Here is a 60948-nt window from a genome sequence, read left to right on the forward strand (position 1 = left end):
CACCTACCTCAATGGGCTCAACCTGGATGTAAAATAGGGCAGATAATTCTTATTTATACAGCAGATACTGATAGTATTCAGCTGGCCAGTGGCCAGTAGGCAGTGCCCACACAGTGGCCCTGCCAGGCCATTGCATTCATTCTACATTATTACAAGAAGCAGACAATTCAATTTTGATAATCCAAAATTGTTTGACTCAGAGTCTCTAAGAGACACAGTCTTCTTCTTTAGTCGAAATTTGGAAGGAGCTCTGGAGACTTGTCCAAGGTAGCCCCTCGACCGGACGTTGGTGTTCAGGTGTCACACATCTGTGGGAAAAACGACAGGGATAAGACACTGTAAAAAGCGGACTGGTTAAGAGATTGCTGCTACTAGGTAAGATAACTTGTGCGACTATTTGCATGAGAAGAGTTTAAAAAAAAAACATATTCGTATATCATCCCGGATTAGTATCTACTGACATGCCCTACACTATGCCTCACATGAGATTGCGGATTCTACCGAAGGTCCAGCCTGGGCGGCACAGCCTGGAGCTTCTTCTGACCAAGTTGGTCTAAGAATATGGGACTGTGAGCTGCTACCTCACAAACAAACAAAACTCCTGTGGGCTGTCTCTGAAGGATCAAAGATTAAGGATGGATTTAAGGTGAACAGCAACAANTTGGTAGATTGAAGTAGACATCCATGTAGGGAAGGTGAAACATAAAAATAACTGTAAGCAAACTGAAAGATGAAAAAAACCTGTAAGTGGTAACTGGTAACAAGTAACAACTAACATGTTAACACTAGTAACAGGCTGAGGTTGACAACATTACACTTAAATCTTTCGTACAGTTTTATTCTGTAATTTATATTATGTATGTATCATGCTGGTTTTTAAATAATATTTAATACTATTAAGTAAAATCTAAAGGCTTTATCTATAAATGTAGCGGTAGCGCTGTAGCGGCAAAACCTCGTATCGCTACTTAAAAATGTAGCGGGCGCTACCGCTACATTGCCTTAAATGTAGAGCCGCTACCGCAACCGCTACTGAAAATGTAGCGGCCGCCGGCCGCTACATGTAGCGCGCTACTGCCCACCTCTGAGTATAGCTGGCTAAAGCCAGTGCTTCAGAAAGTTCCTAAATCCTCATTTGTAACATCCTCACCCATAGGCCCAATAACTCCAACCGACTTTGAGTGGTTGATGGGGACACGACATTTTATGGTCCATGAACCAAGTTGAGTGGTGGTTAACAGAACAGATATGATGATATCTCAATGCTTGGCTCATCCTGCAAGGTAATCACTAGGAGCTTACGACCTAGATTTTTATTGAATTTAGCAATTCCAGCTCTACCAAAAGGAGACTCAGCTAATGCCTTGCTGAGGGCTATATCATTAGAAAAAAATTTTTCTATAGGGCGATCGTCAGCAACTGGCTCAATAATGATAACCTTCCTGAGGCTGGAGGAATCAGGGACTAGACCTCCTGTCTCTCTGGTAAACTGGGTGAAATTTCTCCTGTACTTTTGTGTGCCAGGTCTCTGAGCAGGAGTCAAGATCTCATCCTCAGAGGTTACTGAGCTCGTGGAGATCCCACACAAGTCATTTTTGCCATGCCCATAGAAACCCTCAAAGTTACTATCTTTAGGCAGAGCCAGTCTTGACTGTCTTGTCACCAGGGCCTGAATCTGAGGCAGCTGATCTCCCATGAGCAGAGCCTGGAATTACTGTGGATGCATCTAGTAATGGCAAGCTTGGTGTTTCAGGAATGCATATCAGATCGCGATTGTTTGGTGGATCTCTTATTGGCAAGTTGGGCTCAGTAAGAGCTCTCAAGGCAGGCAAGGAAGAAGAGCCGGTGCCCTCGTCTGAATACGAAGACACACTGCTCTCCTTCCGCCGCTTATGGCGCGACATACTCGGAGTTGAGATTGTAGTACTATTGACTGATTTCCAAGTACAAAGTAACAAAAGAAAAAGTGTTTCACAATATGGCAGTTTACTATATGGTTAGGTAACTTACACACGTCCGTCGTCAACCGCAGCTCGAACCAGAATCCTCAAGAAGTCACAACCATCACAACAGTCCATACACTTAGAATTTCGAAATGTCTGTGTTGAACTGTGATCAAAGTGATGGTATAATTTGAAAATATTAAGTCATGCAGAATAATTTTCAATACTTTTAAGTTTTAAATAATGGTTATATTTGTAAAGGAATTACTAAACTATTAATTTTCAAAAAAGACGGACTGAATGTTCCTGCGACCTGCGCAGGCTGCGCTGCGAGTGCGATAGTGAGCAGTCAGCCTTAGTCAGGTGTAAATTACTACCTAGGTTATGGGCAGAAATGCTTAATAAAAAAGAGTATTTCCTATGAATGGTCACAATTTACTGGCAGTCTTGCTGTAATATCACATGTGAGAGCTCTTTCCAATCAATCACTTGTCCATTGGTTATGGTCTATGTTTTGAGTTTTGTAACGACTAAATATTATCACACGTGTCATTCATTAGTCATTACTACCCAATCCAATAATTAGGTACGTAGTAACGTAATACGTGGTACCAGACTAGTGAGACTACCAGTAGCGAATAGTCACTATAGTGACTGCAATAGTCAATTATGAAAAGATTACAGAATTTAACAAAAGATTTATAAAATATTTCAGTAATGTCTTGCTCAGCCTGCTCAGGATTAATTTTATCTGAACTGAACATAAATACCGTAGTAGTCTTTTAAATAATTACCGGTAGGTACATCAATGGTAATGGGTAATTAGATATGCATGTTCATTACAGAATAAACTAAGATCAGAGTCAGACTGATCAGTGAGATTACCCACTCAAAATCCAACGTCAGCAATGTGAGCCTGATTGAGAAAGATTTATGTTTCGCAAAAATTTCAATCAAACCAAGCCTGCCCTTGCCAGTGCGTTTGGCCAGGGTGGTCATGGTGGGTCATCAAATCATGACTTGAAATTATGAAATACATAGGTATGCGGTAGCGGCGGACGGCGGTACTATGCCAATTACCTATACCAGTATACCACCAAGTTCAATGCATTTACGACATTTTTTGCAGTGGTTGGGTATCACTTTTCAATAAATTTGGATGTAGCTACTTAGGGTCTAAACACTGGCCATTGGGGCAATTGGGCATAAATGGGCACTGGCTATGCTGCTATGGCTATTACCAAACTGGAATAGTGGGCAGATATTGTGAAAATTGCAGGTAGAAAAGATTTCATAGGCAGTTTTTGAAAATTACAAGGTTATTGTGCTGTTTTCTTTATTTTATGAAATAAATCAAGCAAATGGCTTACAAAATTGATAAAATTTACCACAAGCACAGATGTTTTTGATTCATTTACTTGACTGGTGGCTTCAGCCCAATTTCTGGAATGGGTGCCTGGGTCAGGCCAGGGCTGGAAAAGTCCTATTTTTGTCTGAAATATTGTGGCTCAGGCTCTAATATCATATAATTTCAGTAGGTATGAAATCTCGTGGCTCGAATGTCATAAATTTTTGTTTGATTGAAAAATTGCAGTTTGCACTTCGCAAACCTGTCACTTCATCAAATTTTCAACTTCCGTAATCCGCATTGCTTTACCGTTTCTACTAAAATATCCTGCAGAAAAAACATAAACATCGCAATGCAAACAAATCAACTAAACGTTTTGTTGAAGATCGCGCATAGTTGCGGTCAATCATAGTGACAAACCAGAGATTTTTTTAGAATCAATTCATTTTTAATTTCCTCATTTATTCAAGATTTAAACCAATTTCTTAAGTATGATAATGCTGGTATCCATGATACTTTACTGGTCTACTTATAGGACTCAAAAATGAACTTGAGGGAGAGTCTAAAAAACTCTCTGCTTTGCCACTATGCTTTACTTGTCTACTTATAGGACTCAAAAATGAACTTGAGGGAGAGTCTAAAAAACTCTCTGCTTTGCCACTATGGCCGGTCATGTCAAAGCGGTCAGACTGCATTAACACATGCTCAACTTACAGTAAAGACAAATTTTATCTTTGCCATTTGACTGTTTTAGAGTAAAATTAGAGATTTGGGGTAACACGTGCATGGACTTTGTAAATAAATTTGCCCCTCGTAAATGACTTTTCATGGCCAAGATATGGAATTCACGGCTTGGTGAAATGGAATCATGGCTCGAAGAAATGGAATCTTGGCTGGCAAATCCATAAAACCACGGCTCGAAAAATTCAGTCGCAGCTCGCCAAGTAGATATATTCCATGCCTGGGTCAGGCTGGCGCTGGGTGACAAAGAAAAGAAGAGTTATTTTATTTACCTTTTCCATATGAAAAACAATTGTTGACTTTCACTGTTTACCCTGGGCTGGCCAGTATTTACTTGCATTCTTGCAAACTAAGACTCAAAGTTCGGTTTGACTCAATTTTTACTGGTAGAGTTCTAGGAAATGGTTGGTCAATTAGACTCACCAGTCACCAGGAGGACTGGTCACTGGAGTGCTCCAGCCCTACAATGCTACTCACTTGAGAAGTGGAGGGGTCAGGGGCGGGAGTGGGATTGGGCGGCCGTGCACTTCAATGCGACTTATACAAGCAGGCAGGCAGCAGCAACAGCCAGCAGAGTGCTCGTCCTGCTACAATAGGAGCAGGATGAGTTCACTGCTGCTGCTTCTGGCCTGCTCTTATAGGAGCATGCAGCCATCTTGCTCCTATTGGGGCAAGTGCGCCCATATTTTTGGCCACCATGCTCCTCAGTGACGTAGGTAGACACTCAAAGGATATTTATATTGAACAAAGCTTTGAACTGCCTATATCACTTAATTACATATTAACACTGAAGTTGGCAAGTCCATAGTGTCAAAACAGAGATTTTTTTAGAATTCATGAAGTTCATTTGTGAGTCCCAAAAGTAGGCCAGCAAAGTATCTTGGATACACATATGTAGGCTACCAGCATTATCATACATAAGATATAGGTTTAAATCTTGAGTAGATGAGAAAATTAAAAATGAGCCAATTCCTAAAGAATCTCTGGTCAAAAGTCAAGAAAATTTATTGCTAAAAATCTATGATTGACTATTATGCTTTTCAGCAGGATCAATGACATTAGGAGACTCTAGCTGCCATTACTGGCTACTGCTAAGAATTTTCTAACTGTGTCTATTGTCTACAGAGCTGCAGATTTTCCTTGCTCATAATAATTGACTAATAAGATAGAAGAAACTCTTATTGGCTCAAATTTTGGTTGCTTACATTATATTAGTAGGCTTTGTAGCCCTGCAGATGCAAACACTAGGACTTGAGCGGGCCTGCTTAGAATCATGACTTTTGCTCTGTTGTTTTAGGCTTAGTATTTTACACACACATTTTACAAGCCTTATTTTCTAATAAAAATATAACTTTCCCGCTACCTTGGCAAAACTGAAAACTCTATAAGTTTAGGAAGTTAATAGCTTAATATCACTTTCACAATTTTCTTGTTACCAGGTAGTCATTATCTTTTAGCTGATTCCCACATCAGGTTAGGTTATGCTATAATAGGTTCCTTTTTATTATCTTAATAATTGTTTCTATATTGTATTATTATTTCTTTATTCATCTTAAACAATGATTATTTATTAGATCTACTCTTCAACAGGTGCTCACCTTGCCAAGGGTATTATTCACACTTTTTTCCGTAGCTTAATATTTATTTTCAAAGACTATCTTGTCATTAATTTACCCTGTAGGTAATAAAATCCCAGCTCAAGTATATTTCATTTCCAATCTTGCTTACTGTGTTCATAATGACTGGCACCAACCTCACAGGGCCTAGGCTAACATAAACATCACTCTTATGCTGTACTAAAACATTCATTTAGTCTAGAGTCTTGCTTTTGAGAACATCACCCATTCTCAACCACCTCAACTCTGCCACCTAATAAATTTATATTAAAATATAAAGAATTTATTAATGTATCCTCAAACTGTGTACTTTTTCATCAGTGATTCTTGAAATTAACTTTTCTTGTTCCTAGTCAAGAAAATACTTTCTTATTACTTTTTTCTTATTTCCTGTAGTAAGTTAGAATGATGAGCATTCGATCATATCTTGTGCCAATTCTGGCCCTTGGGGCCATGGCTTGGTCCATTTCAGCCCATGAAAATGATTTAGAAGAAGAAGGCTCAGCAACTTTGCTCACAGAAGAATCCTTCTCTACTGCAATCAAGGAAAAGCCACATTTTGTTATGTTTTTTGCGCCATGGTAAGAATAATGCAACATACAAATTTTTTAATCTATCACATAAATAAGGATATCATTTATATATCATAAGTATATCATTCAAAGAATTTCCTTGTTTTGTTGATCAGGCAAATGTTTTTAATTAATTAAATCATTGAGAAAGTAATTGACAATGCAAGAATAAATTATAATGAACTTAACTTTCTGTGGAAGCAAAGATCAAGCTTCAATGTTTAGCCAGATTTTGGTAATGCAGTGCCTTCTATTGTTTTTCATTTGCAGTTCATAATATCAAGTAAAAGTGAAAAATCGTAGCCAAAAATGTGGTTATATTGTGCAAATTATTGTCATTGTTTTTATGCAGGTGTGGACACTGCAAAAAGTTAGCCCCTGTTTGGCAAGAACTTCATGATGAGCTTGGGGGCTATGGTGCGGGTACATCTGAAACTGAGGCACTTAATGTTGGAGTTGCTCGAGTAGACTGCACTCAGCAGACAGCTCTGTGCTCACAACATCAAGTGACTGGATACCCTACGTAATGATCTTGTGCTTGGGTTTGTATATGTGTATACATATCAGCAAGTGTAAGTTCAGGCAATTTTGAAATGGCATCGAACTATATTCATAGTAACTAGTTTATACTTGATTGTGTGGCAACAAAAAGATGAATGCAATTGCGCTATATGCTTGTTAATGTCAACAGTGTTAGGTTAGGATTAATGTTAGGGTATTAAAAAGGGTTAGTTTAGGGTTAGGTCTAACCATACAGAGGCTAGGTTTAGTCGGGTCAAGTTTTTTATAATTTAAATAGAGTTTGAAAATGTCTACTAATCTAAACTAATTTTTTTGTGTTGTATGTATCCTATTTAAATGTATAATCTTCTTGTGTCCAACAAAATTTCAATTTTTAATGCTTCTAATAAGTTGAAAATGAATGTTGTAACATTTGAAATGTATATATATATAGTATTATCACTCTCAAAAATATATTATTATTATATTCAGTTGAACCTGCATAAATGAAGAACTTCTGCCTAATTACACTAATTTATGTATTTATTAGTGTATATATACAAGTGATATGGTGAATGATAACAAAATTATTGTTGATTTAAATATTGGCCCTTTACTTTAACTTTACAACATTAATTTGCATTTCCATTAATCTTTTTTAACTCTGGAATTGAAAACTTTTTCTCTCAGACTGATTTTCATGAATTTCAAGTATATTTCTAGAAACACAGCAAATTGGGCTCATTTAAATTTGCTTTGATGATAATAATGAAATGTTTCCGTTCCCAACAGTTTAAAATTCTTCAAGGAGGCTGAGGACAACTTGAAATACAAAGGAGCTCGTTCTCTTCCTGAACTTGTTAAGTTTGTGAAGCAGCAGATGGGACTCATTGAGAATCCAGATCAACCTAAGAAGGAGGTACTCCTTGGTATTTCAAATATGTATTGTAACACACTATTTACTCACTTGTCTCAGCTCAAAATATCTGTGAAATTTTGTGATTTATAGAATGTTGCATCAATTTGAAATCAGTTTGAAAATCTGTGTGGTATTGAAAATCTGTGTGGTATTGAAAATCTCTGTGGTAAATGAATATTTGCAATTCCAAAATTTTACTATGTGAATTTTACTGGAACTTATCACTGATGAAAGCATGATATATACAGAGAGAAGAAACTGGACCAGCCACTATTATCTACACAGCTGATACTTTTGAGTCAGCCATCTCCCAGGGCCATCACTTTGTCAAGTTCTTTGCACCTTGGTGTGGTCACTGTCAGGTTTGTCAACTCTGCTATTATTATTACATGATAATTCCAAACAATTTTAATTTTAAGGCAAACTTCCACAAATTGTATATAGGTATGCTTTCACTGGTATGTGGCAAGTGTGACATGCTTATTTGCCAGATACCTTCTGTGAGATTCTCCAAATCATCATAATTGCATAAACTATTTCTTTTATCTTTGATAATTCGACAACTGAAGAATATTCTGTTTTATTTACGCTTATCATTTTGTCTTTAACTGGTGGACAACTGAAGAATATTCTGTTTTCTTTACAGCGCCTAGCACCAATTTGGGATCAATTGGCTGACTCACTAGCTGACACAGAGCACATCACCATTGGCAAGCTGGACTGCACTGAACACAGAGAGATCTGCACCAAGTATGCAGTGAAGGGATACCCAACTTTGTTGTGGTTCACTGATGGCAAGCAGGTCTGTTATGAACTGTGTACCGTGTTTTTTTTTACCTCCATCGGGAAAATTTTATGCGTAGCCCTCATTAAGTGAATTGATTCTATTTGGAAATTTGAACCAGTTTATCACTAAAATTAGGAGGCCTGATCTGAAAACGACTTCATTTTATGAGCAATTTACTTAAAGTTTATGCAATAATGAAGCATTTTTTCGTTGGTAATTATAGTTAGAGCTTCAACTTGACAGTGGTTATTACAAAGACAATTTATTTTGCCTCGCAGGTGGGAGACCGGTATGCTGGCGACCGCAGCCTGGACGCTCTGCGAATCTTTGCTCTTGACCAGGCAAAGAAGCCCAGCAAGCCTGTCACTGTTGATGCCCCCAAGAATGATGAAGGCACGTATCATGTTATTCTTATATTGCACGTTGAAAGGTTATTGATTAAATAATTGCTTGCATTGTATTCTATGTTTAAACAATTTATAATATAAACCATTCATTTGCTTTCATCTTCTACTGAACCTATTCATATGTATAATTATTTCGATTTTAATTCCCAAAATTTTTCTCTTGATGGTGATGAATTGATATAACTTCTATCAGATGCTAGGTTTTTAAACTAATTTTTTTTATAGTTATTTTATTACTTGACGACATCAATCAAAGGTCATTCATGCATATGGTATATGTAGTATATTAATTACTTTAGTAATATTGTTAATACTATTGTCTATGAATGTTTAAATCCATTCAAAATTTTGCTTATTATAAAATATTTTAAACTTATCACATGCATGTTACTGAAATAAACAATTATTTTATTCTCAACTCCTGTCATGTCTATATTTCCACTATCATAGCCCCCAGCAGCGACAGTACGCCCTCGCCCCCTGAGGTTACCTCCTCAGTGTTGAGTCTCACGGCCGACAACTTCCAAGCCACCATTGCTGAGGGCCTCACGCTCGTCAAGTTCTTTGCTCCATGGTCAGTTGAAATATTGGCTAGTATCTTTAGTATTGTCTATTATCTCTACTAGTATAGTATTGGCTGGCATCTATATTGGCTATTTTCTAGATTCAATTGTTTTTTTTTGTCTATCTATAAGCATTTAAATGGAGTATCGTATGCGAGGCGTAGAAAAAGTCACCCGATATCGCCCACATCAGGCCCGCAACGATGTCTGGTGCGGCCAGATCGTGTTAATCGGCCATGCGATCACATCACATAGATGCTCTTGATGGCTGTTATTTTTATTCAATTTGCTACGAACTATTCTCGAGATTCCATCAGTTCCTAAAGTTTATTTTAGTACATAATTTTGTCGGTTTTGCCATTTGTCATGACCAAGCATTCAATAATTTAGCAACACTTGGCCTGATTCATTTTTCCTCGTGATAATGCATAAGCATGTGATATTACTACTCGTACGTATATCTTGATCTTTTCAATTTGTATGCAAGACAGTTTAATTTTATTTGAAAAGAAGTGGATTAATACCATCAAACACCCTGTTACGTATACCGAATTGAAAGAACCACAAAAAAGCTTTGTTCAATTATATTTTTCTCGCCGTATGATCACTTATCTTAAGAAAATTTATCGACCTCATATTTAACGCTAACGGCATGCAAGTCAATCCCGCTACTGGATGTTATTGAAGCAAAAAATGACACAATACACAACTGCAAACACCATATTTCACGATGGAATGAGCCTGCCAAGAGTGTCGTAGCAAATTGAATGAGCCTGCCAAGAGTTCATCTCAACCACAGAGGCCTTCGTTCTCGATGTTTTGGCCGACATGTTTCTATGGGGTGTTGAGTGCATTCGGCACTAAGTCAATTTGTAACTATGTTTCATAATTTATTAGTGGTATTTATTTATTGGCACAGAAGCAACTGATCCATAGTTTAATCTGAAGTCTGTTTTTGCAGGTGCGGCCATTGCAAGAAGATGGCCGGTGCCTATGAAGAGCTCGGCAATAAGTTTTTGGGCCAAGAAGGCATCACGATTGCTGAAGTTGACTGCACGGTGCCTGCCAACAAGGAACTTTGTTCTGAGCAGAGCGTGAGTGCTGTTGTAAAATGCTAGCCTGCCTACCTTCATTTTTTCCAATACCAATGAAATAGTACACATAATATTCGTATCTGAAAGCCTGGTTACTGGAGAGACCGTCAGTAGCAAAGTATAAAATTTACGTGGCCAAATGAAGTTAGCCTTCAGATTCAAAAATTAAAAAAAACACTCATACTTCTATTTCGCGACTAATAGACTCATAATTATAATTGTGCTCTGGAATCAATGGACCGTAATGAAAATTGTGTTCTGCCACCAACTGACCATAATCATGCTCCGCGATTATTAGACAATGATGGTATTTGTGTTTCGCAGGTGAAAGGCTTCCCGACGCTGCTGCTGTACAGGGACGGCAAGATGGAGGCTACGTATGAAGGCGACCGCTCCACCGACAACATGGCCAAGTTTGTCTCAGAGCGACTTGTTCATGACGAACTTTAAGTTACACATGGCGCCTCTTCAGACACAATTAGCAGGAGTTCAATTGTTGTAATAAAAACAATTTTAAATGGGTGGTATGCTAAAGAGCTGGCATTTTATTCTCCAGATATACAAATTATTTATTTATTTATTTTTGTTTATTGAATCTTACATAATTTGCTGTTTGTTATTTGAAAAATAATTAGAGTATTTTGTGAGTGCTCCAGCAAAAATACGTAGAAATGAGAGAAAATTATTGACGGGAGTTAATGTTGTATGTGGGATTTTGTACTTAATTTGTACACGTGTTTTTTGTGTGTCACACCACGTTTGAAATGTCATCACCGAATTTATCTTTCACAATCAATTTTGTTCAGAGTCTTTCTTCGAAAAAATTCTCCCATTTATTAAAGCCAAAGTCTTTTTTGAATATTATTGGTAAACTTCGATTTTTGGCACATTGAAATTTTTAAACTTCCGCTTGAGCGGTTAATACTAACAATATAATAATTAAAATCTGAAATATCAGCGCAAAATTATTGCTTTCATCACCTTGTAAGCCCGCAATCTTTCAGAGGTTGAAAAGTGAGGCCTTCGACCAATCTTTCAACTTTCATTGCTCATTTCTGTTGGTAGCATGAGCGTTTAAGAGCAATATTAATGTTTTGTTAAAGATTCTTCAGCAATGCTACATTTGGAATTTTTAGTGTCAACACCTAAATGTGAGTCATGAATGGCATTCGTAATTTGAAGTAAAAAGTGAACCTAATTTCTTGAGAAAATCTGTATCGATAAAATGGCTGTGTGGTTAGTTGCGTCGCGCCCAGGCAACAACGTATAGCATATCATGACCATGTTCTCCTTCAGGCTAGGCCTTTTTAAAAAATTTAATTTATGTAATACTTAAGGTGTGGAACCTCCGATCTGAGACGCTTCTATGAAATGACGACCAAAATAAGGTTCAATCATCTATAAAAGTCAAGTGTTACGTTCGACATTCTATCATAGAATTTTCGAAGACCGCATGAATGACGCTAGAAAATAACTTGACCAATACAGCTGTCTCCGTGAGAAGAGTTCATCGATTGTTGTTACTTATAACGGAAGGTGGGGACAAAACTTCTATTGCAACCCATGGGTTTACAGTGTGTAATAACTCGTTTAGTGGCCACGCTCAATTTTGGGAAGCTCTTATTTTCATTACTAGTGATGTTCCCTCACATTTGTAATAAAAATGATAACCTCTTCAGAAGTGTTTTTTTCTTAAGATTTACTTAATGGGATAGCTTTTGCAAAACGTGGATTGTTTATACTTAAGCACACCTTTTGCCCTGAATATCTCAAAAATTTTAAATTGAACTCTCACGATATGAACCTAAGTAACTGTAAAGTCGACTAGCAGAAGATACGTTTCTTCAGCAGTCAAGAAAACCTTCAATGCCATGACAAGGCCTATCAAATAATGAAGCTACCTAAGATCTCGAGTACCGTTTTACTACGTATTGACCACAGCTCAAAGATCTCAAACGATGGTTTATTTGATCGCCAGATCTGATTATATCTAACACAAATGAAAAAAGATACTAATTTCATTTTTACTGGATGATAATAGAGTAACAAAAATAATTGTAAATAGAAAGCGAAAACTCTAAACAAAACGGATTTAAATATATGGATCTGAGCGAACACAGAAAGCAAAATACTACTTGTGGTCGCATGAGCTCGAATGAACTCATGAGTGTACGAGTGCTTGATTATACAATGTTGGGGGGAAACGAAGAGCATAAAGACCGAACGACGTTGACGATCATACCGCACGATCAGATCAAAGTGTTTTTCATTATAACTATCAATGTATTCCCGGCTACAATAAGCTAATTCTTTATAATACAACAATAAATGTATAAAATTTTGAATTAGCTGAATGTGACACAACTAGTAGCTACTGGTGAATAGTTTGAAAGTGAGCCCACGGCGTGAGGGAGGGAGGAAGGACGTTTACCTTGCACGCTTACACTTTCTCTTGCTTAACATCAACTTCTAAATAAATAATCAACTCCCTAATCGCATTTAACGACGGAAATGAGGAATGTGGTACTCTGAAAGGAATAAGAGTTCTCGCAGTAGACGGCGTTGCAGCAATTTCAAGAAGACCTGACCCTAACTCCTCGATCTTCACAGCTGAACTCCAGAGAGTACTCTCCGCACTGAACCTCATAGACGACCTACAAGAGGAGCACTTCATCTTATTCATGAACCCTAAGGTGTAGTAAAATCTATGGGAATATACAACAGCCAACACCCCATCATCTTGGAAATCTTGGCGAGGCTGATATGGATGGCAGTGGCCGGAATATCAGTGAGCGTCTGCTGGGTGCCGAGTAACGTGGAGGATGCGTGGAAAAGACATGCTGGACGAGGCGGCGGTCAGCGTGCCAAAGTCCAACAATGCTATCCTCAACGAAGAAGTCCCCAGGTCGCGGACTTCTACCTCATCATCAAGGCAGGCATCCGTAATGCCTGCTACTATAAAATGCCTGCAAAATGTGGGGGGAAACGAGCTGAGAGCTCTGTGAGACAGCGTATTAGTCTGGAGCGCGTCCTGCCAGAGATCACGGCGTATCGATGAAGCTCTATGCAGGCTAGGCAACACGAGCCTCACCCATAGATACCTTATGGAACACCGCCCAATGCCTTACTGCAATGACTCTCTAGTCCTCCTGACCGTGCTGCACTTGAAGTGCGGAGTGCCCTAACTACGGCGTCGACCGAAGAAACTGCTTCCCAAATACATTGCTGCTAAACCCAGACGAAGCTCTTGCTGTGATCCAGGTGGAGATCCACCGAGTTAACTACAAAACAGACATGACAACGTCAAGCGATACCTAACAGAATTCGATTTGCTCTGGTGACTTTATACTGGTGTCCCAATGCCTCCAGCGCAAATTATACGCCATCGTGATGCCACATTATAACCTCACGACCTATGGTAGAAAAGGAAACTTCAACAGCTTGCTTGAACGCTGGACGAGCGATGAAATGCGCTAAACAGACATCAGCACTGGTAGCGGAGAAATTGTCAGTGACCATCACCAACACCGTGTGCCTAAACCATACAAGTCTGAAACCACCTGATGTCGTAGGCGCCGAATAACTTGAAGTTGGAACTTTGGCGCAAAATAGATCACGACTTCCTGAAGCGCTAGAAAACCCAATACCAATACCACTACTACAGCTCTCACAACATCAAACGAATTCAGTCAATTTTAAAGGAACCAGATAAATGAATGTGGCCACACCAGCTAAATATTGAATATTAAATATAACATTCAATAATATTAACAAATAAGAATTTATTGCAAATATAATGACACTTCTGAATACTCTGTAGATCTATTAATATTTGAAAAAAAGCTTTGACCACTGGAAAAGTCCAATATGAAGGAGTGAGGACAAGGATCCAAGCTCCAGACTTAGAACAACAGTAACTATGCAAAGCTACGCAAGCTGAAAACCTCAATTAGAAATGCCAAATCAAAAAACATTGTTAAAATCATTCAGAGAAACATTATCATAATATTCGACGGCTTTTAAGAGCTCACGCTAAAAAGTCTAGTATTATTATGAACACTAGTAAATAATTATAAATATTTGAATTATTCATTAGTGGAATGATATAATATCAATGAATAAGATTCTTAAAGTGAGTCGATGACGTGAGCGAGCTCCTTGAGTAGCATGGAAGCAACCGTGAGTTTCTCGCAGTGCACGGTGAGTCGCGCCTCACCATCAGCCACCGTCACCACCACCAGCACCACGCTGCCTCCACTCAGCGTCTTCCCGCAGAGTCTGGCCACAGAAAACACGCGCGTCAGAGCACGTGTGGACAGTTATGATACATACTCTGCCACAGAGGACAATTCCTAAGCGATAATAAGCCTGGGTCCACTGACCGTCTCTAGCTGCCTTTGAATAGAAATAGCATTGACTACCGTTTAAAATATGAGTAGATAAAAGGTTAGATATACTTTGTATATGAAACCATCGTTGCTTTTTCATTTACATGAATTTTCAGAGCTCGCGCAATAAATATGATGAACGAAATGCACTTAGGCTCAGTTTAAAGTCCGGTTGTGTTGCTTTTGGATTTTATTGTCCTGTTTAATTTTGTGAGAAGATGGTTTGTTATTTAATATGGTGTTTCAATGTGTGTGGTTTAATGTGGTGCGGTGTTAATATGGTGATGGTGTTTGTTTAATGCAATTTTTTGCACAAACAGAAGAGCAGTAAAAATGATAGCCTAAATGGCAACGATGATGAAGTAAGTAACACTGCTCATTGCGATTGTTACATTGATAACAATATACTTGCAGCAGTCACACCAACCTAATGGATTGTGGGTGTTGAAGGAGCCAGAGGTTAGCGGCGGTGAGGAGAGGTGCGACCAGATCTTGCAGCTCCGCCTCCTTAGACAGCTTCAGTCCTGATTTGGTCTGCTCGTGCATGCCTCGTAAGGACCCCTGAATAAAATCACGTACGCACAAAAGTTATTTTGGTAAAAAATAAGTTAAACAGTTAACTTAAAAAATAAGACAAAGTTAATAAAACATTAGGAAATACAGCGTCATAACACAATTGAAAATATCCAGCATGAAAGACGGGTTCACGAGGTGGACCGTGGTATCTGAAAGCATTGTCATGCAGTGGTAGTATTAGTGAAAGAGTATCTAATTCTTCAAGAAAACGCTGTCTAATTTGCATTTATAATTCATCGAGTCTTCCCGATGGTCATAGATTTGCAGCTTGGTCAATTTACACGTCTCCAACCTTACCACTTCAGCCACGTTTCTTCAACAGGCAACATCGCTAAGAAGGAAGGAGCGTGAGATGAAGCTCGGTACTTACAATTTCTTATTAGAGCACGACCGAGCAATGAAGGCAGTGAAAGACATACATCTTGCTCATTTACATACGACAACGTTTTGTGCAACTTATGAAAACAGTGCGACCGAGTGATGTAGGTAGTGGTAGACGAGCCCACCTGGTGTTGCGTGAATGTAGCTTCGTCCATACGCGTGGGCGCGACGAGCTCTCCGACGCGGGGCGCGATGGCGACGCCGTGACGTCGCCCGTCAGCTAGGATGCCCAGCGACGCAGACTGGGAGCTGTCACAGAAGTCCACTCCTGCGACGCATGCACAACAATTACTCTCAGTAATTAAATATAATAAGAGGAAGGTATTTGTAACACGCATATGTTTGGGTGGAGCTGTAGTAGTGATGAATATGAACTACTTATGTTTATTAACAGCCACATACCGAACAGTGAGGTCTTACATGGTATCATCACAGCGTTGAAAATATATAAATGAAAACCAAACTGTCATTCCTTGCCCAATTCCATCTCGAGAAAACACATTGAAGATAAAGATGTTAGACTACATTTGAAAACATGGATGAAGAATTAAACTAACCTAGCGTTGCATGAGCAGTGTTGCCGACCGCCAGATTGCTCAAACTGGGGAATGGATGGAACAGTTTAGAATCGGATGTCTCCATGCTGATACTGTGAATGATCTCATCAGAATAATTGGTGAAGGAAAGCTGCACAGTAGCCATTTTTGGGCAGTAAAGATGAGGCGAGCGAGTAAAAGTTGCTTTAATTGCCAAGCCTCCACTGGCGACTCTGTTGAGTAGCTCGTAGGTATAACCTGGGGCTACCGCAGCAGCTACAGGTCCTGAGACGCCAGGGGTTGTGGTAGAAGGCTCAGCACCCACTGGCAAGAAGCCGCCCATTGAAGGCGTGAGCATTGGTGTATCAATGGAAGGTGGGACTTCATCGAGTGACAGCAGCATATCCAAGTTGCTTTTAGTTTTAGATTCAACAGACTTCGTGGGTTTGCCTGAAACTGGCTTTTTGGCAGACGACTCGAATTGCTGCTCCTGTTTTGCATTGCCGCTGCTATCTTCCTCGGAAGAACTCGACTCCTCATCACTGTCTGAAGATGATGACGATGATGAGGATTCTTCTTCATCACTGCTACTGCCAGAATCTTCCTCTTGTGAACTGCTTGTGCTGCTGCAATCACTCTCTTTCTTAGATCCATCGTCGTTCTTGCTACTTTCACTCTCCTCGTCCGAGGATTCGTCACTTTCGTCCTCACTTTCTCCACTTCCTGACGAGTAGAATTTCTTGGCAGTCTTGGAGGTTTTCTTAACAGTTTTGTGCTTGGGACTCACCGAGTCTGCGAACTCTGGCACAGACCGCACCGTCGGGTCCGGGGCCTCCTCAGGGAAGTCGGGCAGGTCCTTGTAACCCGAGGCTCGCGCGTTGATGAAGTGGCTCAGGGTGCCGAGTTGGAACTGCTCACGGTCTACATAAAAAGTGCCATGACATTATTTAATTACAGAGATTTGATGTAATTAAACCATGCACCATTGCTATATTTACTCATTTCCTTAGGTTATTGTCAAATGATTACACTACGCGATTTCAAATTTTTATCAGGATTGTTTTATCGTCGAACACTCATCAACAATTAATCAATAAAGAGCATATAATTTCAAACAGTAACACATTCAACATTGTTTCAAGAGCCAAGTCATCACCTTTGAAAGTTGACTGGTGTTGAGGCGGAGGCTTGTATGCCATGAAGAGGCCCTTGGCGTTAGCTGTGAAGATGCTGGGGGCGTCGCCAGTGGATGGCAGCACCACAGCCCTGAGGAGGCGAGCGCGATCCCTGATGTCGTAATTAGCGTCGTACTTGGCGAGGTTGTAGACGTACTGGCACAGCAGCACCGTCTGCTGAGGGTTGCTCAGCTGCAGCTTCGTGGCTAAGGTCAGGATCTGGAGCTTGACGCTGTCTTCCTACAACATTAATTACGAACCATAAGGGGGATTCGAGCGAAATTTTTACCTTGGTGGCCCCTTTTCAAAAAAGTATGCAGAATACTTGCCATTAACATTCGTGAACGACTATGCATAAATACGGCGAAATAAAATTGTGAAGCTTCCCAACGGCACGACAAAAAAGTTGAAAAATAAAACGTAATCATTTTATGTACGCATTTAAGCATAAAAATAGGAAGTTGATAAGAAAAAAAAAAACAAGCCACATCCAGTTCGAATCTTTTAACTCAAAAGCTAAGGATGTGCATAGGTTAGGCAATATGGTATTACTCAAGTCAGAAATAGACAGACATGAACGACAACCCACTTCAGAACAGAAGGACTTGGCACAGATCCTTAGGACGTCCGGGGCGATGTTGGGGACTTTCTCGCAGTGCTCCCCGAGCAGCCACAAGATGCTCGCTCGAGCCGTCGCGATGCGGATGGACGGCAGCAGCCTAGCCATGTGTCTGCCGGTCACATTAATTTAGACAATAAACTAAGACGTTGTTACTTACACGAACCTAACACTTAACGTAGATGTTACATAAACTCTCTTTACGTAACAGAATGTTACAGCCACACATTAAACTTTGTTCGATGCGTCGGACTAACAGTTGAGTCCGTATCCTTACTGCGTCGCCGATTGAGACATCATGAGCATATTTGTTTAATGATCAATAAAATATGCAAAGTATCTTGGGAAATTAATTCTTTAGTGAGTTGCTAAGAGGTCGGTCAACTCATGATAAAGGAGGAAAAAATCAATGTAGAAAAAATAAATGATACCAAAAGGAATGACATTAACAATTGGAGTGCGTTTGTTTGTAGCAGTAGCTTAGCTCAATAGAAATCGGCCTAGAAGTTTACGAATTTTCTCAGAAAGTGATTCGCTGGGATGACTAAATAACGTACATGCAAGCTACCACATATTATTGTCTGCTGCAATAAACTGATCAAGCAACGCTGGCAGTTGGATGCCAGGTCTGGTATCTACGATACCACCACCACTAAGGTACCGAGCGCTCACTTGATGATGTCTTTGTGCGGCACAGCCTCGGTCTGTAGCAGCTTCCTGACGACCACGACGCTCTCCCCCACGACGCACTCGTCGCGGTGCGACAGCAGCGTCACCAGCCCGCTCAGGCACGAGTCCGTCACGCTGCTGATGCTCGACGCGCATCTAACGGATTAAAAAAAATTAACAACGGAAATCAACATTATTCAAAAAAGAAACATCATTAAAAAAATAATATTCTCTACGCAACTTCTTGTGGTACTTCAGTCACAAACAAAAAAACAGTTTTAATCCAGCGACCAAATTAATACCACAACCGCGTCTGGGAATTGGGGCATCTTGAAAAATATTAAAAACGGCAGTTGAAGTACGGTGGTCAGTGTAAGCAATTGACTTAGGAAAATCAGACTTGTTTTAACTAACAACTGGTCCAGCTAGGATTCTAAATTAGCTATTTTAAGTAAGGTTATTCTAATCAATATTCTGAATAGCAAATGTTTGGCAATGTTAGTCTTAAGTCTAGATCCAGATATTACACAAAATAGATTCATATTGATGAGTAATATCTAGACACAGAATTATCAAATGATGCTGATTCCTATTCATTAGATTCAGTAGAATATAACTAAGAAAAGGCGGACGTGCACCTGCCAATAGCCTGAATGGTAGCAGCAACAAACTGCTTGTCTGAGGATCCCAAGTATGTCTGCAACTCACGAAGTATCCCTGAAATGTTGCTCTCCGTTGCCAGATTCGTCAGCACCTGTAAGGCACGACGATTAGGTCCCAACTATGGTGAATTAATTCACAAGGCAGGCGCAGATAAGGGATAAATCTGTAGAAAAATCATAATAAGTCTGCACATGGCAACGCATAAGCACAGACGAGCTTCATTATAGGTGAATAACACTTTATTCTCTTAGTAGCTTGAACATGCATTCGCAGGAAATGTGAGTGTGCGTCGAGACAATAGCGGAAGAAAAGCTATGGAAAAAGGAACACGTGCTTCGTTTCTACACGAAGCACGTTTAGAAATAGACACATAGTAAGTGTAATGTGGTGGAAATGATAGGCCAGCTTAGCTAGAATAAACGTGAGTGGAGATATGAGCAAGAGACGGATGGTAGGAAGAGTTAGAACTCATCACATTGGATGGGAGGTGATGTTGAAGGGAGATGGCAGGAGGTACTGGATGGGGATGGTAGGTACGGAGGCCGAGGAGTTGGGATGCGAGTTATTAGCCAATCAGAATTCAATTAACAGATGCGAATTGCGCACGTTTGCTTCATAATTATCACTAAACAATGATTTCCACATCAATTAAAAATTTATACAGATAATTTCAACAGAAATAAAATTAGCATTAGATAAATTGCTGACTACAATTATGTTATTGCAGGGAAGAAATCCCAAAGCAAACCTCGAGCTTGAGGACTTTGATGTGCGTGGGGTCAGAGGAGCGTACGAAGAAGCTCTTCAGGTGAGGTTCAAACAAGCCCTGCACAAGAGATCAGTTCATAATTTCAATAAAGCAATTATTATGACGATTACAAACAGAGTTAAACTTAAGGGTGGTTACAGAAACTACGCGACCTCTAATGACAAAAACCTATATATTAATTTTTTTTAATGATGAACTTTCGCGCTACGGCAATGAAATTTGGTTTTGGCTATTTAATGTAGCCTGTTATCTTCCAGACCAAATGAATATTAAACATTTCTTATTTACAGTTGCATCAATGATCAATGCTTGTATACGAGACAATTTTATTTACAGTTACAGCAATGATCAATGATGTAACACAGGTCGATTTAAACGATTCAAAAGTTATGTTAGGTTAGGAATGTAACTCATTTATCTCTAACATAACTAACAATATAACCTAACTCTAATATAATGTTGCTAATACAACAGCAAGTTATGTTAAGTTATGTTAGCAATAGTCAGTTCATCACGATGCAACATAGAGTGAACCTTCCGCTGTGTAGTGATGGAGGCGATGTTGGAGAGGACGATGGCCTGCGTCTCTCTGTGGGACCTCATGAGTCGCACCATCGCGCGCACCACTTCAGACGCCTCACTGCTCGGGGCGATGTGCTGATACAACTGAGATACCGCCAGCACCACCTGTGTGACACACAAACTATGTTGTGACCAAAAATTATTTGAAAATGTAATGGCGCAATGTGCTGATACAAGTGTAACACCACCAGCACCACCTATGTTATAACCAATAATTATTGGAAAATATAATGACGAAACGTGCTGATACATCTGCAATACACCACCTGTGTGCCACCTAAACCATGTTTTGACCAATAAACATCTAAAAATTTGTTAGCAAACATCTGTCGCTATAGCCACAAAAAAATGTTTCAACGTTTTAAAATATTATATACCACCAACAATAAGAACAGCTAAATAAGATCTAAATAAGATCTAAATAATAAGAAAGATAATAAGATCTAATAATAAATCAATAAATCAATAATAATAAATCAATAATAATAAATCAATAATAAGATAATAATAAATCAATAAGATCTAAATGAAAAGAATTGCTCGAGAAAAAATGAGGCTAGACAATCCGTCATGAAAAAAGCAAGTGGGGAAATTTTACTACGTTCTACTCCCAATGCTGTGGCGTGTACGTCGTGGGAGTACCATCTTCGGATGCAAATCACAGCAATCATCCTACTGCATCACAAAATGCAGTCAGGCTACACCGTTTTTTTTTTCGGTGACGCTGAGCTGGAGACCCGTCCTCTGGCTCAGGGAATACTTACTGCTGGCGGGAGATATTGAGAGTAATCCTGGTCCAAAGTGGATATGTAGCCTGTGCAATAACATCATCAAGAGGACACAGTGCTCACTATCTGTTTGGGTGTGCTGAAATTCCAACCAGCCTGCAGCCTGAAGATCTATGGAATAAGCCAGTGGAAGTGTCCCAACTGGTCAGAGTGTGGCAAGACCGGCTCGGCGCTCCGGAGGGGGGTGGGCCTGGGCGGCACTCAGTCGAGTGACGTTGTGGTGATCATCATCAGGGAAATTTTGAAAGATAGAATGAAGTAGAACAAAAGTAGTACTTGTGGTACAATGGACCACAAATTATTAGTTTCACTAGGCACCTCAACTGAAGAAGCGTTCCAAAAAATATTTTTATACACTTCATTTGTTGAATTGCACGGGACAGTCTAAGAAGACAAACCCAATTAGCGAATCGAACCTTGGGAAGTATTCCGAGCATAGGTGTGTATAAATATTGCACACGCAACACATCCTATAAGTCTTTCAAGAAGACCAAACACTTTTCAAAACGTCCCTCAGAAGAAAAGAAGACAAAAAGAGGCAACAAGGCAGCAGGCAAAAGAGCTTAGTTACACACAGCAGCATTGCGGCTCTGAAGGAGGGGCTTTGTGTTGCGCAGCAGCAGCCGATGGTCAGGATCCAGTGGAGGTGGTGAGGGATTTTCGGTGTCTTCGTCATCATTTTCTTCACCATAGAAGTTCGTCGAAGTATCACCCTGAAAGACAATATTGAACGTGATATTTATTAAATTATTGTCAAAAGACTAAGAGTATTTCATCTTCAACTAAAAATGAGCTAATAACAGCATTTTGGACGAAAGTCTGGAACAGCAAAGTCATAATTTTCCCTGTAGATGAGAATGAAGAACTGTGTCCAATTCAATAATGCTTTATTTGACAGGACACATAACAAGTTAGCATTATTCTACTACAGACTCGAGCAGTGCTTTTGTTGTCTCCCCGGTTGGGGTCACGGAACTGAGTCCTGGCGTAGCGGGTGAGCATGTTGATAATGACGACCTGGCCCCACTCCTCGACCTCGACGAGCAGCACACACAGCTTGCGGTAGTGGCAGTGGATGAGGTCAATGCGCTCGGGACACACCTGCACATTGTGATGGCAGCGTCAGGAGAACAGGAGCAATTAGGCAGTCTTTGGGCTTTAGATCCTCCTAATAATGTGTAGTTTATTTGGATGACAGCAATGGATATGGTTTTCAAACTTAATTTTAAATGTTGGGAAATCTATGTGATTAATAACTCTTTACTTTTTATACACAAGATACAGAATTAATGCATTTATTGAAATTAAAAGTTATAAAAGTGATACAATAAATGAAGGTACAAACTGACCTTCATAAAAAATTAATGCAAGCGCAAATGCCAATTACACACTAATAGATGCTACAAATGAAATAAATCTTTTAATACTTTTACCAAAAAATTTGTAAAAAAAATCTCAACTATTATGGATTAAAAGTCACCACAATTCATCAAAATTCACAAAAATTAGTTGTATATTTATGCGAGTCAAATTCATTGTATATGATCAACCGATTAGATTGTCATCAAAGCAAAACTGAGATTGGAAGATAACCCACCTCCTCAAATGCCATGACAGCCGAGCCCATGACAAGCGTAGTGTTGTCATTGAGGAGTCGCTCCAGCACCTGCATGAGCTCTTCCTTCTGCTCAGGGTCCAGGCTGCACATTCATAAAGCTTCATTTGAATCAAGAATTTTGGGTGCAAAATTATCTAGAATTCACATGAAAAGTCTATTGACTCAATGGAAACATTTGGACCAACAGGACTCTCAGGTTGTTTCATTTTGCACCATGCTGACTTGACAGTGTAGTCTAGAAAAAATTACATATTAAGTTACTTTTAGGATAATTAATAGACATTAAACAAATTAATATTGGTATTAACACTTTTTATTTTGCATCTTTGGAATATGCAAAATCATCTCCAAAATAAAATAAGGGCCAAAGCAATTAATATAAAACAAACCAAGGTAAAAGAAAAAACTGGATAGAAAAAGCAATTTAATAAAATAGTAGGAATAAATTTTAGGACATTTAATTTGCATGGCAAGATACAGGTTAGTAGGAGTATATACCTGTAAAGCTTAGGAATAGCATGAGCAGCAGTCTTCCTGACATAGGGGCTCATGTCCATGACACTCTCCTTTATGGCCAGCATCATGATGGGTACAATAACGGACACGCGGATGCTGGAGAGCACCCGCAGGGCACATGCGCGGATCAGCTGATTTGGGTCCTGAAATTGTGCAACAAATATTTCAATTTGTATTTATAATACTTGAAAATAATAAGTAAAGAAATTCATCAATGATAAAAAAAATGATAAATATGAAATTATGAAGCTTTTTCCACAGATCTCAACAAGGAACATAAATTTGATGATGAAAACTTTCACCAAAATGAATTTTATCCTATACCTAAAATTATTTTTTGAAAGCCAAATAAATTGCCTTAAACTGAAAAATTTTACTGAAGATCTCAACAACCATAAATTTGATGACGTATAAAAACTTTTACCAGAATACAGGAGTGTTTTCCCATTCCTGCAAATTCTTTTTAGAAACCAAATAAATTTCTTGTTTACCTTCAAAGCTCTCTGAAAAGTGGAGATGGAGAGTAAGGCAAGGTCTTGCTGCTCCTCTGCATAGCGCACCAGGTAGACATACACAAGCTTCTTCACTTCAAGGTTGGAACTGACAACATTCTTCACCACCGCCGCAAACAACTCGGACGCATCACGCCCTTTTGCAACCATCTATTTGCAAGGTAATCCAATATATAGGTATATAAATACAAATGTGTTACATTCATTGGATGAAATACAAAATCATATCACTGTTTCATACTATGAAACTGGTTCAATAAATTTAAAACTGATTTTGAATTCTGAAGCATGAATCATAAAAGAAAACTTGAAAATTATTTTGTAAACACATGAACACATGAATATAAATTTAAAGTGTCAAGATTTAAAAATTTAAGTACCGTAGCTAGAACATTTTATTAATTAATTAAGGATGATTAAGAAGATCATAAAGATAATTTATTACATAATAATGGTAATAACCACATTAACTGCAATATTTTAATTCAGCATGAGATAGTTCTAAAGGCAAGTTCTTACATAGTGAGCATAATTAACTCACCCCAATTATCCTCTTCATAGCCTCCAGCTTGAGATTGTCCTTGTTGCTGTCAAGCATCTGCTTCAAGTCATCATACCTGAGAAATTAAAATAGGTAAGGTTTTTATTTATCAATAAAAATCACAATACAACTGTACCTACATATATATACCGTATATACAACCAATAACACAAGGTTTATGTCAAACAAAAAGAACAAAAATAACCAATATGAAGAAGCCTAACTTTTACAGTTACTAACCAAACACAAATTGGTTTTCTTAAAGATTAAATAATTATCACATCAAATGAGGACAACATTGAATTTATTTAGAATATTGACAACCTCCTTATACATGTCTTTTATCGATTTGTTCCAAAAATTTCAATGAGAATTTTTAGTCAGAACCCAAACATAGAAGCTTTAGCACAGCTATATACAAGTGGCTGCTGCATGGATGCTACATGAAGCAAGCATAAACAGAGCATTTAAAGAAAAATATTTTAAATTGTTGTACAGAGGCAACTTAAACTGGAGGTTAACTCAAAGTTATTTGTAATTAATGCTAATTTTTTTAATTAATAAACCTTTTTATACTTTACTGTTAATTTGGGCATTATATGAATTAGGACCTGCAGTACACAAATAAGAAACATTATTGTTTGAAATAAATTTAATTGATGCTTATATCATGAAAAAATCTCAGACATATAAAACTGATTTATTTTTCCTGATCAAATAGTTGAATACATTGTGTCAATCAATATTGCAAGAAATATACACATTGTACAATTATAGATACATTGTTCATGCACTTAACAATGTGGTCACTTTACAATTACTCTAGACAAATTTCTTACTTCTTGTAGTCAGATGTAAATATACCACCAGAAGCCACATCACCAGCATAATCAGTGTCACCCACACCACTGCTTCTCTCACTGCCTCCATATCCTGTCATGTCCATGCTTGTGGTTGTCATTTTTCAATGTATATTCCACAAAATAAAACTTCAGATGATAATTTTTTTTTAAAGTTGCCTTAAATCAAACTTCAGCCTTAGGTATATGTAAACAGGTAAATTATTTCTGAAAAGAGAGTAAGAGACAAGTCAGACAACCAAATTAAAACAGCACAATGGGTCAAAATTACTAGGTACATTTTTATGCAGAACAGGCACCAGCAAATTTTGATAATATAAACAGGGCTTACATAGGTACGGTATGTAACAAGCAACAGTACCGTAACTAAGAGTAAGAAAACTAAAGGCTTGAAAAATTCGTAATTTATACTAGAATCTTGTGGCTTCATTCTTTGAATTATTGCATTTGCAGATTTATTTTTCATTTCTGTCAACAGTTAATTAGGAGATAATTTGTTTATATAGAAGGAATCTTGTTGCTCAAAAAAATCATGGAAACTGGGAACTATGAAGACTAGCTATAATTTATAAAATAGATTTATTCAATGCCTGAAAAGCTGGAATGATATTGAATTTAGTATAATTTATGGATATCCAGTTCTAGAATTTTACCATGGGCTTCTTCTTGCAGTCTTGCAGATGAATGGCAATTACTAATTATCAAGCTCCAAAGACCTGAAAAAAGGCAATTAACAAAAGATACATCCAATTGCTGAATGTGATGATTGATAAGACTACTGAGCTAAAAACTTGATATAGAAGACAAATAATAAAATAGGTACTTGTAAGTCTATAACAATGATAAATAGTAGTCTTAGTAGGTATTAATCATAACATCTCTTAATAAAATAATAAACCATGATTTATTTTAATTCATTATATAACATAAACAGAAATAACCTAAAATGTAGGTATACAATAAATTATTAACCAATATTATTTATATAATAATAAATTACTATATAAAATATGATATATAGTATGCCATACATGAAGTTGATTCATCATTATGAGACCAGGACCAGCAGATCTGCCATCTGGTCACCTGCAATGCTGCAAGTCTGTGACTGAGTCAAGTATTGCAGATTACCACTGACCTGACCAGCATTAATCATCACTATTGTTTCATCAGAAATTCAGCCTTAGCCTGAATTTCTAAGTATCTAGGCTGAATTTCAAAGTATGGGCCCTGAGCTCCTGATGTAACCTGATTACCTGAGAGTCTAAGACAGTAGGTAAGACCAGGCTACGGGCCAATTTGGATACATAAAAAAAACTATTGAGCAAGATCTTGAAGTTGAAGCTAATCAGGAAATTAAACATGACCAAAACAATAAGAAAACAAGTCACTCAATTTTTAATGCAGTATTGGGGCAAATCAAATAGTATTCTTGTTTATGTCCAGCAAAATATTTTTTGATACTTCATATCAACTTGTGGCTGGCAAGTCAAGCGCAGTCACCACTCACAGTCACAGAGAGTGACAGTCTGACAGTACCGTCTTCTTCTTCTTCTTTTCCGGGTGTCCACGCTGGGTGGACTTAAAGCCACAGGACAACCGCAAGGATGACCATTGGGCCTGAGAGCTTCTGCAGTTTTGGACCTCTTGGCATGGAAGTCAATCCACTTTATCCTTGCTTATAAAAAATCAGTGGACATGATGGTTGGGCATGGCAGCGTGTAAGAGAAAAGTTACACATAGCATGAAAAAAATATCAGAAAGCAAGGGCCATTGCTTATAGAACTTGGCACAATAACTGGTAGTTAAATTGGGTAAACTAATACAAGTAAGATAATTTAGGTCATGTATGCGTATACATGCACATACATACGTACATATACATATAAATATATGCAAGTTTGATTGAAGACCAGAGCATCAAAAATGTATTAAATTTATTTCAATCAAACTTGCATAAAAGAGAAGCTTCTGCCGAACTACACCAATATAAATATATACACACACATACACACTTATACATACATGTAAGCAACATTTCCATTTTGGTCACCTGTCTAAAGTTTGCTAACCCTACCTGACTTCAAAATGTATACCTACCATCAAAAATTGAAAGATTTTCCTTTGTACATCAGCATCATAGTTCCCTCCCCCCAAAGTTCACGCACAGAAAATTTTACATTTATACATCTTAAATTAGTTTTCAGCTCATGTGCATGCTGCTGACGATGCAACAAGTAGTGCTCAATAGTATCCACAGTGTTGCACATAGCACATTGATCAGAGTCACTCATGTTGAATCTATGTAGATGGCTTCTGACACCGGAATGTCCAATTCTAAGTCGAGTGGCAGCACACTCCATACTGCGGGACTTTAGGCAGAGCCAGGGTTGCAGTCTGGGTTCATCCATGATGTTGCTCAAAAAAGTCCCCTTCTGGGTGCAAGCAATAGATGTCTTCCATGTTCTAGTCCAGTGTTGATGATGTTTTCCTTTCAAGACAGTCAGGGACTCTTCTATGCTTAACACACTTAAGGCTGATTGAGCATTGAGATGACCCATATTGGCTGCCCTGTCTGCCACTTCATTACCCTTTATACCACAGTGCCTTCACACCCATTGTAGTACTATAGAGGCCTGCCTTTTGTGAATCAACTCTTGAATTTTGAAGACATATTCCCTGTATGAGGGACTGGTGGTATTATTGATTGCATGCAATGCTGACTGGGAATCTGTTAACAGCAGGATATTTTCTGAGCTGAGTCTCAGGTCCAAGCAGCAGAACTCCAAGGCCTCGAGTAACATATTGCAAAGAGTTCTGATCTGATGACTGTATGGGCAGGGTTCAACCTCCATGTAGTGGCACTCTGAAGACTTGGTATATACATGGCTGCAGCTGTAGAACCATTGCTGTACTTCGATCCATCAGTGTATATGTGCACATAAGATGGAAAATGATTGTGGCAGTATTTGTTAAAAATAGTACCTCTGTTAGTGCCTGTGGGGGCATCGTGGCTGCAGGTGCTTTAGATGGAAAGCTGAATGTGAAGTTCCAAGTTGAAATGTGGAGGTATGGGTGAAATGTTGGGTTTTGGAATTCTTTTAAACCTGGGAACAACCAAGCCGGTTAGGAGACTCCGAGATCTAGCAGAGAAGTAACTGTTGGCAAAGTTATACTCAGGGACACCCACTTCATTGCAGATGTCATTTCCAGATGTGCCTTTAGGACAGCACAAGATTTTCAGATACCACTTTAGAAACAGGTAATCAAACCTTATCTCCAGTGGGGGTATGTGGGCTTCAATCTCTAAGGAAGTAATAGGAGATGTGTTACGTGCCCCAAGGATAATTCTCAGAGCACTGGACTGAATCAACTTCAGTTTTTGTGTATGTTTTGCAGGGATTTCACTAATTTTAAATAAAACACAGCCATACTCAAGTTTGCTGCAAATAAAACTGATATATACCTGTCGTAGTAGACGTCTGGAGGCACCCCAGCTACTGCCTGAGAGAGCCCACAGAGGTGCCAATCTTCGGAGGCCTTCATCCTTAAGGTGAGAAATGTGAGCTTTGGAGCATCAAAGAGTATTCCCAGGACCCTCTGCACAGTCATGTTCTTGATGGCTTGGTTTTATATGAGAACATGTACTGGTTGAACATTGCGTATTTGAATGAAGAGTTGGTGGGAACACTTTACTGGGTTTAAAGAGAGCTTCCATTTTTCCAGCCAATGACTGAGTAGATGTAAATAATCTTGCATCCTCTGCTGGGCAGCTCCCACAGAGTTGGAGACTGCTACTAAGGTGATGTCATCTGCATAGGAAAGGATTTTCACTTGAGGGGATTTTGGGAGGTCACTCAACATTATGTTAAAGAGTGTTGGAGAAAGGACTGCACCTTGGGGAAGCCCCTAGTTGATAGGCTTCATTTCAGAGAGGCAGTTCCCAACCTGTACACAGGTATATCCATCGGATCAATTGGGAGTCAAACTCTAAGTTGATCATCTTGCAGATGAGGCTCTGGTGCCATACACTATCAAAAGCTCCCTGAATATCAATATATACTATCAAACTGTGCTTCCCCTCTATAGTTACCTGCCTAATAGTATGTGTTAGCACAGCCAAAATGTCCATGATGCTCCTGCAATGTTGGTATCCAGTTTGGGTGGGGGGTAGTAAGTGCTTGCTTTCAATGTAGTGTTCAATTCTTCTTTGAATAATTCTCTCCATAAGTTTTCCTATGCAAGACAGCAGATATAAACTTGTTGCCTTTAGTGTGTATTAGGTTCCAATAAATTGAATGTTTTTGGTACAGAGGCATCAAGTGTGCAATACATTGTATGTAGTTAGCAGCTTAGCTAATTCTTATAAGGCTATAAGTAGTCTTTAACTATTTGACTATTTGTTATATATTGATTACAATATACAATTTAAATGTGTTAGCTAGCTTATACAGGGTGGGGGCAGAACTGATTGAACAGTTTTGAGGCAAAATAAAAGAGTAATGGAGATACATAAAGAAGAAAGTTTATTTTGTGGTAATCACCATTTAGCGTTTAGCTTGCCTGTATGGCAACAAGATAAGTCATTGTGGTAACCCGTTGTACAGTGTGTTCTCAGTTCGTAATAAAGCTCTGCCCACTACGGTGTCACCTCACTTGGCCCTTTATACCTTTAACCTCGGTCACATCAATTTTCCTCAAGATTAGCATAACATACCATTTAAAATACTTATGTTTAGAAAACAATATCAGGAAGATGGGGTTTGTTAGCTGAATCACACTTTTGGAGTTGTTCTTGGAAGTTTCCTACAGCACGTTCACACATATGGCGAGGTATGACCATAACCTCTGCTGCAATAATCCATTCCCTTAGCTGTGGTAGGGTGTGAGGGTGACTTCTGAACACCCTTTCTTTTAGATGTTGCCAAAGAAAGAAATTGCAAATGCTCAAATCAGGTGACCTCGCAGGACACTGTAAATCACCCCTCAGAGACACCAGACATCCGGGAACATGCGTTTCAAAACATTGAGTGACATTCGGGCTGTGTGAGCTGTAGCCCCATCCTGCTGGAATCACACGTCTCCCAATGCTTCATTTTCAACAATGTTTTCCATCCTGGGCTGCAAGAAATTTTGCAACATTGCAGCATAGCAATTGGAATTCACTGTTAGGGTTACTCCCTCCTCTGAGAATTACTCCAGTGTGTTGCAGCTAACGGCCCCCATCTTCCAGATATTGTTTTCAAAACATAAGTATTCTAAATGGTATGTTATTCTAACCTATAGGAAAATAAACTTTCTTCTTTATGTACCTCCATTACTTTTTTATTTTGTCTCAAAACTGCTCAGTCGGTTCTGCCCCACCCTGTATATTGAGAGGTTGAGATTGTATTGACCTTTTAGGCAATAAGAAAGATTTTCCACCCTAATACGAGTATTCTAATCAAAATATTTAATTTCAATCTTTAAATATGTGAATTTAAAACTAGAAACAAAATAATTACAATTATAAGACAATATATAAAATAAAATACTTAAAAATACTTTTTTAAAAGACACGTTCTTCTTGTAGACTAAAAAGTAGAAAGTAAATTATGGCTCGCCCCAAAAAACGTGGGTCGGGCTGTTCGTTCAACATCAAATTTCCAAAATTCGTGTGTTGTGTGCTTTTCGCTTTAGTCATAAATCTGCCGGACACACGTTTTTTGGGGCGAGCCAAAATTTACTTTCTACTTTTTAGTCTACAAGAAAAACGTGTCTTTTAAAAAAGTATTTTTAAGTATTTTATTTTCCCTTTTTTAGTCCGTTGCTGCACGGACTAAAAAGCATGACTTGACGTACATATTGATGATACGCAGCGTCAGCGCCTGCTCGTCTATAACGTCAGCGCCCGCACGTCATACTATATATATACCATATATATATACTTTACTCGATTAAGCTAATTTAGGTCTCTAATTGCAAGTTTTTATGATTGTATCTGAAATTGTTAGGCAAAAATAGCCTGCATGCCGAATTTCAGATCTCTAGAGCAATCAGAAGTGGGCTAATTTTCGTTGTCAATTTTAACAACAAACAAACAAACACGAAGCTAAGCTAAGAAAAACGTTTTAATAATTAAATGCAGCAAATGGATATAAAATATTTGAATTGTGCACATGTTTATTTCAAACAGTGTTAGCTTTTCTCATAACTCAAGTCTCGTTTCAAGTTGTATGAGGTGTGTATGGTTATCATTCAGTTTATGTTTAGTAGTATTTGTTTATTGGTCTGAATTAAATGGGAACAGTGCAGTCAGTCACTCAGTCACTACTAGTCGGTGTGTATAGAGGGTAGAGTCTGGTAGATTTATAGGACATAAAACTAGTAGAGCTATCAATAGTGCTGTGCACTGTGCTATCAGCTACCTATCTGTTGTGTGACTCTTCAATGTTTAGAAGATCTGCATTCCTGAAGTGATTTTGTATATTGAAGCCAGTTAAATGGTCAATATTTAGCTCATTACCTTGCTCCATACAAACTTTACAAAGCTAATGAATAGACTTGTCAATAATTGTTTACCCAAAAATCCCTAAGTGGTGAACACCACCTTGGCTTGTTGGCCATTATTGAAGGCAATAAGTGCCCTTATTGGCCATCCATTATGATCCATACACTGTTATTGTTAGTAGGCTAATTGCAACATAAAAAATAACACTTCAAAAAGACAAAAAAGCTGAAAAATGAAAAAATCAAATAAATAAAAAATCATGAAAAAATAAAAAAATCATTGATTTAAAAAAAATAAAAAAAATCACCAACCCTGTTTACTTCATATTAAGGTTCTACAGCACCAAACTTCAAGTCGGCTGTATCAAGAAGTTTGTCTGGGCACGCGCTCTCTGCTGATATGTTCGGCACTTACATCATACATGCGTGGCTCCTTATCTCTTATCTGGAGCGTCAGGTGCTGTGCAGTCTTGTCTCTTGAGCGCTTCTTGTTGTGGTCTCATTGATTACAGGCCCTGTCCGTCCTCAACTTTGCGCAATCCTATTTATCCCAAGGCAGCAAGTACCTTGCAATCTCCCATCATATAAAAGATTATCGCTGCGTACCTATAGTTAATTTTTATAAATGGCGAGTATGGTAAGGAAGGTGGTCTTGCCAATCATAAATGGCTAAACGACTTCTTATTATTATGATATTCTAGAACGCAAATGCTTTACTCTGCCGCATTTATAGTTTTTTTTATTTTTTTAGACTTATTAACAGAACTGTTAGCAAAAGAATCGTACGTCACCATTAGACCAAAGATCTGCAGGATTTTATGCTGTCTGCATGAATTTTCGTCGTCATGCAAAAATATTTAGTTGACATCAGGGTTGGCAATGATTAAATCATGTGATTAAATCATGTGATTAAATCACTTGATTTTTTCATAAAAAAATCACAATTTTTTTATTTTTTCGATTTTTTTTTTATTTTTTCATATATTTAAATATATTGAGTGGCAGTCTTTAATTTATATCAATTGAGGTATTGTTATTCATGGTTTAGTATAAATATACTATGAATGACAAATTGTTATATAAACTTGTTGCCTTTAGTGTGTATTAGGTTCAAATAAATTGAATGTTTTTGGTACAGAGGCATCAAGTGTGGCAATACATTGTACATAGCTAGCAGCTTAGCTAATTCTTATAAGGTTATAAGTAGTCTCTAACTATTTGACTATTTGTTATATATTGATTACACTATACAATTTAAATGTGTTAGCTAGCTTATACAGGGTGGGGCAGAACTAATTGAACAGTTTTGAGGTGAAATATAAGAGTAATGGAGGTACATAAAGAAGAAAGTTTATTTTCCTCGAGATTAGCATAACATATCATTTAAAATACTTATTTTTTGAAAACAATATCAGGAAGATGGGGTTTGTTAGCTGCGTCACACTCTTGGAGTTGTTCTTGGAAGTTTCCTACAGCACGTTCACACATATGGCGAGGTATGGCCATAACCTCTGCTGCAATAATCCGTTCCTTTAGCTGTGGTTGGTGTGAAGGCAACTTCTGAACACCCTTTCTTTTAGATGTCCCCAAAGAAAGAAATCACAAATGCTCAAATCAGGTGACCTCGCTGGCCACTGTTAATCACCCCCCAGAGTCTGGGAACATGCGTTTCAAAACATTGAGTGACATTCGGGCTGTGAGAGGCTGTATGGGGCAGATGACTCCCTGCTTCCACATAGTTGGCACCACTCCACTGACAAAGCTAGTGTAGAAAAGGTTAAGGGGCTCATTTTTGATGTAATCAGGACTCCTTCTTAAGTTCTTAGGAAGGCATTTGAAATAAGATCATTCCCTGGTGAGGTATTCTTTAGTGACTGGATAGCTGTCTGGAGCTCTTGTAGACTAATGTCAGGACAAGTTGGCTTATGAATACCACGCAGTGCACTTTCCACCTCTCCAGTCACCTCCCCATCCCCAGCACGGTATTCAGCACTGGATGAATCATGTGTGAAATGCTCAAGGAAAAGCATTGCTATTTCATAATTTGAGGAGGAGTGGTAGCCAATTGGAAGGTTTCTCAAGCCTTGTTTTCCCCAAATGCTCTTAATTGCATGCCACACCTTAGAAGAGGGTGTGGTGCTCCCCAGGGACACAGTGAATTTCTTCCAGCTTTCTTTTTTCTTTTTCAGGGCTATATTTTTTGCTATTGCAACACAACGTTTGTAGCATATCAAGTTTAGGGGAGTTGGATGGCTCCATAGAAGGTTCTTTGCTCTTTTCCTTTCTTCAACAGCAGCCTTGCACTTTTCATCCCACCATAGGGTTATTTGTTGGCATTTTCTCTTGCAGCTTGTCTTTAGGATGCAGTCATTTGCAAATTTTGCAATGCTGATGATTTTTTGGGTTATGCACTTGTTGAGGGTTTCCACATCAAGAGGAGCAGGCATTTCACTTCAGGGTATGGTGCTTTGGAGAAACAGAGCAGTCCACTTTCTCCAGTCGGCACTTTTCAAGGCCCAGTTTATTCGGGAATCTATGTTGCGCTTGTCACACCCAAAGCCAAATGTAATTTCCAGAGGGAAATGGTCACTACCAATGTCACTGCCCCGATGAAGCTCCCCAAGGGTGCCCAAATTTTGAGTCGCTATGCAGAGGTCAAGACAAGAAGTTGTAGCAGTACGGTTGTCAATGTATGTAGGGGTGTCCGCATCGTTAAGCAATATAAGATTGTGGAGCTCCAGTAATCTTTCGATACTTCTGCCTGTGAAGTTGGACCTGTTTGAGAGTCCCATAGTGGTGAGTGTCCATTGAAGTCTCCGATGAGGAGAAAACTGTTTCCAAGCCGATTAGTGTAATGTCGTAACTCCTGTAATGATATATTTTTACAAGGGTTATAGGCATTTAAAATATTAATCCTGCTGAAGTTGGTGAATATTTCTATGGCCTGGCACTCGAGGGAGCCAGCCGGAAAGGGAATCATTTGCTTAGGTTTATATATGACGTCTTCCCTTGTTAAGATTCCAAGGCCTCCCTTTTCTCTGATTCTATGTGCCCAAAGTGACTGGTATCCAAGGAATTTGGGTTCATTCTTCTTCAGCCATGTTTCACTCAAACAGACCAGATCTGGCTTTTTTGTGTATATATAGACCTTGAGTTCTGAAACTTTTCCCTTAAGACCATTGCAGTTCAGTTGGTAGATTTCAAGCTGGGACTCTAATTCAGTTGCTCATTGTATGGAATTAATATTTTTGGTTGCCATTTAAATTTTCTTTTTCTTTAAACTCCTGGTTGACTTATTCTGTTGCTCATGAGTGAGTTGTGATTCTTCTTTCTCAGGGCGAAGTGCATTCTTGTATGATTTTAGTTTAGGATTAGTCTCTTTTTTGTTTTTTTTAGGATTAGTCTTTCTGGTTGCACTGATGGTCAGTAATTCCTATTCTTTCTTGTTTTCGTTTGTGAGGTCAGTATGAATGATTTCTTTTAAAAACTTACTATAATATGCTTAGTTTCTGGATTTCATTTTTTATTAAGCTGATTAGCATCTCCATGGCATCGACTGAAGGTGGCTGTTCAGAGGTTACACGAGTAGGACTTGCATTGAGGTTGTGTCTCCTTGAAGACTGGGCCACTTGGCTGTAGGTGTTCTCTTCTGTTGATGTAGCTGGTGGGGAGGGCAAGCTGCTGTAGTGAGTGCCTTGGGATCTATGCACATCTGCTTGAATTGTAGTTGTCTGGAGAGAATATTCTTTTGGTGCCATTGTTGTTGTGACAAATTTCTTGCTGACTGGCTGCTTTGGTTCTCATTGGTGTAGTCTTTTGAAAGTGGACTTCTAAACATCGAGTCTGTTTGCCTTCTGGCAGCATCACAGGACATGCTGTCTCTTGTCAGTGAGTCTATTGCCTTAGCTTGAATGTTGTATCAACACTCTCTATGGCTGGCAATATGAGGCCCTCCACAATTAGCACATTTATTTGATGTTGATGTGCATACTTCTTTGGAATAGTTTCCTGCGCAGAGCAGGCAGCGCATGGGTGCTGTGCATCCACTGGAGAGGTGTCTTGGTTTTTGACATCTGTAGCATCTGAGTGGGGGTGGGTTGTAGACTCTAACTTTGTTTTCAATGAAGCGAAAGAGGACTTTTTCTGGGAGTTGCTTTCCTTCAAAATCCACTTTTAGGACCATGGACTCTTCTTTCAGAGATCCAGAAAATTTTGGCAGTCTGGTTATCTTGACTTTTGCAGGGTTGTTTCTGTAGGTCTAAAAGCTCTTCTAGGTTGACGTCCAGACCCAGTGGTCCAATGACACCCAAGCATGAGTTGATAAGATCCAATGTTGGTCTGTAACATTTTACTTACCAGTTCCCAAGCTTGGTTATTGAAAGGAGTTTTTCTTGTTCCTGTTTTTCAGAGGGTTTGAATTCCACTGCAATAATATTGCACCTCTTGTTAATGCGGACATCATGGATTGAGGAATCATGGATTACTTTTTGTAGTTCTCTTGTGGCTTGCCACTGAGATGGGGTCCAAGGAGATTTTTCTTGTGCCTGGAGACAGTTGTTTATCGCCGTGTTGTTGTTTCCTGATGATTTGTCAGTTGCATTGGTTGGAAATGATTTATATTGTGTTCATTTGGCAGATAATCTAGGAGCTTTGATGGTGTTAGCGTTAGCAGGGGAGGCTGTTGGTTGGATCAAGCTGTCTGATTCTTGTTCAGATTCGGTACCAATCTGCCATTTGTGCCTTCTAGGATTAGGGGACCCTTCTTGTGTGTCCATTCTTGACCTAGTTGTTCCATTGTTTTCTAGCACCTTAGTCTTGGGTCAATGGCCAGTGATGTCTTCATCTGAAGAAGCTTGGAGTCCAGGTTGCAGGAAGGGCCAGCAGGATCTTGTGTCGGAGTTTCTGGGACAATGTTTTCATCTTCACTGTTAGGCATGTCAGACTCTGACTCTGCCATTATCATTAGGCATTTATTACCTTCAATCACAATTCACAAGTAGCAACTTACACACTACACAGTTATACAAAGAAATAGAATAAATGCTAATATAAATAATAAATATAATGGTGCAAATAGTTAAAGAATAATAAATATATATTTTTTTCAATAGTGGTACATAGATGAAATATAGGCTAATATGAATAGAACAAGTTTATGCGGCAAATGGCTAGGTACAGCATAAATAAAGTCAAAATAATATTGATGTTGATATGGGATACCTAGTAAACACTCTAGTTATATTACCAAATTCCAAACCTCAATTCAAAACTATGCTGGAATGAGGAATCCTAACTGATTGTAGGTACTTGGGACACAAAATATAGGTACACTTGAATGACTTGACACACTACATGGTATATGTAAAGATAAATGCAAATGGAAAAAAAACAACAACATAAATCACATTAAATAATAATTATAGCGGTTTCAGCGTTATTAGGTCGTAGTCGTAGACCTGTCGCCGATTCTTAACATCACAGAACATTCATAGCATTTTGCAGTCTTGAACTCACAACTCACTGCTACAATTCTGCTGTGCTTAACCGCCTGGCCTCCATGCCGATTCAGACAAGAAACTGGCGCACAGAGCTGGGATCGAACCCACGCCTCTCTGCGCCAATCTTGGTACTCTTAACCACTGGGCCACCCTGCCACATTGACAAGTTGTTTAATGATGTCATGTGGCCAGGGTTTCAAGAAAAATAATATAACTGTTATATGAAAGAGATAATAACTGTGAACAAAAAAATGCTGGGATTTTGAATACCGTACCTAAATTCAAACTTTGGCTGGCCCACAAACCTACTCCTGAGTCCTGACCTACATAGTACCTACCTCTTCTCATGGAGAGAAGAGGAGGGGGGAGGGGGCGAGAAAGCCAGCCGGGTTCTTGACTGCTGGACGGGACCCTCGCTAAATATACTCGAGTCGAGGTAATGAGGTATATATAGAAGTAAGCTATAGTCCAAGATCAAGTTAAACGTGGATTATTTTTAATTTAATTATCAATTAGATATTATTTACCATATAACTTTGCGCAATCAAGGGCGGTAGTGCCGGTAGACACTAGAGATGTTCACTCGATGAACCATCATGAACGCAGCTGCCTCTCTCTGACAGTACTGTGATTGAGGAGTCAGGACCATAAGTCACCATATTGTGCGGCGAATCGCGTCATTAGCATATCCTTTACGGTAATCATTTTCTGTAAACAGTGCCTAATCATCATAAATATGTAGAATTGCACTAATAATTTCTACCGAAATATTTTATATCAACATATTATGATATTAGGTATACGTACGCGGTAACACTGCATTATAGTGCATATTGACCTAATTTGACAACTCATCGTATGATCGGACTTTCCGCAGAATCGGGTATCAACACTACCGTACCCGTAGTACGGCGTAGGAAGTAAGTTGCGTCTGCTCTCAGTAAGTCAGTAGCTATATATCCGTTGCTCGGGTATATAAACACAATCCCGATGATAGCAGTTTCCTCTGCTGTGTTGGTGTGTGCATAGTACTAGTATAGTATCACATTACCTACCGCTCTCAGGCCTTTCAGCTTTTTGTGGTTTCATTGTTAAAATTTATTATCTGGTATTATTTTCAACTTATTAACATTTATTTTAGTATACATTGGTGATTCAAGTTTAGTTGCGTGAGACTAGCCATAGGCAGAAAATTGAAAATAAAATGTTGATTGAAGATCGTCTTAGCACTATTCACATTGATGAAGAACCTGAAGAGGGTGAAACTGAAGCATCAAATGAAAATCCTTTACCTAAGGGTTTACTTGTAACAAACCTCCCAGTTGAAGTATTTGATCATGATGATAAACAGGTAAGTAAGGTGGAATAAGAACTATTTATTATTATTTTATGAATTTATGATAAAATTTTGCACTTGCTTCTTGCAGAAATGTGCTTGATGTATCAGCAAAATAATCAGCTTAGGCCTATCAGCAATCAGCCTAGCCTACCACTTTGTAATTGTCAAATGCTAATGCTTTGTAGGCTTAGCTGCACACAAATTGAAATTATCACTTTTTCTATGAAGTTGCTCTAATAATTTCCATCCAAATTTGCCTAGTGTGCTATCAAATGACTAAAATGAGTTGGTAATGACACATTACATTGTAAATAAAATTTGCATAGTTTTGAATACAATTTTTTTACCAATGATCCATTCCGGAAAATTGGACACTGGGCAGAGGCCATGGATACAAATGGATGGAACAAAAATGCTTAAGCTTGCAGAGTTGCAGTGAAGTTCACCTGTTTCCATAGACCTTGCCTAATTTCTTTCATAAAAATGAGAAAAACTGCTTATTTCTTGCCCTTTTTAAGAACTTTCTGTTAAATATATAATAGTTTTTACCCAAGGTTTTTGGAAAATTTTGTCAAATATTCCTGATTGGCTGATTCCATATGAAATGTTTACACTTGTTATTGACTTATTGTTAATGCCACACCTTAAATATGCATATTTAATATATATTTTTTGAATAGTTAGGCATAAGAGATGATAAGTTGTCCCATAATGAATGTAATGCTGAAGACCAGAAAGTTATTGTACTTAAAATTTTTTTTTCTATGATGCCATCTGTTTGTTCTTTAAAGATTCAATTACAATTCAACTTTGTTCTTCAAATTTAATTTTACTTGGTGCTAAAATTATCTGATTAATAATAATAATAATAAGCAAACTTAATACAAAAGTATTTATATAAAATCTTCAATACATTTAACATGTATTTAATGCTCTTCAGGCTGAGTTTGAAGGTGCCTTCCGAGCGTTGGATCCTAATGCAACATTCAACTACTTCAAGAGCTTCACCCGTGCACGAGTGAATTTCACTAACCATGACCTGGCAGCAACTGCTCGTCATTTGTTTGACCTCAACCTCTTTGGATGTCAGGTTGTCCGATGCTATCTTACTCAGGTAATGAAGTATTTAGATAATCATCTTTATTTAAATGTGGTCTATAAATTTCAACTTCAAAAATATCAGAGTTCCTAGCCACCTATTCCATTAAAGTATTTTCTTGCAGATAAATTCTTGACCAGTAACAACCAACTCAGTTATTCTATTTTAGTCCTAATTGAGTTTATGTCCTGCATATATTGTACATTGTTTGATATTCCATTTATAATGAACTTAGTGCTTATTACATGATTCTTTTGTATTGTCAACTATTAGTCCATTACCATTTTTGAATACCGTAAAATGGGGTAACTTAGACCACTTTTTTTCATAAATGATGCCATTTTTTTACTAGCTAAATTAAACTTAAGCCGGTCTATGTTACCCCGTCAGGGCTGACATTAGGTGGTCTAAGTTACCCCATTTGGGGGCGGCGCCCCCCATTTGCAAACTATGACACTTTCCTAAAATTTGTCATTTGCATATGTAACTAGAAGAGTTCTACTGCAATGCATCAAAACCTGGAGTTATTTAACCAAAAAATAAAAAAATTGGAGGTTGTACTCTGACAGGCTAAATAATAGCTTTTTTTCATGGGTCACATTTTTAATTTTTTAACCTATTAGATATGCAAACTTTTCAAATCTTTCTATTGTGTTATGTGGCCTCAGTATTAGGCCTTTAATGCCCATTGACAAAATTTTTCTATGTCAAATAGTTTTTGAGTTGTGGGGGTTTTTGTTAAAAAAACGAAAAGTGGTCTAAGTTACCCCACCGGTCTAAGTTACCCCATTTTACGGTACCATGGGTGTAAATAAATATTTTTTGTTGCCAGCCTATAGTTGTTGGGAGTGGTGCTCCTCATCTGATGCCACCTAAGCGGGAGAAGCAATTCCTGATCAGCCCACCCGCTTCCCCACCTGTAGGCTGGCAACCTGTTGAGGAGGGTCAGCCCATTATTAACTATGATATTCTTTCTGCGCTGGCTGACCTTGCACCAGGTAAAATATCTCACAAAACTTGAACTTATTTGCTTGTCAGTTAATTCTATTATTTAAAAAGACCATCATCTGAGATGAAATGTCTCAGCTCCTCTAACTTTTCTCTATAAGACAGGGTTTTTTTGAACATAAAGGTGCAAGTATTTTATTATTTATTTTTATCCATTTAATGATTATTGATCCTATAAAATTGAAAATTTTTAAATCTACATGAAGTGAAGTTTATGTTTATTTGCAGCTTTACATTTTTTTGTACACATTTAAGTTATCTAATGGATAGATACTTCCGGTTTATTTTTTGTCATCCATATTGTTGTTCTGTTATTTAATGGTTTCTAAAACAAAACAATAGGTTATTTTTGGTCCCTACCTCTTGTTTAGAGCATCCTATACTGCCCCATAATATGATTATATGTGGGTTCCTGTTTTTCCTGTTATAATCGAATATGAATGTAAAATAGTAGGATGATATTGAAAGGAAGAACCAAAGAAGGCTGGAGCCTCCTATTTAATAATGCTCATAAACTTGACTAATTCTTTTTATTCTGCATTTTATATGTATTTGTTCTTTTTTTATTCTGTATCTTGGACAATCTCATTGCAGTTGTTCTTTATTGAAAAACCAGGGAGAATTTTGATACTTATTAGAACTTAGGTTAAACTCAAGCTACTTGACTCAGGTGAAGCGCACGAACTGCACCCTCCGTCCCGCTCACAGCCCGGCATCGTGGTGCATGTGTGTGAAGAGGGCGCCGTCACGCACGACGAGCTCGGCCTGGTCAAGCGCTGCATCGGCGTCCGGCTGCCGCAGACCGCGCGACCTTCTACTGCCTCAGCACCTGCTGAATAACTCGTACCTTTTTTGGTAGATTGGCCTCAAACTGGGAAACTTAACACTATTCTTGTGGATTTTATTTTTTTCTCAGCAGCAGTAGTAGTAGTATAGATGGTGAAACAACTTCAGTTAATCATGGGTTCATGGCGCAATCCTGTTCTTCACCGTTTCTGATCATTTAGAGTAGGAAATTATCTTTAGAATTGGTGAATTCCTATACAGGCCTAAATGAACAGATGCATAAGCTGCCTCATTGTTTGTAAACACAAGCACAACGAAGTTTGAAAAGCAACAGCTATATTTGTTTCAAATAGAGTTTGGAGATCACTTTGTGAGCGATTTCCTCCAAATGAGCTTGTATCATGGCTTGTAAATGGTGATTGGGAGGTCGCCACGGTAATAAACATGTAAGTAATGCCCCAAATAAGCTATATGGGAGGAGTGGTGAAAAACAAACACAGGTTCGTAATTTGAAATTGCGGACTCTTTTCTTTGCAAGTAGTGATTAATTTTCAATGTTTTGAGCGTGGTTGTTTTGTATTGATGGCTGTCAGAGTATCTAAGTCTGGTATGCTGATCTCATACCTAAATAATTCGTAAGGCTGACAACACCCTAACGATACGCAGAGTAGAGTATCCTGGTAGAGTAGAGCATAGTACTGGATTGCTTCTATTTTCCTGCTCACCTTTGAATGATCTTTAGAAATTTGTAAAGCCTCTCTTCAAGGTCCGCTCCAAAGAATACTGGAGAAATTGCATCAAGTTCAGTTATTCTGAATGAAATCCCTAGACTGTCTCAAATCTTGTTGGTTAAGCTGCCTCTTCCATGTTTTGGAACACTTAATTTATTTTTGCAGGATTAGTTAATGAGGAAGAAACTACAATTTTTTTGTTCTAATAATTTTGAGGACTGCTGGAAAGGTTAAAGAGAGTTTTGCATGAAACACTTGTCATTGAAAGTTTATTATTCATGATATTCCTACTTATATAATAACATAATAACAACAAGTAAAAGTAATTGACATCATAATACATTGGTTGTCTAATTTTAAGAACAACTTAGATACAATGGATGAATAAACCTGTTTTTGTTTTGATGGGATTTTTTCGCATTCATTGTAATGATTGATGCTTTACTCAGTCTTGTCTTGGATCCTTGAGTCTGGAATACTTCACATCTGAGCCTACTTGATGTCTCCCGATTCCCTAACAACTTTGTCACTAGTGTGTATAACCTACAGCCCCTAATCTTAATTATAACGTGCTACCCTTAACCTTGAATATAACTTACAACACCTAATTTTAAATATGGAGTGAAATCCCTAACATTAGATATAATGTGCAACCCATAACTTTAATTCAATGGACTGGCTTGTGTAATATTCTGTGTAGAAAGTTAGCTTGTAAGAATATACTCGTAATCTTCTTTGTCCTGCTGCTAATTTTGCTGGTATTCCATACAAAGCTTACTCTGGTGTCGAATCGTACTCAAAGGGTCATAAAAAATGTTTAATGCTTGTTTCAAAAATTTTTTTTTTTTTGAGAAGCTATATGGGAAGCTCAATATATAATTTGAGCTTCTCAATTTTGAGAAGCTCAATATATAAAAAATATATTGAGAAGCTAATGCTTGCTTGAGACAGAATGAACGTGTTTCAAATACACGTTCATTTTTAACACAAATCTTTTCTGAAGTGTGCTTCATAATTGTTGTCATGAATTTTCCACTTCGATATTTCATAAATAAATAGTTTTTTATTATTATTAGAATGATATTTTGATTGGTTTTTCCAAGAGGTCGTGGGAAAATTATTTTTACTTCCATCTACCCGATACTGTTTAAAGACACGAGGTAATTGTATTTTGCAGGCTTTACAAAAATAAGAATAATTATTTTCAAATGTTGATATGAAAATTCATCACTCGTATGCGCCTTGAGGATCCTCCTGACTTCCTTTTTTAAGATGCGCTCGTCAACTATAGAATTAACGCAATTCAAATCTAGTTTAAGCCAAGTTTAAATAGTTGATATTTCTTTGGTTGTGGCTGACACCGTTCGTTTATTGTTTAGTTAATAGGTACTCGTTTCTCTCTTGTTGAGTTTTAATTGTTTATCACTAATTGCGTTTAAATTCGTTTTTGCTCTACTTAAGTTTGAACCTATTTGTCTCTAGTTTACATGAAACTCGTGTTCTTAGGAAAATATTACTCCACACTTTAGGCTTTAATATCGATGTTGCAGAATATGATCGCAGTCGGAAATAATCTATGGCAAACTTGGTTTTAGATTAAGATGCTAGGTTTCATTATATGTTTCGTCCTGTGATTGTGAGTTGTGAAACATAATATCGCTTTCTTTGATGGATCTCCCTCCCCTGATATGCTTTGATTAAATTTCACTGTTGTGTACTTCAATTGGATTTGCAGTGCACAGACATTTGTGCTTCTTTTGATGTTCTCCCTTCTTTTGATGCTTGTTCCTATGCTCGAGAATCTTCCAGTATGATGCAATTTTCCCGACGTCAGACGCAGGCATCATATTGGAATGATGTTAGAGAGGCTTGGTTGCTGCCTGCTGGCATTGAGAAAACACTTACGGCCGGAAACCGTGGCAATTTGGCCGTTATATCGTGGCTGCAATAACATATTTTCCACAACGTCTAATATTAAGATGGATTATTGGCTTCGAAGGTGGATTATTGGCTTATATACGTAGGACAGATACGTAGACCTTCTTTTCGGCCGTGAATTTAGTACCCGCCCGAGCAGAGTCCACTTCCTTAGTCGCTTGTTGTGATACAAACAAAGATTGTGTAATTCCTATGTAATATTACTTAATTTTCTGTGTTATAGTTTTCGTGATGTGAGTTGCGTGTAAACTTATTTATTTTTGAAAACGCGAAATGGAAATAGGATATATAATTTTTTTTGATTTGGATGGTTAATGTTTAGGAAAATTATTACGCGTTTGAAATTGATTGTTTGCTTCTATTTGAATTGTAATTTATTAGTTATTATCGGTACGTACTCTATAGATATTCATAACGTGAATGTGAAATTTTAGTGTGCAAAGGCAAGTCAATGTTTACCTGAATTTTAGTCCTTAAATTATTCGTATATAAAAACTGTAGGCTGATTTATCATGCGGTAGTATTGTATATTCTGTTGATTTATGTTAATTTTTATCACTCATTTATCTCACCTCAATTTTTATTTTTCTCAGCGACTTATAATTTTTTCTCTAATTTTATTTACTTCTTCTCTCGACTAACAAAATTATTTCTTATCTATGTAAGATTTAAGCAATACTGAAATCTCACAATCCTCTGCGGGCTGTTAGGATTCTAATCATTGGATTGAGTTTCGGCGTCTGCTTGTGATTCGAGAATTGTCTTGTTTTCGGGTGGGTTTGCCTTCTGTTGCTTGGATGGCCAGTCATTCCCGTCCTGTTTCTCCTCATTTTTTTGCATTAGCCATGCATCGGGAGAGACATTGACTACTCACAAAAGCAGAATCGTCTAAAAAGAACTGAATTGAGTTTTGAAACAAATTACGGAGACTTTCAACTTGAAAAACTCTTGCTGAGTCCATGATTTGCAACTTGCCATTTGTGGCGTCTCTCACCATTAAACTGCAAAAAACCGCAGCTTATGTCAATAGCTTACCAAGTTTTGTTATTGGCACTGGCTTACCTAGAACCAAATTGTCAACAATTGGTACGAAGTCATAATTTCATTAATCACCAACTGACAGCATTTGTCTACATGAAGGTGCTGCTTTTATTAAGCGATAATTTGATAATCAGGCCTCTTTACTTATCCGAACGTTTTAGTGTCTTAAGTTATACGTGTTGTGAGAGCTCTTGTTCTGCTCCGGAGCTCGTGTGGCGTTGTGGGTATAGAGGTGTTCCCCAAGTTTCCAGTTTTACTATATGTACAGTTAGTTTCTATTAATGCCCGCCTTATCTGTATTGATGCAAACGGCCTTTTCTTGCGATAAAGTGCAAGATCAGATTTTTGGGTTGAGTAAATTGTTTTTTTCTTCTACTTCCATCGCATCTTAATATTGCGATCTATTTTTGCTCTTTTGCTCATCTGTGTGTCTCCATCGGTCTATCGTATGTTTCCCGATGTCCTAAACTTGTCTTCTTTATTTCCCCATCAATCCTGTTAACAACCTGGTCAGCACATTTGGTGTTCTGTTCATTCATCCCTGGAGGTTGTAGCCTCTAAGGTTGTATCCCTCTAAGAGAATGATGGGTCAATAGTTCCAAATTCAATAGCAATGGCTGTTATGCGTACTGTTCTCCGTCTTCATTTAAACAAGCCAAGGACGTTTGTTGCAACATTTGTTTCAGCTCCGGTAGTGACCATGCCTCAATTTTGACCTAATACCGCTATAGGCGGACTCATCGCAAGCTTGGAGTGTGTCGCTGCTAACATTTCGAACGTTTTCTGTTTGCAAGATACAATTGGATGAACTTGCCGTAGAGTCGAAAATTCAATAACTTGCAACGTATATGGACTATTGCTTAGATCTTTGAGTGGGACGTTCTTGTAATCCTTGTCATTATTTATCTATATTTAAAGTACGACTTCTTTCCTTCACCTGCCTTTCAATAAAATGCTTATTGTTTTATCTGCTTGCTTCGGTTGAGGTTTGCTGTTCGTCGGCATCATAATCCTTGAAGGAACCAATTTTTTATTCCGCTATTAGTTAAATTACTCTCAGTGCACTCAAGTTTAAGTATTTCAAACGAAGCGCTTCATAATTGCGAGCGAAGTTTGAAGCTTTACAATATTATTTTTAATACGTTGCTGTTGAGTGTTGAGTTTAGATTATTTATTGCCGCTGTGTTCGTATACCACCCAACTTGCTTCTGTAATTACGGGAAATCTATTCAGATATATAAATAAATATATTATTGAAATTATATGCGTTTGCATTTCTACTGCACGAAAGTTCTTTTCGAGGAATATTTGGATGGCTAACTTGTCAACTGTCTCATTAGGCCTATTCTAGGCCACACCAAACCCATTCTACAGCGCTAACAATACTACTTCCTGGAAATTTGCGAGTCATTTTTTGCATCCGCTTAATCTATCCGCATTTGCGTATTCGTCCCTTCGCAATAAAAGCGGTTGGAAATTGGAATCAGCTGACGTAATATTATCTAGAGTCACGTGCGTCACAGCGTGTAACTAAGAGATCTCTGTACACTGTACGACTACGTAGTGGTACCGTGGTACGGCTGTGGGCTGCATCGTCTGCGGCCAAATAAATCATTCATTGCTGACGGTTGGTAATTTTTTTTTGTAATTTACCAATAACTAAACCTTGGCTATGACGTCGTCAACTAGAGAAAATTTCCAATTGGCGCTTAACTTCGTCCCTAAAAGTTATTTAACTCAAGCCATCCAAGCTTCACAACACTCGGCCAAACAAATAAATCTTCTACTTCGACAGGTAATTTGCTGATATGGGGCGTTCCTAATGCGATAAAATTGCACAAAATCAGACTTATCAATTGAAGCTCTTTTTCGAAGTCAAATAAAAACAATATTATAGAACTAAAGCCAAAAGGTTGGCCTAGTTCAAGCTAGCGTAGTTCCTATTCATACTTCTAAGTAGGCTATTCTTCTTCATAAAATGACCTTCAATAATTAGGAAGTTAGAGCATGCATTATCATCATTCACCAATTGTCTCCAACAATTTGACAACTGTCTTCATCTCTGAAAAATTTTTTAGTTACAATCTGATTAAAATTAACACCCGTCACCCAGATTTTAAACCACATGGCTATAATTCTGTACAATAAAAACGGTATTATTGCAGATTAACTACATCCAAAAAAAAGGGTGTTTTTTTTTTAATTATATGTTTTTTGGGGTGTAGATTACGAATCTGAAATCCATTTATGACGGAATATAGGGATTTGGTAGGTTTCCATTCTAAAGGCTTTTTAATAAATATGGCAACATTTTGTGACGTTTCATCATTGCTGACGCGTAGTGAAGTGTTTCGAGAGTCATGTGAAGGCAACAGAACTTACGTAACGCGTACGGTTTTTTTTATAGTTTTTCATTTCTCGATGCGTCCTTAATGTGTCGGAATATACCGCGTTTACCCTATGTCTTCAGAAGATTTAGCTAACACATTTCTCTTTAAAAAGTTATTTTCATGTATTTTTGGTAATAAATTTTGATAGTTTAGATTGTTCAGCTTTTTCTAATGACAATTAATAGTGGTAGCAATTTAGGCCTAAAAAGATGATCTTGGCAACACTATCTCCAAATCCTGCTATGGGGCTTGATGATAAAATCTCAGCTAAACAGCCTGAACCATGAAGAGAATGTGGAATCAAGAGAAAGCATTGTAATCCTGTATGCCATGCTCCATATAAAAATATTACCATTCCTGGCCTTCCAAAAATTTGCCCTATTAGCAGAAAACCAATGTATTTGATTTGCAGTCACATTCAACATGGTTTAATTTACAAATAATAATATATGATTTTTTTACAATTTTGGATCATAAGGCTGATGGCTATTGACAGTAGATGCATTGATTGACCTCTTTATTAGTTATTTGAATGCTATAATTTTTTATGTTTTTAACAGGGTAAATTTCCTGAGAGTGGTTGGAGTGATGTTTTAATTGAAGAATTCCTCCAACAAATCTCAACTCTTGATTCCAATAACTTCCCTCATAATGTTGGAGTGGGGGAGCGGGAGGCAAGAATATTCTCAAGTAAGAGCATTTTAGCCTATATAGTTTTAGCATTACTGATTGAGTAAGAAGTAATGAAGGACCAGTTCAATGCTTTCCTTCCTAAATTTAGTTGAAAAAATTTTGACTGCTGCAATGATTAGGTATGAAGAATAGTTTCCTACTAAAAATAAATTGTTCCAAAGAAATTGTTTTAAGCTGTCTAATTTGTGCTGGTTATTCATGCTGCAATACCTTGAATCCTTTCAATACTGAATAGCAGCAGTAATATCTTGTCATTATACATACTACCCTGCATTAATCATTCTTATTAAAATATGCCTAATTTTTCAGGCCTAGTCAAAGCTCGTCACTGGGGCTTGGGTCATGGCATTGGGCGATCAGGAGACTTGTGTGCTAGTCAACCCAAGGCTGTGGGTAGCAGCCTGCTGTATAACCTTACCACCAGCATGGTTAAGGATGCCATTAAAGCTGCTGGTTTGTTGGTCTAACACTCTATTTTCCCATTAGCAGGCATCTATTGTACCTATGCAAAATATTTATCCAAACTTATTTGATGGTCAAATCTCATTATGATGTAAATTGAATTGTGTTTGAAAATTTCTGCAACTTTCTATATTTTTATGACTAAAATATTTGGGTCTGTGGGGATATCTATTAATTGTCCTCATTGCAATGTTTGTGGCAGGTGTTCCTGGTGCTGTTGATGTGGTGGTGCTGCCATGTGCTACGGGAGCTGCACTGATGCTCTGCCTGTCATCCCTGGCTGAGGTGCGCCCTGGTTCTGACTTGGTGGTGTGGCTGCGATGTGATCAGCGCTCTTGCTTCAAGGCTATCTATTCTGCTGGTCTGATGATCATTATTCTTTCTGTGCTACCGCACATCTTAAGTGTTACATGATCTCCTTTGTAGTTTTAAGTTTAACTAACTTCATGGCGTCGGTGGTTTTTCCATTACCTGGATTTGTCAGCATAATTATCTACTTGTGTAAATTCTAGTGCACTTATATGTCCATGTTTATGTTTACAGCAATTTTATTCCCATAAAGTAAAATAAAATCTTGGATAAAACATCATCCTGTTGCCAATTTTTAGTAAAGGTACTAACTTTGAGTTTTTAAAGTTTCCACTTGCTAAAATTTTTTGAATCCTACAATTCCTAACAATTCCAGGGCTGAAACCTGTGGTGGTTGACGGCATGTTGTCCGGTGACGAAGTAGTGAGCGATGTGGCGTGTGTTGAAGCCCTGCTGTCAGGTTCTGAATGTAAAAAAATAAGAGCCGTCGTCACCACGACCAGCTGCTTTGCTCCTCGAGCTCCTGACGACATCGAGAATATTGCTGTGCTCTGCAAGCAGCATGATGTCCCTCATGTCATCAACAATGCTTATGGTCTGCAGAGTACAAAACTCATGCATAGAATCAAAGAGTCTGCAAGAATTGGTCGTGTTGATATTGTTATTCAAAGCACAGACAAAAACTTCATGGTGCCTGTTGGTGGTGCCTTAGCTTTTACCTTCGATGAAGCCACTGCCAAGAGGATATCTGGTGCATATCCTGGTGAGGAGTTATTTATTTTCCTGTCGTTTGTTTTCATTGTTATATTTAAGAGCATCTTCTATTCAAAGATGGTGTTTTAAAATGAATATTACCAATCATTAAAATAATCTGAGTTGATTAACTCATTCTTGAGTATTCACACATATGTCGGGAAGAATCCTGCAAAAAATTTGATTTGACCAAGGAAGTAGACGATTCAAGGAATTCAACTGTCATGAACTTGTTAGAAATACCACCAAAATTTCGCTGCTTTCATACAATATTGAACAGAATTCTAAGCTGACTCATATGGGCCAGGCCGAGCGTCAATATCTCCCATCATGGATCTGTTCATGACGTTGCTGTCGATGGGCAAGGAGCGCTTCCTGGAGCTGCGGAAGGAGCGAAATGATCTTAAGAAACTTTTGGACTTGGAGCTTCAAGCGCTTGCTGAGCGACACTCCATTCGGACCTTGGCAGCTCCAAACAACCCCATCAGCACTGGTGAGATTCTTGTGTTGTTTGCAGCGAAATATGACAAAAAAATCTAGGAAAATGATTAAACAATGCAACTTCATGTGTCAAATCCTATTTAATGAACAGAGTAATTTCGACATCAAAGTAACTTCAATGGTGTCTATCTTCAATTTATTGGCATAGTTGATTGCCTCTACTGAATTCTGAACTTCAGATGTTAAGCATCCATCTCGCTGCTGGTGGTTATGCTTCCAACTCTTATTTAGTTGAGCGTGATGTTATCATCTGTGTATTTCCCCATGTAATTTCTACAATTTACTTTCCTTAATTTTCAGGACAATCAGGTACTACGTGTCACACTACATGACCATATTTAAGTGCACACGAGAAATTTTTCTTAGTTATAGTGCCTCATCGTAATAAGCTAATGTGCCATCGAGCTGCTTTACTCGTACTTGAATTCACTGGCCTTCTTTTCTCTCGTTTGAAATGTATTATTTTAGCACTTGAAGAACGTTGTACTTCTCGCATTGAACTCTATATCTTTTTCGAGCCTGTTGGGCGCACTGTTCATAACGTGTGGGGTTGTGGTTCTTGGTTGATTCGAGCGTTTCTGTACAAAACCTATAGCTTCGGGATATTATCTGGGCTTGAAGTCTGATTTTTGTAGGAAAAGCTGTTAGTGACTGGCTGACAGAGTTATAAACTCGTACGTATTTTTCGATTGTATAACTCCTATATGTTATTTATAAGTTGTACTTACCTTTATTCCCGATGCAAAGTATCCGAATATTCTGCCTCTTGACAGGCGTGGCACTGCCTGAAGGTACTGCCCCAAAGTCCGCCACGGCGCTGGGAGCGATGCTCTTCACACGCGGCGTGTCGGGAGCGCGTGTTGTGACGCCCGGCAAGTCGTCGTCCATTGGCAAAACTCACTTCGTAGGTCTGTAATAAATTCACGGTTCTTCGTTCAGTTCTGTTCATTTTCTGATCCACATTAAGTTTACATTTCAATGGATCTTTTGAAATGAGGGTGCAACTAAAGATAATTAATTTACTTTGAAAAATGTGCAAATCATTTAAACTTCAGATGGATGTTAACGAAACTAAGTTCTGTCACGCTTATAGTACGGTTTGTTCACCTGAGATTCATTAATTTGAGAAATATAGTACGTTTATGTAATTATTTATACACACGCAGTCTTCTTACTCAACTGCGAACCTCTATTGTTAATGCAATGAATTTATTTCACGTTTACCATTCACCAATGGATTGATGTTGTGTTGCAGGCTGGGGTAGCCACCACAAAAGTTACCCTGTCTCGTACCTGACCGCATCAGCCAGTATCGGCATGACGCGCAGTGACGTCATCGGTTTCATCGCATGTCTCGACCGCTGTCTCACTGAGTGGAGACGAAAAGAACCTGTCCCCAACTCGCTTACAGTGCAACAAAATGGCAATGCTGATGCCAATGAAAATTCAGATCAAGTGCACTCGTTGATAAATAATAAACACTGTATCCAAGATAAAGAAAATTCAAACGGATTGACTAGTGAAGAATAAGTGATGGAATAATTTACGTCCAGATAAACCCATCCTGTGTGTTGATTGCTGAAAAATGTTTTATGTTGATTTAGTTCTTATTCACATGTTTGCGTTATTGCTTTTCGTAATTTCCACGAAAGGAGAGTGAACCATTATTCAAGTTCTTTAGTAATAAATTGTGGCACAATATTTGCTTCTTAATTGTCTCGGTTTGATTTGTCTTCTATTGAAAACCTCAAATTGCCCAAAATCCCGCACTATTCACTTTCGTTTTCTCAACTTTATAGGTAGGCTTTTATGGAGCCGAGCCTTGAACTGTGTCGTCCACTTATCGCAATTGAGGCAGGTTGCAGCTTTGAATTAAGTGTGCTTCCTTATTGCCCCTTTATCTTATGATTTTTTTTGATGCATTCCTTTGGATTGGATTACATTGTTTCTATTGAAGATGTAATTAATGTTGGCGTTAAAACTAACAGCAAATTTTAATATTTTGCAGAAAGCTCTTTGATTGAATTCTTCTTTTTTGGTAACATTAAAAAATGCTGTGGTTTGAGTTATTTCATATCCACGTTATTTGATGCCTCAAATTTTCCAGAGATTTTCTCTTTTAGGTTACGTACTATTTTCTGTATGTTGCAAGCTATGGCTATTACAGATTGACTCGAATTACTTTTTTTAGAAGGCCACGTAGATGTTTTTTTGTACATTAGATTCTTTGACGCCAATGATACCAACATCGTATTTTAACGGGTCCTTAAATATCACAATTTATTTCGAGCTCATGAATTCTACTTACTTTTGCCACTAATTTTTAGAGATATTTTTCCTACATTTTTCATGCAATTTTCTCATGTTTTTTGTCTGTTTTCCTTACACTTTTAATGCATTGTTCCTGAAGCATTTAAAAAACTACTGAAAAATCTGCATTCATTTGATGAACATTTATCATGCATTTCTTATTACTTTTAACACATTTGTTCACTTTGATGACCTTTTATTTTTTTCGCATATTAACTATATTAAGTTAGATTGTTTTCCTATAATCACACCGTACGTTTGCGTCTGGGGTTTGGTGTTGGAAATGTAATAGAGGGTTATTCCAGCGCCTTATTCCCACACCAGGATATGAAAATTTGCTGGAACCAAGTTAAGGGGCATAGACACTTAAGAAATGGCTGAAAAGTAGGCATCTAATTTGAAATTCCAACTGTTCTTTGTTCTCCTCATGGTTGAATTAATATAGTATTATTTCAACCATGGTTCTACTTTCATGCATGTGACATTGAATAGTACCCGGAGGCTGGTTCAGGATTATTTATCCCATACAATCTCCGTCAACCTGTAAGTTATTCATTTGCTGACCTCGCATGTATTTTTTTACACAGTTACCAAAGAATAAAAATCATGAATTTTCTCCGAAAGTGTTAACCTTTACTGTGAATGAAGAAAAGTTTGTAATTTTACGTATGAAGGTGTAAATGTATTCTCAAACTAAGTGACCTTAAAGTATTAGGAATGTCTGAATATATGCACATGAAAAGTATTAGAAATTTTTCAATCGGCTTCTGACAGTCTGGGAAAGTCCGCGGTAACCAAGGACATGTTCTGAGGTATGAATCCAATAAATATTGTTCACCTCAAATGAGAAATGATTGAGTTTTGCCGCTATGAATATTAACAGAAAATAAAAACGGAAACCTGAAGTACATCACTGCAACTGAATTTTGTCATTATTGTGAAAAACGTAAAAATTGTTCGAGTTTCAAGGTGATGAAAATTTTGCTTGAGAAACAATAAGCTACGGCGAAACTCGGCTATTTAAGGGCCCTTTAATTAAAGCTCACAAGAAACTGGGACAGCAACGCAGGTCAAAGTCCTGTCACCCCGTATATGCGGATGAGATTGGAAGTCCCTCTTTGTAAATTTTTTTTTATCGTACCTCTAACTCTCTTTCGCCAAAGAACATTGAGAAATTGAAACTAAAGTTCGATTATGGAGTATTTTATGCTTTCTATATTTTCCACCTAGAGAATCGTCAAAGGGGCCTTCGATAAATAGTGTGAATTCTGCGACCGAAGAAAAAGTTTAGCCTTATAGACCTAGAGGGCTCACTCGGGTGGTTTTGTATTGAAGCTTGCACCTTCTCTTCGGAAACCCCTTAAGAAATTGAGTTTACAAGTCATCGATCCTGTGCATCAGCATGACCTTCGGGTTTTAATTGGTTGGTCAAACAAATAAAGGTATGCAAGATGAACGCCTTGTAGTAAGATTTTTTTTTTTGCCTTCTGCAGCTAAGCGACGGCTCAGATGAGTGCCCTTGTTTCAATTCCTATAGACATCCATTTTTTTCGTGCACTCTGCGGTCCCAACGTGGCTCATTCTACGTCTCGGACTCATTTCATTTTTCAGCTACATATGCTAGCTGAAAATTCAACAGATTTGCAATGGACTAAATACCCCCTAAATCTGTATTAAAATTCGTATATAAGGGTACCAGCTGTGATTACCCTAGACTGGTTGGCCATTTAGCACGTTTGAACGCCAAACTTTCTTAAATTTACGAATATAAGAATTTCAACAGAAATTTGTGGATTAAAAAAATTAAATAATCTACTGAATATATTTTCACAGTTAACTTCTGCTGCCATAACAGATAGACCGTGATTATCACGGTCGATAAATTAGGATAGATCATTGCAAATATAATTTATTTTCATTTAATGTATTCCCAGAATAAGGCAAATAGACTATGGTACCATGTTTTTGAGGCGGGAAAAAAAGTTGTCTTATAATGCATTATAGATATTATTAGGGTATTTCTTTTCAGATCTTCAAAAAGTCCCCATATCACCACTTCTGCTGAGTTCGGTTGGTTTTTCGACGTAATCGGCCGTGATGCCATAGCCATGGCTGGGCTTACGCGAAGTGTTCGTGCCCTTCAGAGCGCGACGAAAATTTTTTTTCCTCTCGTCCAGGGCGTTAGGTCTGCTGCACGTGAGTGAAAATTTTAGACTCGATCGTTTTTACTCGTCTTTCGATTCATGTGACAAAAGTTCTCCAAAATTTTTTGCAAAAATTTCAACCATGAGAGAAATCAATCTCACATTTTTATCTAAAATATACGGTATGGCAAAATAATTTGGTGCACTTTCTGTTATGTATGCTTTAATACTAGCTAGTTTTACGACTGGTAGAATTTTAATAATCAAGTATGTACCATTAATTTTAATGAGATTAATGGAGATTTTATGTGCATTAGGTTTGTCTTTAGCCTACCTGTTTTCTAAATTTTGTAGAATTCTAATGTTGTAGGTAGCTCACAGCCTTCAAGGTCTTGCAGTATAAAATAAAAAAAAAACAAGCAATTTTTACATTAAGATTGAACTCTTTAGAAATTATTTGATTCAATTGATTTGATAAATATGTTGCAAATGTCAATGCCTATTGCCTAATAAATGTCTAAACTGGAAAATGTTGAATGTCTGAACTTGAGTTCAGACATTCAACAAGAATTTACATGATAAATTCTTTTTAATACCATAAGCTGCGCATAACCTTGTGTTTGGGCTAAAAGATTGAAGAATACCTATTTTTAAAAACTTTTTAATGTTGTGGCTCAATTGTACACTTTATAAACAAGTAGATATGTAATAATTTATCTACCAGAAATCTTGATTTTGTTGCTCAAAAAATTCAATAAAGCTCTACCATCATGACACTTGAGTTGCCACCTGGCACCTAACAAAAGCCAAAGCAGATACTACTGTACTTACCTTGCCACTTATCACTAAAAATCATGTAATTTTTTTAATTATCATTTTTATCTAAAAGCCATGTTATTTGCATTTCAGCAGGTTTTCAAATCCTAGTTCTGACCAGTACTTCATAGTTTATAATTATGACTGATGAGCAAAAGTGCAGTATCTTCCAATCCATGTGGCTACTTGTGTGTCATTGACAATAGATGGTTCTTATTGAAGGCCAGCAACTTCAGTGCTATGGTACTGTTAGCAACATTGATGGTTCTTGCAAAACTAAGCATAAATCAAAAGCAGTAAGAAAGTATGAATTTTTTTATAATTTTGAAGACTGGGCCCCCTCATATAGATAAAGTAAAAATATGGCCTGTTTGAGCTGGTATTTCTCAGATATAATTCATAGTATATTTTTTAAAATTTGTAGAATTTTCAAGTGTTATTATAATCTTTCATAAATAAGTTTCAGAACATTAAAAAAATTATGAAGCACATAATTCTTGGAATAATTTTTTCATACATTCCATTGTGTAAGCATTTCATTATTCCTAATATATTGCAACTTAAATGATTCATTTCCAGACTGGAATGATGACTGGAAGCCTGGTCCTTATCCTAAAACTGAGGCTGAGAGGATAGCTGCTGCCCGCAAGTATGGATTGCTGCCTGAAGATTATGAGCCATATCCTGATGATGGATGGGGCTATGGTGACTACCCAAAGTTACCAATAGTGTCTGCTGAGAGCAGAGATCCTTATGAGGATTATGATTTCCCAGAGTATCGGCGAAACTTTGGAGAGCCTGTAAGTGGTTCCCATGTCATGGATGGTTGGACAAATGCAGCAAATGCTTGCAATGTAACCTCAGTGTGTCGGCTGCTGAAATTCCCTAATGAGATTTTTGTGCTTGCAGGTGTTGAGTAGAATGAATGATAGGACCAGATTAAAGATATTTGGTCCACTGTTATGTTTAGTAATTGTCCATTTCACTGAAATTAACAACATTTTATTTTAAATGTTTTGATTGAAATAAAATTTCTTCTTTTGATATTTGCATTTCATTCCCTCTTTCTTTGATCAAATTTTAAATAGGTTGGTATTTAAATCCTACAGAATAACCAATGTAAAACCATTGGCATAGGTTTTGACCATCATTTCCGTACTAAAAATACCCTTTTGCTAACCATTATGAATTGTGATCAATTTTTAAATTACTGTTAGGGATTAAACTTGAGCATTACTTTTTGTTTGCACATACATATGGATTGCTATTTTACAGGTGCATGCTGATTTTGACATATATGGACTGGACCGCATCAAGCATGAGCACACAGATCCTCAAACCCCACTGCAGCAGCTGGGCTTCTTTGTCTGTATTGTGGGTGGGTGTTCCCTCATGGCGTACCTGTGTCATGGTACTGGCAAATATGAAATGGTGAGTCCTGAACTCTAGGCCTATGCAAAGCCTCACATCTGATGTTGATTATTTTTTGCATGGTGCTTCATAATTAATGCAAGTGCAATAGGATAAACCTAAAATATTATGGCGAGAGATGTAACCAATCCGCATGATTTATCAGCTAAAGCTTTTCATGAAACGAGGTACATTTAAAGACAGGTTTTCAGTGGGCCTTAACTTTTACTATTGCACCATTCACTGACAACTATCAACAAAGAGGTCTGTCAGGGGTGGAATTTTGCAACACTAGCTCCGGTAAACTAAGTACCTGAAACCTGCCGACGGCTCACTTACAATCATTATTTAGATGACAAAAACTGTTCGTTTCCAAGTAAATTATGTTCTGCACCCATAGTGCCGTTGATTTTTCCAGTTACATATATATATATATATACTCGAATTTACATCTTCCATCTTTTCATGAAGCAATTTTAATTAACAATTTCATTACTCTACCAAGGGCAGCCATCATGAGAAATTTTGCACATTTGCGGACATTTTTTGCTAAGTTAGATTAAAAAATAATTGATGAAAATAGTAGCAATTATTTCCAAATAATGAATTATAGGAGTAGGCAATTTAAGCAGGAATTTGATTTTGTCGTAAAGGTTATGACAAGAGAACGTCTCTCTATTAATTAACTTTCATTTTTTCAGAAGCCGCCGCAAATCCCTTACAGCGGAGAAGTTCACTACACTTTTGAGAAAGCTGATAGCCAGTGAGATGGGAAGTGGATTGTAAATATGAAAGTATTACACACATTTGATCTTCTCATTTCCCCTTCTACCATTTTCGAGAAAAAATATGGATATTCTTTTGGCACACTAGTTTGATCCTAATAACTTGTTCATAGAATCGATTGGTCCTATCCTGGAATTATTTAAAAAATGCATAAGTTAATGACATATGCTCTATATTAAAATACAGAGGATATTAAAATGATTTTTGTTTTCTAGTCTTTATTTTAAATAATATAAATCTATTCTAGGTAACACATTGTGAAGCGATTTTGCAATGGCGACGCACTACGACCCTCTGAAAAAAAGAAAATGGTGAAAATAATTCATTCGGTTTTATCAAAATTTCTCTTATATGGGGGGCAAAAGTGAAAAAAGGATATTCAAGACACTTAATCTACAGAGAATTGACAAGGATAAATATAAATATCTATATATATATATAGATATTCGATTCTAAATATTACTGTTATGATAAAAATTTTTATGGAGACAATGCAAGGCAATCGAAACTTCCTCTTATTGTGGTACGCATACTCACACAATGATGTTATTGATGGGAATGTGAATGAGCTTAACGAAGAATCCAATAAAGCCCATGATAGCAAATCCCACGGCTGTGGCCACGGCAATCTTCTGGAACTCTTTACGATCAGGTTTTGTGCACCGCTTGATGAGGCGATATGAATCTTTGCTGAACTGCTTAGCAGGTTCAACAATTTGCATCACCTGGTCCATTGTGTTGGGCAACTTCAACTGAAATAAACCAAAAGTATTATTTAATGACATATTCTATGAGATACACAACAATGGTGGTCCTAGAACCATAGGTTAAAAACTGCAGCAATATGAAAAAGCTCTTAATTTTTGTGTGTTGACCTGTGGCAGTGGTTCCCAAAGTGGGTGATATCGCTCCCTAGGGGCGGGGGAAAGATTGTGGGGGGCGGCAAGGAAGAAAAGGGCGGCAGTCCGAAGTCGAAGTTCGAACGTTTGTTAGACGATTTGTACGTAGCACAAGACTCACAATGAGTTTTTTTTTTCACCCAGATCTAATTTTGAGCGCATTTTCTCATTTATGGAAAAAATGCACTATTGTGCTCGCCATGTCCGTCCGTCCGTCTGTCCGTGACCTCAAGTTTTCGCCGACGAGAAAATGCGCGCTCTGTCACTCACTGCAGTGAGTACTGAGTTATATTTTTCAACCTCTTCTGGGTTTACGTCTCTGATAAATAAACGGCCGGACTCCCGGACAATTTTCAAATTTAATTATCAAGAAATATCTCTCAAACTAATGAACTTAATTCGATGAAACTTTGTACACGTATTTATTAGGACGTAACCGTAATGTTTAGTTCATGAAATTTTTTTTGAATTTTGCCTTCATTTGTTTTTGCTATAGTTATATGGCAATACGGACCGAAATTCACAGTGATCAAGGAATTTCTTCCAAACTACTGGACAGATTCGAACGAAAATTTGAATTTACAGTCCTAACTACCGAACGGTAATGTTTAGCTCGTGAAAAAATTTTCGATTGTATCTTCGTTCGCGATTTTTAGCGCATTTTCTCATTTATGGAAAAAAATGCACTATTGTACTCGCCATGTCCGTCTGTCCGTCCGTGACCTCAAGTTTCCGTCGTCGAGAAAATGCGCTCTTTGTCACTCACTGCAGTGAGTACTGAGTTATATTTTTATTCATTTCACCTTCATTCGTGATTTAAACAGCAATACGTGCTTTAATTCGAAGTAATAAAGAAATTTCCCAAACTACTGACCAGATTTGAACGAAACTTGGTATTTTAATACCTAACCTCAGCAACGGTGATGTTCAGCTCGTTACAATTCTTTCGATTTATCCTTCGTTTGCGAGTTATACGGCTATACGTCAACGGCTCTTGGTTAAACCAGCCGGTAGAAAAGCCGGTCGTTTCTCCTATATCTACATAACTCGCGATCGAAAGCAAAATAGGAAAATTGTCACGAGCTGAACATCACCGTTAGGTTAGGTATTTATATACAAAGTTTTGTTGAAATCTATTCAGTAGTCGAGAAGAAATTTTTTGATCGCCGCGAATTTAAGCGATAAATTATCAGGCGATACGAGCCGAATATAAGGAAGTGTGAAATCAAGAATGATGGCGAAAAAAAAACTCGCAAATGAAGGTAAAATCCATACATTTTTAGAAGCTAAAAAAGTCACCGTTTGGTAGTTAGGATTGTATATTCAAAATTTCTTTGATCCCTGCGAAATTCTTTGATCTCTGCGAATTTCGGCCTGTATCGCAATATAAACTCACAAATAAAGGTGAAATTTAAATTATTTTCACGTGCTAAAAATCATCGTTAGGTTTTGATGAATACATGTTCCAAGTTTCATTGAGCTGCGTTTATTAGTTTGGGAGATATTACTTGATAATTGAATTTGGAGATTGGTCGTGAGACCGGCCACGAGTCCGGCCGTAAATTTGCCCGAGACGTCCTATAGGTTTCTAGTGCTGAAACTTAAAACAGCTGAAAAACATATTGGTTCACCAAATGGGGTTCTATTTGTGGAATAGTAAACATTTGTGTTTAGCCTTTTTCTTTTAAAACTGTAGTGTACTAAATTTCAAGAAAGAGGCATATGTTTTTATATGTGTCTGTGGGGGGCGCTAGAAATTCAATAGGGAACCAAAGGGGGTGCCAGCCTGAAAAAGTTTGGGAACCATTGGCTTATGGGCACCGTAGTTCTTGTCTACTGATAAAAACACAAATCGTAATACA

The 60948-nt window shown here is 37.8% G+C and overlaps 5 protein-coding genes across 5 annotated transcripts; 4 read left to right on the forward strand and 1 right to left on the reverse strand.

The window, feature by feature from the left end:
• The first annotated feature begins 5636 nt into the window (after positions 1-5636).
• Positions 5637-12169, forward strand: LOC108674140 (thioredoxin domain-containing protein 5 homolog). Its single transcript, XM_018162049.2, has 9 exons — positions 5637-6229; positions 6573-6743; positions 7514-7640; positions 7889-8002; positions 8287-8442; positions 8706-8820; positions 9285-9408; positions 10359-10491; positions 10816-12169. The coding sequence occupies exons 1-9, from the start codon at positions 6054-6056 to the stop codon at positions 10939-10941; spliced, it is 1242 nt and encodes a 413-aa protein (XP_018017538.1). The 5' UTR covers positions 5637-6053; the 3' UTR covers positions 10942-12169.
• Positions 12170-12397: 228 nt separating this feature from the next.
• On the reverse strand, positions 12398-25892 carry LOC108674139 (AP-3 complex subunit beta-2). Its single transcript, XM_018162048.2, has 17 exons — positions 25664-25892; positions 24825-24900; positions 24263-24433; positions 23754-23914; positions 23235-23337; positions 22571-22738; positions 22213-22350; positions 20802-20954; positions 20247-20324; positions 19474-19589; positions 18839-18991; positions 18137-18278; positions 17529-17787; positions 16394-17293; positions 15962-16104; positions 15307-15440; positions 12398-14769 (listed from the first exon to the last, which is right to left on the reverse strand). The coding sequence occupies exons 1-17, from the start codon at positions 25783-25785 to the stop codon at positions 14619-14621; spliced, it is 3168 nt and encodes a 1055-aa protein (XP_018017537.1). The 5' UTR covers positions 25786-25892; the 3' UTR covers positions 12398-14618.
• A 12669-nt stretch (positions 25893-38561) lies between these two features.
• LOC108674144 (calcipressin-1) lies at positions 38562-43905 on the forward strand. Its single transcript, XM_018162052.2, has 4 exons — positions 38562-39022; positions 39951-40124; positions 40942-41107; positions 41788-43905. The coding sequence occupies exons 1-4, from the start codon at positions 38876-38878 to the stop codon at positions 41955-41957; spliced, it is 657 nt and encodes a 218-aa protein (XP_018017541.1). The 5' UTR covers positions 38562-38875; the 3' UTR covers positions 41958-43905.
• Positions 43906-47044: 3139 nt separating this feature from the next.
• Positions 47045-53875, forward strand: LOC108674145 (O-phosphoseryl-tRNA(Sec) selenium transferase). Its single transcript, XM_018162053.2, has 8 exons — positions 47045-47408; positions 48564-48693; positions 49006-49149; positions 49361-49519; positions 49844-50230; positions 50528-50713; positions 51495-51629; positions 51977-53875. The coding sequence occupies exons 1-8, from the start codon at positions 47286-47288 to the stop codon at positions 52249-52251; spliced, it is 1539 nt and encodes a 512-aa protein (XP_018017542.1). The 5' UTR covers positions 47045-47285; the 3' UTR covers positions 52252-53875.
• A 1204-nt stretch (positions 53876-55079) lies between these two features.
• Positions 55080-58207, forward strand: LOC108674146 (NADH dehydrogenase [ubiquinone] 1 beta subcomplex subunit 8, mitochondrial). The gene is made up of 4 exons (XM_018162056.2): positions 55080-55227; positions 56571-56791; positions 57267-57422; positions 58103-58207. The coding sequence occupies exons 1-4, from the start codon at positions 55140-55142 to the stop codon at positions 58166-58168; spliced, it is 531 nt and encodes a 176-aa protein (XP_018017545.1). The 5' UTR covers positions 55080-55139; the 3' UTR covers positions 58169-58207.
• Positions 58208-60948: the final 2741 nt, after the last annotated feature.

This window comes from Hyalella azteca, unplaced genomic scaffold (assembly GCF_000764305.2).
Source record: "Hyalella azteca isolate HAZT.00-mixed unplaced genomic scaffold, Hazt_2.0.2 contig9370, whole genome shotgun sequence".
In the NCBI taxonomy this organism is placed as follows: Eukaryota; Metazoa; Arthropoda; class Malacostraca; order Amphipoda; family Hyalellidae; genus Hyalella; species Hyalella azteca.

What these genes read in the sequence shown, in the direction of transcription:
- LOC108674140 (XM_018162049.2), top strand. Translation starts at nt 6,054, where the DNA reads ATGATGAGCATTCGATCATATCTTGTGCCAATTCTGGCCCTTGGGGCC. An exon ending in CTTGGTGTGGTCACTGTCAG is followed by an intron (nt 8,003 to 8,286) that starts GTTTGTCAACTC and finishes TTTTCTTTACAG; the next exon opens with CGCCTAGCACCAATTTGGGA. An exon ending in GGTTCACTGATGGCAAGCAG is followed by an intron (nt 8,443 to 8,705) that starts GTCTGTTATGAA and finishes TTTGCCTCGCAG; the next exon opens with GTGGGAGACCGGTATGCTGG.
- LOC108674145 (XM_018162053.2), top strand. Translation starts at nt 47,286, where the DNA reads ATGACGTCGTCAACTAGAGAAAATTTCCAATTGGCGCTTAACTTCGTC. An exon ending in CAAGGCTATCTATTCTGCTG is followed by an intron (nt 49,520 to 49,843) that starts GTCTGATGATCA and finishes TAACAATTCCAG; the next exon opens with GGCTGAAACCTGTGGTGGTT. An exon ending in AAACAACCCCATCAGCACTG is followed by an intron (nt 50,714 to 51,494) that starts GTGAGATTCTTG and finishes GCCTCTTGACAG; the next exon opens with GCGTGGCACTGCCTGAAGGT.
- LOC108674144 (XM_018162052.2), top strand. Translation starts at nt 38,876, where the DNA reads ATGTTGATTGAAGATCGTCTTAGCACTATTCACATTGATGAAGAACCT. An exon ending in TCCGATGCTATCTTACTCAG is followed by an intron (nt 40,125 to 40,941) that starts GTAATGAAGTAT and finishes TTTTGTTGCCAG; the next exon opens with CCTATAGTTGTTGGGAGTGG. An exon ending in GCTGGCTGACCTTGCACCAG is followed by an intron (nt 41,108 to 41,787) that starts GTAAAATATCTC and finishes TACTTGACTCAG; the next exon opens with GTGAAGCGCACGAACTGCAC.
- LOC108674146 (XM_018162056.2), top strand. Translation starts at nt 55,140, where the DNA reads ATGGCTGGGCTTACGCGAAGTGTTCGTGCCCTTCAGAGCGCGACGAAA. An exon ending in GGGCGTTAGGTCTGCTGCAC is followed by an intron (nt 55,228 to 56,570) that starts GTGAGTGAAAAT and finishes ATTCATTTCCAG; the next exon opens with ACTGGAATGATGACTGGAAG. An exon ending in GTACTGGCAAATATGAAATG is followed by an intron (nt 57,423 to 58,102) that starts GTGAGTCCTGAA and finishes TCATTTTTTCAG; the next exon opens with AAGCCGCCGCAAATCCCTTA.
- LOC108674139 (XM_018162048.2), bottom strand. Translation starts at nt 25,785, where the DNA reads ATGACAACCACAAGCATGGACATGACAGGATATGGAGGCAGTGAGAGA. An exon ending in CTTTTCAGAGAGCTTTGAAG is followed by an intron (nt 23,915 to 24,262) that starts GTAAACAAGAAA and finishes GCACAATTTCAG; the next exon opens with GACCCAAATCAGCTGATCCG. An exon ending in ACAACAAAAGCACTGCTCGA is followed by an intron (nt 22,351 to 22,570) that starts GTCTGTAGTAGA and finishes ATTGTCTTTCAG; the next exon opens with GGTGATACTTCGACGAACTT.